The following is a 72,089-nucleotide window of genomic DNA, read 5'->3' as shown; positions in this document are numbered from 1 at the left end:
TTAAAATGATCGTGTAAATTGCAATCGATGCGGGCTAAAATGATATCACACAAAGCTAGGAAACACCATCTTCCAATACAAATCCTCTTCTTTTGGAGATAAAACTAATCATCAAAGGCGATAAACATCCTACAAAAATAAACTTCTAAAAGCGCAAAAAGTTTTCTGCAGTCCTCCCCGTAGCATTTTGAAGCGGAACAACTGGCCCGTTATTGTCAATACACTCTTCACAGCAGCAAAGAGTTCGTGATGTGAAGGAGTGTATTGACAATAACGGACCCGATCCGTATAAGAAGGCTTTGGGGATGAGTGTAGTAAACATTTAGCGCTTTCTGAATTTTAGCTTCGTAGTACGTTTATCGCTTTTGACTAAGTTCGCTTATGGTTATGACGTTATAGACCTTTGTGAGTCGCTTCTTCTGCTCTAACGTTGACAAGGTGTAACCCGTTAATAACTATGAGTTATTATTAACGATGTGCCCTAATGGTCCGCACACTCCCAAACACCCTTAGAGTGAGTGGGGGCAGCTATTCCGTTCGCAAAGGAGATGCCTTTGACTTGCGTGGCAAGTTCAGCCGGAATTCAACTACCTTGTAGTGACAGAAGGGGTGGTCGTTTGGTGCCCAGTTTCGCCTGTTCAAGCCAGAGTAAGGGTTGGAGCCAGAAGTAAAAAAACAAAACAAACTTTGTGTACAGCAATAGACGATACAGAGGAATACACACGAACAGTTAAAATGCACTGACCAGAGGTTCACTGAAATGCGACGCTAAGCATGCAACTAAAGAGCTATTCATAACACAGAACAATACACAAGACAGTCAAATAAGCAAACACTGAAGTGTTCACCGGGCTACTGTTGCCGACCGACGACTCGAGATTCACGATGTGGCCGCCATGTAAGACGAGCGCTACTCCCTTGAAGGTCTGTGGGCTTGCCAGCAGCCTAGCAGCGGATGAACCCCGGTAGTCGAGCAGTTCATTTCAGTCGTTCAGTCGTGTCCGACTCTTCGTGACCCTATGGACCATGTCACGCCACGCTTTCCGGTCTCTCACTATCTTCCTAACATCACATAACTTCATCTGCAGTGCCTCGAGGATGCCATCTAACCATCGCGTTCGCTGCCTACCCCTTCTCCGGCGACCCTCAATCTTTCCCAGCATCAAATTTTTCTCCAGCGACTCCTCTCTGTTATATCGGCGCAACGCTTATCAAGCTTGCTGCTGTCTTGCTACTGTGTGCCGGTATCTGATGTACGCAGTCATGGTTCGCGTGTGCGACCGTAGCGCTAGCCAATAGCATGCCTCGGTTGCACCCAGGCTTCCTTTATAAACCGAAGCCACTGAATCCTTGTTGCTTGTATTTTCGTGTTGCTGTCGAATAAAGTCTAGCCTTCTCGGCGTCTCGGAATAACATGGTGACGAGGATGGGATCGTTCAGGAAGAGGCAGTGACCAAGCCTCCTGAAGAAACGACGACGACGCCACGGCAAGCGGGAACATCAGTGATGAACACCACTCTGGGATCGTTGGGCGAGTTTTGCCCGGACTCTGGCAATTTCGACATCTACGTGGAAAGGTTTGACCTGTACGCAACAGCCAACGGAATAGACACAAGAAGCTGCAAGTCTTCTTAACTGTCCTTAGTGAAAAAGCTTACGTGACTCTGCGTAGCCTTCTGCTGCCGAAGAAGCCCACGGAAGTCAAGTACGAAGAAGCTACAGATGTTCTCCGACAGCACTATGCACCAAAGCGGTCAGTGGTTACCGAACGGTATCACTTCTACCAGCGAAAGCAAAAGTCGCACGAAAGCCTGGCACAGTTCATTGTCGAGCTGAAGAGACTGGCTGCCACGTGCTCGTTTGGAAGTTTTTTGGAAGAAGCGCTCCGGGATCGACTGATTTCTGGAATGCGAGCGGATTCTATCCGATGCCGTCTTCTTGCCCTGTCTGATGATGAAGTCACCTGGGAGCGAGTTTGCTAAATTGCTACCGCCTTGGAGACTGCTCAGAAAGACACCAGAGAAATGCTACCTGAGGGGTAAACCACCAGTCCGGCGGACATCTGCTGGCATCGGGATTCCACCCTGCAAGGCCAGCGACACGCGACAAAGGAGGAGGCCCCTAGCAACGAGCAGCGTGCCCCGCAAAACGGCCCAAGGAAGCAACGTGGGAAAGGCACTGTTCGCGTCTGTCATAGATGCGACGGACTGCATACGCCTGTGAGTTGTCCTTTCCTCAAAAGTATGTGTTTCAAATGCTCGAAGCCGGGTCATGTAGCAAAAATGTGCAAAACAAAGGTCGTGCACAAAGTTGAGGAGCCCTTGGCGGAAACTGACTTGCTTACAGTGTGTACGACGAACGAAGTTCTCGGCTCACCGCCTATTGTGCTTAAAGTAAGAGTAAATGGCAAGAAGATACCGATCGAATTAGACAAGGGAGCCGCTGTGACAATAATGTCTGAAAGAGACTCTGATGAAAATTTTCCAAACTGTCCATGTTCGAAAGACGACATACGTCTAGGCGTGTATAACGGTACTTCACTCAAAGTGAAAGGTGTAGCAAACGTCAAGGTGTCTTATCAGAACCGAAGCTAAGATCTGCCTCTGATAATAGCAAAGCAAGAAAATGGAGCTCGCATGCCGACGCTTTTAGGTCGTGATTGGATAACGGCACTAAAAGTTGACTTGCACAATGCTGTTCAGCAGTTGCAACGTGACGTTGATAACGTGCAGGATGGCAGGCAGATGGTACAGCGGAAGCCGAGAACAAGTTAAAACGGCTGTACAGTGATGTGTTTGAGCCAGGTTATGGTTCTATTGAGGGATTCACTGGTAGCATCAAAATGAAAAACGATGCGCAGCCAGTTTTTTTGTGAGGCGAGACCAGTACCATATGCACTGCGCGAACAGGTGGAGAATGAATTGCTTGAACTTGAGAAGGCTGGTGTGGTGTACAGAGTGAGGCACAGTGCGTGGGCTCCACCGCTAGTGATCGTCCCAAAGAAAGCAGAAAAGCAGATTAGGATATGTTGGGATTACAGAGTGACTGTAAATCGGGGTATTGAACTCGACCACTATCCACTGCCTCTGCCAGAGGACATATTCACGTCATTGGTTGGAGGGACCGTGTTCACTTTACTGGATTTGTCTAAGGCTTACCTGCAGCTTGAGCTGGATGAGCAGGCACAAGAATTGCTGACGGTGAACACGCACATGGGACTGTTCAGGTTCCGGCGACTGCCATACGGAGTGGCAAGCGCCCCTGCAATGTTTCAGGCGGACCAGGTGTTACGAAACATACCTGGAACTGCCTGTTACCTGGACGATGTGTTAATAGCAGGTAAAGACCTGACGGAATGCTATCACTGTTCCGAGCAAGTGTTACAAACGCTCAGTAAACACGGCATCCGGGTAAACCCAGGGAAATGCAAATTTTTCCAAGAAAATGTTTGTTACTTGGGACATAAGCTAGACAAGCATGGCGTACACACAACACCAGAAAAAGTAAGGGCGATTTGAGAAGCGCCTCAACCAACTAACGTGACTCAACTAAAGGCATTTTTGGGTCTAGTAAACTACTACGCCAAATTTTTGCCTGACCTAGCAAACTTGCTAGAACCTCTTCATCAACTGTTGCGCAAAGGCAGCATATGGAAGTGGTCGAGCCAGTGTGACGCATGTTTCAGACTGTGTAAAAATTTGATCAGTGAAGACATGGTTTTGGAACTGTACGATGTAAAGAAAGAAATACAACTGACATGTGACTCTTCTGCTTACGGCTTAGGCGCGGTGCTGTCGCACGTGGTTGAGGGCGTAGAGCGACCGATTGCGTTCGCATCTCGATCAATGACTCCTGCCGAGCGTAATTACGCGCAGGTGGAAAAAGAAGCTCTTGCTGTTGTTTTTGCAGTAAAGAAATTTCATAAATATCTTTATGGGCGTAAGTTCAACGTGATCACCGATCACCAGTCGCTCACCGCTATTTTTGAGGCAAAGCACCACACAAATGCAGTCGCTGCAGCTCGCGTGCATCGCTGGGGAATTTTCCTTGCAAACTACAACTTTCGCATTTTGCACAGAGCAGGAACAAAGATAGCCAATGCAGATGGCTTATCACGCCTTCCACTGCCTGAAGCCAGTGACGAGGCAGAAGAAATATTTCATTTTTCGCCCGTTAGTAAACTCCCCTTAACTGTGAAAGATCCAGTTCTTAGTACTGTTCGTGAAATGGTATGGCACGGATGGCCGCGTGCTGTGGACACACTTTATCAGCCTTTCTTCGTTAGGCGGTTTGAGCTTTCAGTCGATTGAGGCTGTTTGGTGTGGAACAACAGAGTCGTTGTACCACAGTCGCTTCAAAGTGAAGTTATGTGCTTGTTACATGAACAACACATCGGTATCACAAAGATGAAAGCACTTGCGAGGTCAATGGTTTGGTGGCCACAGATAGACAACTGCCTCGAACGAGCAGTGAAGCAGTGTGAAATTTGTCAAAGCACAAAATCCGTGGGGCCACTAGCGCCGCTTTCAGCTTGGAAGTGGTGCACAAGCAGTTGGGAGAGGGTACATCTAGACTTTGCTGAAAAGGAAAAAATGTTTCTTCTAGCTGTAGATTCCTATTCCAAATGATTGGAAATAAAAATCATGACGTCAACGACGGCGCAAAGCACGATCGAAACTGTGCGCTCGTTGTTCGCAAGTCATGGCCTGCCGATAGAGGTAGTCACAGATAACGGGCCGCAGTTTCGTGCAAAAGAATTCGAGGAGTTTCTTTTTACAAACGGGGTCAAGCACACGCTTACTTCGCCATATCATCCTCAGTCGAACGGCTCGGCAGAACGTGCTGTCTAAACAGTAAAACAGTCGCTGTTGAAGCAATTGCTGGAAGACCAGCAGAACGAAAGTTCCAGATCACTGCAGCACAGGATAGATAACTTTCTGTTCGCTTACAGAACAACGCCGCACACATTCACCGGCCAATCGCCAGATGAACTGTTCTTGAGGAGGAAGTTGCGCACAAGGTTATCTTTGTTGAAACCGAATCTGCAAGATGCAATAAATGCCAGATCTGAGAGGAATGTTCGCAGTGCAAACAAGCGAAGGAGTTCACCTCGATCATTTGTTGTTGGTGATAGTGTGTTTGTGCGTTCAGTGCGTGGGGAACAGGTGAAGTGGCGTCCAGGCAGGGTCGTGGATGTGAAATCGGCAATGACATACCTTGTGGTTGTAGACGGACAGACGCGATTTGTGCATGCTGATCATTTGCGACGTTCTTTTGTGAAGCCAGCTGTTGTGAACGAAAGTGATACAGATTTGCCCCTTGCAAGTGACTTGCTCGAAAGTGAACGATCTCCTACAGCTGCCTCGAGTCAGCCAGTGTTGGATCAGAGTGATTGTGTTCCACTCGCAAGTGACGCCCAAAGTGCATCAACGTCGGAACAAACTGATGCTGGGTTACGTGTGCTACCAAGGCGCAGCGCTCGTGACAAGCGGAAGCCAGATCGTCTGACGTATGATAGATTCTGATTTTTTTTAGGGGAAGTGTTATATCGGCGCAACGCTTATCAAGCTTGCTGCTGTATTGCTACTGTGTGCCGCTATCTGATGTACGCAGTCATGGTTCGCGTGTGCGACCGTAGCGCTAGCCAACATCATGCCTCGGTTGCACCCAGGCTTCCTTTATAAACCGAAGCCACTGAATCCTTGTTGCTTGTATGTTCGTGTTGCTGTCCGAATAAAGTCTAGCCTTCTCGGCGTCTCGGAATAACACTCTCTTCCCATCAGATGACCAAAGTAGCTGAGCTTTACCTTAGAATTTGACCCTCCAATGAGCAGTCAGGGTTTATGGTCGACAATGTCGACTGATTTGATCTTCTCGCAGTCCAAGGAACTCTCAAGAGTCTTCGCCAGCACCACAAATTAAGCGCGTCAATTCTTCGGCGGTTAGTCGAGCAGTAGCACAAGTGAAAGCGCCGCAATACTAGCTCCCACACTGACTGACACAATTGATGCATCCTTCATAAATAGGGCTCGCCGCGTGTGTCTGTTGCAACGCATCAAAGCTGGCACGCACATACACTTAGCTTTGCTTATTGAAGCTTTTCCTTTTTCTCCCACCAAGCCGCGCATTGGCATTGGTAAGGCGCAGTCGAAATATATAGATAAGACTACCACTTTCCGGCAGATTGTGTCGCCGTCGCTGTCGGGTGATGTAAAGGAGGGCGAAGTCGATGCGGTCAAGGGCACGCGGAACTCCTCGCGCGGGGAAGAAGGCATTTCTCGAAATTCGTCGAACCTTCGATGCGGCGCCGTGCGGGCTTCTCGCCGCGTCGGCTTAATAAAAATGTGCGCCGAGTTCGTGACACAAGGATTCCGCAGTGACCCGGAATATACTGAAACACTGGAGCGTTACCTTCAGCAACAGCCAAGTGGTGCATTTATTCAATGTCATGAGAAATTGGCTGTTGATTTCATTACTTGAGTAGGCTTCACAAGGTTTGTAGTACACCTTGCGAGTCCGCGAAGATTAGCCAGCATCGTGGGTTATGACGTAAAATATAGGAGAGAGCTCTTTGATTCCATATACCTCTTCTGTGGGGAGGATGTTCTATTTTGTAAGCGCCATGACAGCATATGGCCTGATGGGGCACGTATAGGCCGCATGACGAGGACTCGTGAAAGCTGAGCCATCAGTGAATTTGTGTGTGTCTTTCGAATACTGCTCAGCTAAGTCGGTCAGAGAATTTTGTAGCAGCGCTGCCTACAGCATGCCATTCTTCGCACTGGCATCCGCTATGGTGTTCTTGAGTTTAGGAGTTGGATTTCTAAGGAGGAACCTTACTGATGGCAGGAAGGTGCAATAGCTGCCCAGCTTGACCAAAGCCGGAAATAGAGTGGTTCATATGAACTCGATGCAGGCAGTGTTTCTTTCCTTTAAGTACTTGCTGTAGACGGATCAGAATTGTTTTGCTTGCGGCGATAAGTTCGAGCGCTAGCCACCCTGATTCCCTAACGGTTCCTGGCGGGAAGGAGCTGTTTGGAAGGTCAAGACAAATCCGTGTGCAGGTGTTTCGCGCTGCCTGTAGCATTCTCCTATTTTCTGGGGACGTTTGCTGCAAAATTTTTAAAATATATAGCAAACGACCATCAACGTAGCCTTTTGAAGCAGAACCATAGAGCGGCAATTGCAGCCCCAATGCGTTCCGGCCACAAAGTTGAAGATTTGTAAAGCTGCTGTCTGTCACGCACGGAGGGTTATAACATGGGGTGCCCAGGAAAGGTTACGTTCGATAAAAAAGTCGAGGAGCCGTTGTGGTCCGTAGTGGAGTAGTGGCTTCCCACGAAGTAGAAGCGAATAGTTGGTCATTTTTTGGTGAAGGCAATGACAATACGTTTCCTGGAGGAACATGAAGTCCTCAGGTGCACAAGAAAGTCGAGATGCTTAGAAATGCTTTTTAAAGATGTCGATGCGTGACGTGGCGCCACCTCGGTTCGCTCTAGATGCAATATAATCTCCATAAAGCATAAAGGGACTTATTGCGGGAGGATTCGTGGTAATATTATTAGGATGATATTGAGCAATAGGGTACTTATCACAGCACCTTGTGGTACGCCCTTCACCACTGTGAGATGTTGAGCCGTCTGTGGTACGCAACATTTTTTCCATTTTAAATAGTTCTTGATCCCCTTGTATAGCTCGCATCAAAGTCTGAGACTGTCCAAGGCTGCGAGAATGGTATGGTTGAAAACCGAATCAAAGAGACGTCGGAAAAGGCAGCGACGCGGATGCGATGAGCAAGTAGGCTTTTCGAGAATTGTGACGAGGGCGATGACATTGTGAATTGCAGAAGCCTGCTGAATTGTACGGAAGTTTATTTTAGAGAATTTCGTTCATGCAGAGATAGTTGCCCGAATGGCTCAACCAGGTGAGGTGAGGAAGCGTGCGCGTACCTCGAATAGTTCGCAAAATTATGTAGCCGGTTTTCATACATCCAATGACGAGCCAATCTCTCCACCTATATCGACTAAGTTTGTCTAGGTAGTGCCGAATGTGTCTTGAAGTCCGTTTGCAGTCCCGAAGATTGTAAAAGGTCTTTAGTACGAAATATTTTTTTCAGCGCGCCTGCTCATCTCACACAGCCTTTCGTATTCATCATTGAATGAGATTCTGTCACTTTTGGCTGGATTATCAGTAGCCAGCGCCCTAATTCTGGGTACTTCTTCCCGATTTGCTCTCATTTCGTAAAATTAGTTGAATATATCTTAAAAAAATGTTTTATAATAGCAAATGCATTTCAGGCAAAGATTTTTCCTTCGAGCGTCTTCTATTGCAATGAAATTGCCTACCACAATATAGTGCCATGTGGGTGCTATGCCAGTTATAGGACAATAGAGAATGTTTAGGCTATACTCAGAGGTGCTCTTTGTGACAGTTCAATGAGTTCGCTACGATAGCTCAAATGTTTCAGCAATACACCCCGTCTCACTAATGAATGGAATATAAAAGCAGTTTGCAAAAATACACAGCCCCGAATTGCTTTCCACGAACTCGGTTTCTAATGTTGGTAATGATTTAATACCTAAGGTATCGCTGGTCCTTATTAGAACTTCTCAATTCAACAGGACACGTAGCAGGATTTAATAAAGTATTTAAAGTTTACTGCTCTAGTACTAGCACAGATTTATTCTCATGACCTGATACAATTGTAGAAAGTAACAGGATTATAAATTTTTCAGTTCTTTCGGAACGTTCAAATATTCAATATTCGCCCAGCACAGTTCTGCAGGAATTGGCAGTTGCTGTTTGGGAGGAAAATCTAAGTTTTAGAACGTTCATATCTGATCTCTTGTTATTGATTTTCATCTTCTTTGTACGCAAAACCTAGAGGTTCTCTGTTAACGTATGATAAATATAAACTATTGATATTTATATCGCAGCCGGAATTTACTTCTTTAGATGTTCTACAAAAGCGGTTTGTTTGTTACAGGCAGAAATCATGAGGTTTTCAATACATGATATTTACCAAGCGCAAAATTGGTCATAAAAACTTTCATTTTGTATGGATACAAATTAAACTCCTCAAGGAACAACTCATTCTCGAACTACATAATTTTGAATATTTTATAAGAAGGAAGTGCTGATCAGCACTTTAGCTGCCCCGCCTATCTCCTCAAACGAGGTCGCAACAGCAACATCACTATGTATCCCTTCTGTTAGGAGTCATTCTCAAGGACAAAGAGAAGTTCGAAAAATTTTAGCAACACAACATTCGAATATATAATACATGTTTAAATTGAAATTATTGCAGTTAGAACTAATGCACGATTTCTATTGCTTTATTTCAGAAAATAAATGCATCATTCTTCTTGCCGAGGACACAGCCCGACAAGGCATGGGTAACACTTTAGGTCATTCCTATCCTTGCCAGAGCGTATTTTACAATGCATGCTTGTACACACAAGAATGACGACGATAGAAAACTCTTCGATAGCAAGTTTTCGGAACCCGAAACCGAAGAACCCCTCTCATGCTAATAAAATCAAACATTTTTGTCCACACACTTGTGACTGTGGCATTTGTAACATGATTATATTAGGTCGTGAATATAAAGCGTGTATGAAGCAATTAGTAAATATCGGCATGTTTTCTAAAGCATACCAAATTTAAGAAATAATAAAACAACAGAAATTGCTTAAAAAGTGGCACGGGTCGTAGCAGCATTACTGATGCCAGCCAATGACTATGTATGTAAAACTGAATATTTTATAACTGTGCAAAGGAAGATCTCATTGGATGATGCCAATAAAAATGTTCATCCGTGTTCCTCATTACATCGAAAAAGCCTCAAAGCGAAAGCTTGCCTCAATCATTTGTGCCCTTGACTAAACATACAGACATTTCTAGAGCTCAATAGTGCTGTCCTGCACCTTTAAAAACCACACAGAGCTGCGTGGGCTTACGGTATATGGCAAGTCTTGGAAATAATACGCGACAGGGGATCCACTAAAACGGAATTCTGAAGGTTCTGCAAATTTCGATTGCATAGCAAAGAATTAAATATTTATAGTTGCTAATAACAATCTGTATGAATATTTCCAGAAGTTTGATATTCATTGAAGAGACAGTTTATGGCAAACTGCTGCGTTCTATTCGCATGCCAAGAGAAATATGTAATCTGAGTGCCTCGCAATTTAAAAGCGACTCAGTGGTGCTAACACACATTTTACAAGCTTTGTGCCTCTTCGATAATCCTGGTTAGTGTACTGTTGAAGTGAATAAGGTGGAAATTTTGGGAAGTCACAATTATTGATGTGGCAGAAATGCCGAAATATTAGCGCTTTTTGCTACGTTTGAGTCTTGAAACGTCGGATTGCGTTGTATGCACCAATTAAGTTTAATAATTTATTCCTAGAGTAAGTTTGCTTCCACGTTTTACCTACTCTTGAAAGAGCAGACATCTCTCACCTTTATCGCCATGTGTCTGCTTCAGAAAATCATCTGCTACTCTCTTAAGCCGGAACCGCATGGAGCGTTTTTCTCGAGCGAAAAACGTGACGCGCGGCGTACGGCCGCGTTGCCGCCGACGCGCGAGCGCCCGCACGAGAAAAATTGAGCGACGATGTCGCGCCGCGTTTTCCGGGTTGCCAGACCACATAACTCCTAACGAGATGAGTTATCTCTGTTACCGCATATATATTATGCCCTTTAAATTACAGGACACTACAATAAAAACAATCATGTATTTATACAGCGACATTTCCTCCAAAGTGTATTTATCAAACTTAATTTCGAACAGCAACATTGCGTGCGAAACACTACGCGCGAACGAACACGATACGTGAAGCACGTGGTTCCTTGGACGCGCGAGGAAACAACAAAGTTCCGCCAAAAAGGTTCCGCCGAGATGCGCGGAGAGCAGAGCCATTTGTTGGCAAACCAAAAAAACCAAAATGACACGTGACTGCACGCTGATTGGTGGACGGCGGCCGTGACGTCAGTCGACGCGCCGCGCGAGGCGTTTTTTTCTACGAAGCGTAGAACCACGCGGCGGTGCGATTTCGTAGTGGGAACTATTGGGAACGCGTCAGAATGACGCGCGCGTCCCACCATCCGCGCGGCAATCGCGCCCTAAATCGCGCCATGCGGTTCCGGCTTTAGTGAACACTAAATGGAAATTCAGTGGTCACAAATAGTATTTTCTTAGGTACTGGGTTCTTAAATGTGTGCGCGGTGCTAAAAGATAATGAAGATGATGACGAGGGAATCACTATTCAAAAGGCAAACAGTGGTCAAATGCCAGCTGGCGAATCGGTTCACGTCACAAGGCTCTATATCCACTAGTGGCAGTAAAGCGTTTATTTTAGTTTGACAGATTCATCCGTGAAGCGACAGGTTCCACAAACTCATCCAGTGGTAAGACTGTTTGCAAAAAAAAATGAAACGTTTACTGCGGGTGCCATATATAGCAAAGTATCCCTCCAGGGATGATTGATAGCGTGAGAGACAGGCAAGCATGCTTGACCAGGAGCTCCCGCACTCCCGCGACACTCGGAGCGCCGTAGTTGTCGTCAGGAAACTCCTGCGACCGCCATTTAATATTTTTCTGCGGGCTTCACGGCTAAAGCCAACGATGAAATGTGCTTTCCGGTTTCCATCCTGCACAGCAGTGGCTTTTTAGCACACGAGCTGTTCTCTTAAGCTTTCTGATTTGAACCTGAATGCGAAACGTATAGGGGAGTAGAGTTTTTTGACATGATAGTTTATAGCACATTGCATGATCTCAACTTTTATCTCCAGTTTTACATAAGGAAGGCACCGGTTCTGTTAGTATTCGACACCGAACATGGTACAAAATACTGCTTTTCGCAGGTGCATTTCAGAAGACAGGTCTGCCGTACTTTTAAGATCTTTATGACTACAAATGTTTGGGAGATTATGCTGAGACCCCATGTTAAATATATCGGCTAGTCTCTTAAATATTGTACGTAATGAAACATTCGTACGAAAATAAAGGAACTTCATCTGCCCATTGAAAAAAAAATCTTCATGAACTTTTATAAATGGACACAGTAAGAATAGGCCTACGCGCATAATTACTGATGTCAGAACGATAGCCACTCAGATCTGCTTCTGTAATCAATCCTCATACCAGTCTGCAATAAAGAGAGCTTTTCCTTTCAGATTCCATGCTTCTCCACTTATGTAACGCAACTGCAGTGCTTCATATACAAGGATGTGCGGTTTAGATGTAAAAATTGTGGTTTTTGTCATGTTTATGCACGTTTTTCTTTATCGTCTTCCGTATTTTCACTGCGAAAACAGTGCCAAACGCGTTAAACTATCACCCTGCAGTTTTCACTAGGTTTCGGTTGAGATTGGCCAACGTACCCGAATATATCAACGTCATCCAAACTGGCTTACAATACCGCGTTGATCGAAAGCGAACACCTTCGGTGGTTACGATATAAAAGCAGTGTGCTGTCGCCGCACCTCGAAAAGCAACATGTTCAAACGCAGAATAGCGTCCCGCATTTAGTCGCAAATCGCTCTTTTCACCAACACCCCACCATATGTCTGCGGCGGCAGGAAGCTGCAAATCAACTTAACCTGGACAAGAGTTAAATTTCAGTCTGATATCGTTAGCGGACGTGCTAAGCACTCAGCAAATCCAGAGCTTGAGCTAACCAAGCTAAACCTATCACACTTGTATCCGCCTTAACTATGTTGAAGCTTAAATGAATCGTTTTTGCGCAATACATATAAATGCAATATTTATATTAACCTTTACTGCAAACTACTATGCACAGTTAAGTTGTCTAGCATAGCGATAATAACACATATATGTTTACCTAATATTTAGAAAATTTATTTGTTTGTTAGAATTCTCAAATATATGATTTGCAAGCCAATAGGTGTAAAATCGCACCGATTTACGAACTTGTCAGCGAACAGAGAATGCTTACTGGAGGTATACACCTCAAAACAGCAGCATAACGGCAGTTGCTCAACATAAAAATGAGAGAGGATCAACGCTGCTCAACCGAACTTGGAACGAAAGCGGCTGCGTAACCAAAGTACTCGGCTGCAAAGCCGACCGCCGACAACTGGGTTTCGGTGGAGCGAATTAGGGAGGCACCCGTGTGCTGTGTGAAGACGACGATGCACGCTTAATATCTCTAGGTGGGGGAAATTAGTTCGTTCTATGCAGAATTCACTTTGATGACATGCGCATGCCCAGTCTCAGGATGCCGCACACGCTCTCAAGCTTATTCCGCGTTAACCGTTGGTGACTGGCCTCGTCACATGGTCACATTCATTGAGGCGAATCACAACAGTTTCTCCGACGACCCGTCTCGCTTTAAACATCCATGGACGAGGAAGATGGCTCATCGGTGATTTTGACTGTGAGTTGACGCTGCCGTCTTTCAGCAGCTTGCTCCGTATTTTCGGTTGCGTGTTTCTTATAGCGCACCTCACGCTGTTTAAGCCTCGCCGCTTTATAAGCGACCACAGCGGGATGTTCATCTTCATCGCCCACGGCTCTGCCGCAGAGCGGGAGAACAGGCACCCACAGTCATGCGTGGCCGTAACAGCTGCCTATCTCTGCCCCGTCATCCAGCCGCTGCACTGACGGCCTATTCGCCTTCCTTCCTGTCGAGTGCTTGCGGAAGGGGAGTGGCGGCAAGCCTACCGGGTGCAGCGGCGGGTCCAGCCTTCCAGCAGACCTCAACGCAAATCAGGCGCAGCCTTCCACAGCGCTACCGTGCTTGCCTCGCAGCCGGGCCCAACTCTATTCGGCAAATGGTGGCAATGTGTGCTTTCTGGACTCCGTGATGCTCTCTTGTGGTTTGACCATAGAGTTAATACAAAGACTCTAGAGGGAAAGCTGCCCGTTCAGCCAATGCATTCGAGTAGTGACCGCGTGATTGCCGCCATCATCACACTGTTTAATGGTTGCCAGATGATTTTTACTTGCTAAATCGGGCACATGAAGATGGTTTGAAGCTGGCAACGTAGATCGTGGGAAGATGGCGGCGTGCAGTTAACTGGCGGCTACTGTGCTACTGTAGAGTAGGTGCTGTAAAGAACGGCAGAATCGTCGCGTGTGGAGTATTTCTGGTGGTATGTTGCGTCGCGCACCTACTGTAACGTCACATAGGTGTCCTGCCTCTTCCGAGTTGTTATCGTGAGGCGTGCTATCCCTTCAATTGTTACGTGCTTCGCATGCATTTCGTCTGTCGAGGACACATGCATCTCCTCTGTGCCCGATCACCTGAAAACACGTCAGAAATTTGCTTTGGCGCAAGACAGCGAGCACAGTATATTAACAAAAAACAGCGACGAATTCCACAGCAACGGCCCTCCTTGGTCTATCCGGGATGGCTAGTGCTGCATACAGTAAATATCAAACGATGTTCGTGTGTGTTTACTGTTGATTTGCCTTGTGTGCGTATTTTTTATTTTGTTTCCTTTTATAAATGTCAAAGGTTTCTTAACTCCTGTGGACCTTGTGCATTTCTTTACCTTGCGTTTCGCATAGGATGAAGTCGACGTATCTTTTCTGGCGCGGGACGAAGTCGCAATGGGATTATCTCACCACAGCATCATCTCCAGTCATTTTAACAGCTGTTTGTTCTTCAGTATATGGAGTAGCAGTTATGAGAAATCAGAAATGCGCTAAATAATATCGTCTTTATTACCGCATGTATTAGCGATGCAAAACATTACTCTAAAACCAATTTAAATGCCACTGAAGACACTCGATCATTCACCTTTTAAAATAAGCATAATGTGTCCCCTAGCAGGCTGGGGAAATTGCGATAAGGAAGCTCTATATACTTAAAAATAAACAGGATCATAATGGTTTTTGTGCATCTCATGACAAGACATGCACACAGTGGTAAGGCATATCACTGAAGACCTGTTATTCGAGTTGCAGCCCGAAGTTAAGAACTGAGCATTTTAGTCATCTCATAGTGTGCAATTTCACACCCATGTAACATTAAACGAGATCGTGCATGTATATCATAATAATGATTCATTCGTGGAATGCCATGATGCATATATGGGCCTTCCAAAGCCAACAGAAGGCTTGTAGGGCAGTTTTTAGCAGCGTAAGACAAGTCTGAGCATACATATGCTGTCAGCTCTGACATAAAAAAATAATAATGTAAAACTAAAGATTAAGCAGGAAAAAAGAAAGAAGAGAACAAGAGGGAAAAAAATCAAGCATACAAATCTAATCTAGCATAACTTGACTTGCTTGAAAGAAAACTCTAGTTGGCACAGGTATAATTATGAACACCTATTATGAAATTTTCAAATATAAAATGTGGCACGTCTACTCACACGTGAAGCGATGTGCCGGATTCTTTTATAGCTGTTGCCTTGCATACAGCGCAGGAAGGCGCCATCGCGATGCATGCAAGCACCTGTTTGCTATAAACTTCTCGTTGTTTCAAGTGTCTGACCTCGAGGCGCTCGAAAACTGAAATTTGAAACCGAAACTCAAAGGGCGTCTGCTACGTCTGCTCGCAAACATGGTTTTACAATCGTTCTACATCATTCCTTTACGACCAAGGAGGTGTCAAAGATCATATAATATGCTTGAAACTAGAAAACAATGTATAGAAATTTCCTACAGTTGTGTTATCTGCAGCGGCTTTTAAAACTTTTGTTCGAACCTTTATTCATTTTTGACGCAGTGAGCAAAAACTCTGCTGGCCACAATGACAAATTTGATGATGGCGACCAACCAGTGGGAAGCTCGTTTCCCTGCCCAGCTTTCCCTCTAGAGTCTTTGTATTAACTCTATGGGTTTGACATGAAACTCATGAATGTGAAAACTGTTGAGTCGCCGACGGCGGCCTGAGGTAGCGTAGCGAGCTCTCGCTTGAAAATGAATATTTGTTGGCAATTATTCGTTTTTTGTTTTGTATGCATGTCTCCATAAAAAGTACCGCTTATCGTCTCGTAAAGCACAGGTCGCCAGTTGGCGTCCGTGTGTCGCATCAAAATTTAAATTTCGAAATGCGTCTTTCTATTCTTTTGGCAGTCGTAACCAAAGGCCGCTCTTAAAACTACAAATATAGCTCTAGACTCCTCGGCAGAAGGCCGTGTGAAATCAGCAAGCCGTGCACTACAGCTCAGAAACGAATGGAGGAATGAAAGCAAGCAGCATAAAGTGAAGCCCGTTCTGGCGAGGCGATCAATATGGCGGCTCCTTCTGCTACCAAAATATTCCAGGATTATGTCCTCAACCCTGCACTTTGTTCCACGCTATCTGTATTGCCGCGGCGCTCCATTCGTTTCGAAATGAAGCGCACATTTCGAAATGAAGCATTTCACACCAGAAGAACCGAGCACCATGCCGGAGGAAAGCTTGTACCCATTGAAAAACCGGTGAGTAACCGGAGGCACCAGGGATCGAACCCGGCACCTCCCGAATGCGAGGCGGATGCTCTACCACAAGGTATAAGTAGCCGCAGAAAAGCTCAATGTCAAAAACATTTCGGGGTGCACTAAGAACCCTTAAGACCCAAAAGCCAACAGCCTTTGTGGCTTGATCTACTGTAGCGTTTCTTTCACAGAAATTTATTTTAAATCCACTTTACAGAACTAACTCGCCTTGCCATTGTCAAACCAAAAAAAAGTCTTGACACCCTAAAGTTCTGCATCCCATGTTTCCACATAACCTATCAACCAATAATCATCCATCCGACGTTTCAGGCAGTCTCCTCTCCGCCTCTTGTGAGGGACGAATTTATTCTGGGCGCAGGATCCTACGCGGGGGGAAGTGCCACGACGGGTCATGAAGGCAGTCACAGTCACGGAGCTGCTGCCGCTCGTCAACGAGGAACTTAGTTCTTAACAGTAGCACGAGACAATACCAGCAGATGAAATATGGCTAGATTCGACGCCTGTAGCTGCACTCAGGGATGATGGCGCTCATTGCGTCGCTTGGTCGACGACGTTGCCGGCAGATGGCGTGTGACGGTACGGTAATAAATAGAACGATTCTATAGGTAAGCAACTAAAACAATGAATAAGATATAGGGAGAAAAATGAGCATGATAGCTACTGCTACCACCGCGTTTCAAAAAGGACCCTCCTATATTCCATCCATCCATCCTATCCACCCAGCCGATGCGTGGCTGTGGTAGGGTGTCTAGCTGTGGCTTACAATTTTCCTCCTCTGCCGTCGTGTTCGCGCGTAAAGCAGTTGGCACGTCACTCTATCTTTTATTATGGTGCCTCGATGCAGCACCGCCGTTCAGGGTAGGGATACCTCGCAGACGCCGCCATATTGAAGCACACGGGATCCGCTGCGCTAGAACGCGCGACGGCGCCGTTCTTGATTTCGGCGCTGCAGGGGGCTTTAACTTGAAATATCTTTGTTTATCAGTATCTCACTACGAGTAATTTCACTCTTAATAGCCATTTTAACATCCAGTTGTCGAATACGTAAGGAGGAGGAGGAGGAAGATGAGGAGGAAAGGCAGGGAGGTTAACCAGTAAAAGCAACCGGTTTGCTACCCTGCACTGGGGGAAGGGGATGAGTGGATATAAAAGTTGTGAGAGAGGGATAGTTTAAGGTAATACAGTCGTATAACAGACACGCCACATCACATCACGTTACAGTCATGTCATAGCAAACCCATAGTCTTTCGACTAGGCCTGAGCTTCTCATAAAACGGAGCAGTGCCTGGGAGGGTCGAATACGTAATTGTACGACTTAATGTACTGCCTCAAGCGGCCGAGCGTGTGCGGCTTTAGGTTTGAAAAACCTGGTAATATTTCACGGCTTGTTTCGCCGGCATATTCAGCTGCCCTGTGCGGGTGAAAATAATGGTGTTATGGTATTTAAAATGGCCTTTTGGTTTCTGTTTCAATCCGACGCTTTGTTTACGGCCGCGCGTCAGCCACTCGTGCACTGCGGCTGAAGTCACTTTCGTCTAGCGAACTGTTTGTTTTTGTTGTGCTCGCAGAGACTGATGTCGGTCTGCTTTCCAATCTTTCGAAGTGAAAATGCAATTTTTTTTGCCAGTATATTGCTTATAAGCAACAAATACATCTGTTTACAGGCAAAAAGGGGTATATAATAATGATGCGTGACCTTCAGTATATGAACATTTTCACTGCGCCTGCGTTTTTTTTTCTCGACGCCCACGAAAACCGACTTTCCTTGTTTTTGATAGCATACGTAATTACGCAAGTTTTTCATTCATTTCTTTTTTCTCATGGGCGCCTATCCGCCGGGAGTCCGTGCATTCGCTCGCATGCAGAGTTAGCCTGCATCATGGACATGCGCTCCGGTTGTTCGTGTGCGATTCCTCTGTTACAGTTTTAGGCCAAATTCTTTATTGGCTCATAAGGCGTCCGGCGTCCTGTTTCACTATAGCTGTTAATCAAAGGACGTCATAAACTGAAACGCACATTAAAAATACATATATCCTGCTTCTACCACGAATCAATCCTCTATCCCCTGGTTCCCATGCCGAGCGCTTTAGCCTACTGCGCCACGCCCTATATCGTGAAACGCACGTCATATTTCTCCTTCTTCACATTGAGGATGATAGTGGCGATGAAAATGAAAGCAACGCCACGCCCAAGATAGTGAAACGCACGTCATAACTCTACTTGTCACCTTGAGGATGATAGTAGCGATGACAGTGAAGCTGCAATTAGTGATAATCACAATGATGGCATTAGCAATGATAACGGTGCATTAAGTTGATAATGATAATGAGAGCAAACGTGATGCACCGTGTGCACCAGCAACGCTCAGCCTTTCGCACTTCTGCAGTGTAGATTCCACAGTACTCTCCGAGTTTTTTTTTTTTTATTCAAGGTGATCTCTACTCATTAATAAACTATGCACGTGAACCTAAACAAAAGGTGAATTTTGGGTCATCATAAAGTATAGATGTGTTTTCAGGGAACTTTAAATGTGACGTACGAGTAATCGAATTTAATCCTGAATCGTGAATGGCCATCCCCAAAGAGGCAACCATCATCGACTCAACCAGCTATAAATGTGTCGCATCTGTCGCCGCGCTCTGTCGGCTCCGTAGATGTGCGAAAGCGCAGACTACTATTCCGTTTGTCTTCGTAATGCAGGCGTTTACAGTCACCGTTTATCTGCTTCTCGTTACCTTGCTGCATACTTCATCTGGTTCCCCGTCACGCGTGGCCACTCGCCACCATGAAAATACAGCTTTCCTGCCTGCTATGTCACCGGTACCAGACCTGCATGTGCCGTCACCGGATTACCTCATCCTGGATCGTGCATGGCCATCCTCAACGAGACAATCATCATCGACTGAACCAGCTACAAATGTGTCGCATCTGTCGCTTCCGCTGTGAGGGCTCGGCAGCTGTGCGAAAGCGCAGACTACTAATCCGTTTGTCTTCGTAAAGCAGGTAGACACTCTGCTTTCGCTAAAAAGCCTAGTACTTACTTCCTAATGCAGCTGCCGAGCCTGCAATGCGGTGCTAGTATTGTTCTGAATTGTTTTTCTGCCATCCATTTACTACTATTCTTGTCGCGACATGTGGAGACCGACCCTGAGCACGAGAATTCTGATTCTATACTGTCCGAACTGCACAAATTAACAACTGGGCAAGCAGCACTATTTCAGACTTGCAAGACATAAAGGCACAGCTCAAAACAACTGACACAACCTTCGCTGCTTTAAACACACGCATGATTACGCTCGAATTGCACTACGCCACTCTTCTTGACCTTAACTCTGAAATAGGCAGCCTGAAAACATCAACAACTGAACTGAACCAGCAGATCATCAAACTAGAAGAACGTGTCGATGACGCAGACAATCGTTCCCAGCGCAACAATGTGATATTTTATAATATCCTTGGCACTAATGCGTCCAAAAACCACCAGAATTCATACCAAACAACTATTCACCACTGCTGCACGCATCTGTAGCATGAAATCGACCCGAATCAAATCGAGCGCGCTCACCGCCTCTGCCGTCATTCCACAGGTCGCATAAGGCCAATCACTGTAAATTTCGCATCCTCCAAGACCAAAGAAACCATTCTTCCTTCTGGAAAAAAGCTTAAAGGCACAAATTATAGCATTGGTGAGGACTTTTCTCCTGCAGTCCGTAACATCCGAATACGGCTAGTTGCATACGCACGAACAATAACAGATAAATTCGCCTTGCGTTTTAAAACCCTGCACATCGGTCCTAGGCGTTACACTTACGATGAGGCTTCACAAACCATAAAAGAGAATAAATAGCAAACATTCCGTCAACATTCGGCAAACAGTTCTAAACATGCACCGCAACCCATATTTTCTTTATCAGCAATTTTTACTAATATACGAAGTTTTATTTCAAAGCGCGACATCGTTTCTAATCTAGTGTTATCATCATCAAGCTACTTACTAATCTTGACTGAAACATGGCTGCACTCTGAGCTCTCTGAAAGGGAGGTCCTCGCTGGCTTGCCCAATTTTCATATGCTCCGCAAAGAGCGCAAAGGCAAGAGGGGAGGGGGAGTACGCATTGCAACTAGGCAGGAACTATCATGCACATACATTAACGTGTCATCAGATATCGAAATATTGTGGATCTTACATCACTATTTACCGCACTCAGTTCTCATTGGCGTTTGCTACAACCCACCTAATAGCAGTTCAGATTTCCTCGTAAGTTTAACAATGCATTGAATAAAATCAGAATCAACCACCATAATGCCATCATTCTACTCTTTGGTGAGTTCAATGCACCATTTCGGAAACCGCAGCGCCACAAAAAAACCTAGGGAGCGCGCGACGCATTATGGAAAAAGTGAGCGAGCGCCGACAGACTGAGCGTCCCACGAGCTTAGTTGTTCGAAATACGGTGGCTAGATGGGTAGGTGTGCAGACAGGCAGGGCACAAAGCGTAGTTCCGCGTGCCTCCGCTTCATGACGACGAAACTGGAGCTGCTGTTCTCCGCCCGGTGCTCACCGGCGGATCGTCTGCTACTTGTCGCAATCGCATCGCGCGTTTTGTTAACCTCATTTTTGTTTAAAAACATTACTTATTACTTGCGTTATCAGTCAAAATAGTAGCTGAAACTGAGACTTTTGCGGTCTGACATTAAAACAATAAACAGACGACACTAGCTACCTGTTTTCTCGTCTGTTTGCTGTCTGTCATCGTCCACATGCAAGCGCCGTAGCGGAGCAGGCGCTGCGCTTTTTGTGAGAAGTGATCGGAATGAAGACCAAAAGGACACAACTTGTTTCGCACCCTTCTGCAAATCCGGCTACAAGTCATCGAGAAAAGGACAGAAAGTCTCGCTGTTTTCGGCGCCGCGGGATCCCGAACTGTTCAAAAGGTGGGAGCTTGCTCTTCATCGTGCCGACAGGAGGTTGCAGCCACACTCCGTTGTGTGTGAGTGGCATTTTGACCAAGAGTGTATCGAACGGGATTACAAATATATGATAGAAGGCAACGTTGTTAGCCTCCCACGTTCTCACCCACGATTGATGAAAGATGCCGTGCCTTCTGCCCTGCCCGATGCTCCTGCTTACCTGTCAAGAAAGGTGACCGCAAAACGGAAGACGAAGAATGCACACGAAATGCTCAGCGCTTGCCAGCTTGACAACGACCACAGCAGCGTGTCGGTAGGAAAAAGTGATTCAAGGCTGATTTTCTATTTGGCAGGATACGTGGCGCGAAAGTTTATTTCAAAGACTATGATGTGCCGATTGTGCCACTGTTTTGCTGGCATCGCCAGAAGCTCCCCTTCCGCCTGTGGCCGCTCTCACAGCCCACGTAAGCATGGGGAACTTAATATTCCCATCTGATGCTTTGAACAGTCTCGTGACATCTCTCGAGGAGACCTTCAGTCACTGCCTCACAGTCACTGAACTGAGGCGAGAAAGTCTCGCAGACTTCGCCTCTTTTCTGCAGCTCAAACCTCCGCCTATGATCGGTTGTGAGGAGCATAAGATTGAGATCACTAACAGCGTCGTCAAGTTTTACTCTATCATGCGCCTCCACTTCTTGGTCAAGAGCAAGAACCTGGCCCGTGAAAACGCGCGAAAAAAAAAAAAGAAAACACCTGAAATTGAGACGCGTGCTTTGAACGCATAGGCATCATTTTGGGGTGTGTTACTTCACTGACTCAAAAACACTAATGTGTGCATGTCATTTATTGCACTTTCAAAAGTTCAGCTAGAAGATACCGTTTTGCAGTACAAGCTTATGTACTCGTTTTATTTTATTTATTCGCAAGGTCTGCTTACGCCCATGCACACGCATAAATCACAACTGAGCACTGTGTTAATACATATTCGCGTTGCCTTGTGATGGCGCGGAACCTTTAATGAAAAAAAAATTAAGAACGAGGAAGTGACATAACAGTGTTTGGAGTTGCTTGCCTGAAAAATCGGGAACGCAGCAAACACGCTGTACGTAAAAAAACAGCCTTAAACTCGGCTCCCCTGCCTTTGTAATATGTTTACATCCCTTCCCTATTCCCGTAAGGCAGCTTGTTTGCAATAAACTCATTTGCACTTGGAAAAAAGTGAAGCGAGTCGCTTTCTGCCATGCGTGGCGACGGCCGGAGGAAACGGTCATGAACCGGGCTTTCGCTGGTGGCGCCACAGCGGCGTCATGAAGAAAAGGCACGCGTTACCTCCGCCGGTCGGCACACCTACCCATTTAGACACCGTAGTTCGAAACTAAGCTCCCGAAAGAGCGCAGCAGGGTTAGCAGAGCTTCTTCCAAATGCACACCCCTGAAAGAGCCGGGCGCCGGGTCGGGGGACGCTTGTACCCAATTTTACCGGTGGGTGTCCGGCGGCGGGTTTCGAACTGACCACCACCCGCAGCCGAGACGGGCGCCAAAACCACTCGGCCATGCCTGTCTCTGCGTTCGCGTAGCTGTGATGGTGTGAGTGTGCGCAAGCTACTTTTGGTTTAAAATTTTCGGTGGCGAGTGATTGCAGGAGCACTATATAAGGTGTTACGTCCCTGTGGGTCAGAGTCACTTAGCGACTGCAGCCACTATTGGACCCGATGTCGTCGTTGGGTCGAGGGGGCGGTCTGACTTGTTGTATGCCTGGTTGCGACAACACCACGTTGAAAGACAAGAATGTTTCGTTTCATGCGTTCCCTGCGAATGAAAAAGAAAAGAAGGAATGGATCAGAATTTGACCGCCAAGGAAGTACTCGTCGCTTCTCTTTGTGGCAACCTTTCAAGCATCACCGTATATGCGGAGCCCACTTTAGCGTAAGTGGACGCCGTCGTTATATGGATCGGCTGCCAACGATTTTCCCCCATTAAGTCATCAAGCAACACATTCCTTCCTTAAATACCGATAAGTATATATCTTCAAATGGTTACTGCATATTAGCATAACTTCCAAATCTTCCAGTCGCGAAACGCAAGAAGACGCCCTCCCAAATGGCCTCTGCCACCCAGTATTCCTTCTGAACGAGTTGGAGATCGGCTGCGTAGTTGACGTGCCTCAATGCGATCAACGTAAGCGACGCTTTAACAGTGGTATCTTTTTTTTTTTCAGCCTTCGGCTTTGTGTGTACGCATTTTCAAAACGCATACAAAACGCTTTCGTGAAAATGCGTACACACAAAGCCGAAGGCTGAAAAAAAAAAAGATACCACTGTTAAAGCGTCGCTTACGTTGATCGCATTGAGGCACGTCAACTACGCAGCCGATCTCCAACTCGTTCAGAAGGAATACTGGGTGGCAGAGGCCATTTGGGAGGGCGTCTTCTTGCGTTTCGCGACTGGAAGATTTGGAAGTTATGCTAATATGCAGTAACCATTTGAAGATATATACTTATCGGTATTTAAGGAAGGAATGTGTTGCTTGATGACTTTATACCAATTATGGCAAAAAAACACGACAGTTTTATATTCCTTACTATTTCAACAAACTACCAGCACATGTGTTGGGTTGCGATTCTATGAAGGCTACTAAATCTGCACTGAAAGCGTGGATTGCAGGTCGCGAAGAAAGCTATCAAGCTTCTTTGTAATTTATGTTCGTTTTTTTTTTCCTTTTTTTTGCCGATTTCATTATGTTTATTGACTACAGATTTCAGTGTCTTTTAGCTATTGATTGTACTGAGAAAACTATATATGCATTGTACCAGTTTTTGTTTGTTTTTCTTTTTTGACTGACTGTGTACTATCAGCGTTTTTATATTGAATGCATACCGCTGGGACTGCCGTTGCCCGCCCACAAGCGCTTGCGCTTCTGCGGGCACCCACTATTTTTTTGCATGTATATTTCTCGCAATAAAGTTCATGTATGTATGTATGTATGTATGTATGTATGTATGTATGTATGTATGTATGTATGTATGTATGTATGTATGTATGTATGTATGTATGTATGTATGTATGTATGTATGTATGTATGTATGTATGTATGTATGTATGTATGTATGTATGTATGTATGTATGTATGTATGTATGTATGTATGTATGTATGTATGTATGTATGTATGTATGTATGTATGTATGTATGTATGTATGTATGTATGTATGTATGTATGTATGTATGTATGTATGTATGTATGTATGTATGTATGTATGTATGTATGTATGTATGTATGTATGTATGTATGTATGTATGTAGAGACAGACGTAGTTTTCTGGGAGCCCGCCCAGCTGTCCTTGGGTGCACCGGCCTCGCCTTGCACGGAAACAAAAGGTCAGCGGTGGTGCAAAATGCTCGCTTTCCGCATTCCACTACGGAAACTATTTTTCGCATTTAACGGACCTCTGCTGCGCACACTGATACTGTGGTCCATGGCTGCTCCGGCAAACGATAAAGTAATAGCGAGCGACTTCTTCCACTAGTGAAAACTGCCATAACTTGTTCCCGCGATGCCAGTTTGTTTTTTCTAAAATATTTATTTCCTCAGGGAATCAGTAGGGTATGAGATGAAGAATAAATAAATGGTTACATGAAGGGAAAAAGGTTCGCTGATCAGCCGCAAAGCCAGTTCTGCGCGAACGTTTGCAGTTAGCCATCGAATGTTAGGAGTGGCAGCACCTCGTGTGTTTTGTGGCACAAATATCATCAGTGATTTATCCCATACATTTGTTATTGGTAGCTCAGAATTACAGTGCGCCTGTGTTGTCTCTATTCACGTGTTTTTGTACGTTTAGCCGCATTTCTGGCTACTATTTGTTATTGCTTCAGTGAGTTTTCTGATAAATGCGGTACCCTTTCGAAACATCAGTCCAGGCATTGTGAAACTTACCTAATTTGTTTCTCTCACCTCGAAATTTTTCTTTTTACCTCCACTCAAAAAAACGCCACAAAAGTCAGACTATCCAAATGTAGTGCAAATCTGGCGTGCATGCTAGGCGCATGAAACCTAACATTTATAGATTTTGCTTCAACACGGTTACGGTCATGCAGCATGATTGGCAATTTGTATATCAGTGTAAGCCAAGAGGAAAGGTTCAGAACATCCATGGCGGGCTGACTGAAGTGACTATTCCAAAACCCGCAATCTGCAAAAAGCAGGGCCTAGCGGTTGTCGCAAACCAATGAGCATTTCATTTTTTTATTTTAGGTGCAGACCACTCACTCTATGCAGCCTCCAGATGCATCTGCTGCCACAGTAGCAGAACTGCACCACATTCTGGAAAATTGGGAAAAACTAAAGCAGGACAACAGCTTGCCCCGCAAAGAAAACTCTGCGCTCCTGAAAGAGATTGAGAATCTGAAATCTCAGTTGCAAAATGTGAAAGTTGAGTCACTCAAAGAGAAACTAAAGAAAAAAGAGCCTGTTTCCAGAGTTTGCGATTTTGCTTCAGATGGGAAACGATTCGTGTTTTATACAGGGTTTAACACTTTCGAAAAATTTATAGCATTTGTTGTACATGTTGAAGAGATGTACAAGGTTGCGAAACCAGGTGCGGGCAGGCCACCAGCACTGACAATGAAAGAGCAGCTCATTGCTGTGCTTTGCAGGCTCAGAGCTGGCTTACTGGAGCAGGACTTGGCCTATCGCCTGAAAGTGTCTGTGTCGACCATAGGTGCTATGTTCATATTTTGGCTAAATTTTTTGTATAAAATGTTGATCCAGATACCAATGTGTCCATCAAGTCACACAGTTAACATGTTCATGCCAGACAGTTTTAAAGAACTGTACCCATCTGCACGCATTGCACTGGACTGCAAAGAAATTTTCATTGAAAACCCATCAAACTACAACACAAAAAGCAATAATTTCAGCTCATATAAAGGACGGAACACTGCAAAAGGGCTCATTGGCATTACTCCAAATGGCTTCGTCTCTTTTGTGTCTAACCTTACACCTGGAAGACTTTCTGATCGAGAAATCACAAGAACCAGTGGCCTCTACGGGTTACTCGAGGAAGGCTACAGTGTAATGGCGGACAGAGGATTCCTTATTGAAGATAATCTTCGTGAGCTTGAAGTCGAATTAAACATGCCACCCATGTTGAACGGCCGCACTCAGCTATCATTGGCAGACTAGAGAGCAACACGACACATAGCCAGCTTGCGAATTCATGTTGAGCGTGTCATCAAGGAGGTTAAAAATTTCAGAATACTCCGTGCTGTCTTTCCTAATACCATGGCAGAGAAGTTGAAGAAAATATGGAAAATTTGTTGTCATCTCAACAACTTCATGCGTGAGCGCATTCTGAACCGATGAGTGATGGTGGCGTTTGTTATGTTTTGTGCACTGTGCATGGTATACTGTAGTGCAGGGGTGTTGAGAGGTTTTAGCCTTCTAAGTGTAAGAAAGACCAACTATGTCTGGCTAAAATGCTGTTGGCTTCTATAGTATATTTCATTGTGTTTTGGCCTGCTCCCATCACGGAGCCCATCTTTGTAAAGGTGCTGGCTGACATTTGTAAAAGGGGTATGCAAACAGCACAGCACATGAACAAATCAGTTATGACTGGCTGTATTGTGAAGCAATAAGCAGCTACAGTATTAGTCAAAATAAGTGGCTAAGGAGGGTGAAGGCATGCATGAACATAGGTGCTTGGGGATTCGAGGAAGTATTACAAGAAACCAGAGAATTCCACAAAACCCAGTTTTAGAATACTTGCTGCAGTTTAGGCACTGAATTTACGTTAAAGTACACTTCTTCATGTACAACAGACTAGAGAAGCATTTCGTATTATGCTGAAGTACGTGTGGTGTCGCTATAGGGCTGCAGTGCCTTATTTTTGTATCGGTGTTGTGCGAATGATTTGAGCATAGAATGTGGCAGTACTATATACGACTCATTACTTAAAACAATTCAGGAATCTAATTGTTGAGCTACACAGGCAAGATGCAAGTTGCTGTTTCCAGCCATTGCCTTTTCTACCACATTATCTTTACCATCTTTTTGAAATGAAATCTGTAAAGTAATTTGTATTATTCTTACATGTGTTTATGACGTGGTCTTGTTTTTCAAAACATTGATATATGCTTATGTATTTGTATATGTATGTACTACATATGCAATAAATTTGTATGTATATGTGAGTATTTCATACCACTAAAATTTGAGAGCTTTATTACTAACCCTCATGTAATGCCCTGCGTGGAACCCTTGAGGAAAAGCATACATAAATCATTGCCATCGCACTGAGTAGGAGCTGCAAAACATAAGATGGGGTAGATCTGAGCTTGATTCTCAAGGCAGTTCGATCCCAGTGCTGTTTGAAACTTGTGCAATAACTCCTCAATTCAGAGATCAAAGTAAGCGGAATGGGCACCTTGGACGCTCTGTAGGGTTTATAAGCCTTCGTTGGTTCATTCCACGTTTGTTGCAAGTCATATTGAGTGCAGCAATATCCACACTACAGAGAAATGCCTTGTCGCTTTGCAAAGAGTTCGCAACTTTCAATGTGATTTCCTTGCAGAGACCAATGTGAAGTCGCTACCATCAGCAATGTTGTTAGTATAGAAAGTACCTAGCTGCCCAGGTTCATGGGACTAGGAGTGCGTTATGTATATATTCATTGACAGGGCTGCAAGACGTGTGTTGCAGGACATTTACTTTTCACATGCCTATTAGTTGCGCATATATTGAAGTATGTCGTGGCAACACATGTACGTGGACATAATGAAGTTACACAGAAAAGCTCTTTCTGCATTTCTTCATGAAAATTAATGCAATATAAGGCATTTAAAAACTAAATGCATCTAAGTATGAACGCATAGGAAACCATGTTATTAGTCCATAAATGTTTGTCCTGCAGACCAATGTAACCGAAATAAATTACTGAAATTCACACACAAGTACAGTGCTCTTGGTAGCTCTTGTAACATTCCAGAAGACGAGGCAGCATTTTGGAAATCCAAAGCGAGCTGTCAAATGTTATCCTCTGAAACGTGCAGCCTGTACCATCTTCAACCATAAAATCACACCAGGAAAGTCCAGTCAAAGCCATCTGCCCCTGGACCTGGTAAAAGTACTTGTGTGTTGCTTTAAGAACTCCAGTCTTCATCTGGGATGCCATATTCACAGCATTTTCTAATTCATCACCCCATTCTTTGGCAGCTGAGAGGGTCTTAACTTCAAGGAGACCAAAGTCTCCTCCCTCCTCTACAATACGGTCAGGTGTTGCACCAAGGACAGAGACTCCGGGGTTAACGCACAACCCACAACAGTAGATCTTAACTAGCACTTTTCTCTTCTCGATGTAACGCAGTACGGCTGTCTCTTCATTCCCTAAACCATCAGCCATGTATTTGGTCTGCATCTGGTTAGAGCCGAACAGCCTCCTAAAAACCTTCCCGTCAGCTGGCTTCTGCCGTGACACATCTCTGAAGTGTGAAGCAGTGAGGCGCTTCGATCTCTCGACGCTCCATGTTGTACAGCCGCTCTGCATCCTAGTTGCTTGCTCAAGCGCCCATGAGTCTTCTAAAGTAAGCTCACAGGAGCCGAACTTGTACTCCGCTGGCACATTGTCAGCCCACTGGGCTTGCACCGGCATATCGATTGGCATCAGGCTAAGAGCCTCTTCTTGGGGTGTTGTTTTCATTGGTACGGGCAGAAAGTGGTTGTCCTCTAGCGTCTTGCACAGCATAACGTTTGGAGTAGTACTTTGTGCCTGATGCATTCTCTTAATATGGTCCTCAGTTACTCTCAGACAAACTGCGGTTTCGAGTCTGATGCCTGTTAGCTTTCATTAGCATATGTTTAACAAAACGTAGTTGCGAGAACTCGTGCGTGTGTACTTTGGCCTTCTTGGACCCAGTACCCCATGCTCTGTGTTTGTACACGACTGTGTGTCTTGCACGTAATCTGCCCCAGAGCGCTTTAGGTCAAGTACAAACCATAATAATGCAACGACATTTTTGCAGACGCCTGCAGCTCCAGCACGGCAGTGGCGCGTTCCTTCAGCCACAGTCCGATTTCATGAGAGCACAGCAGCAGTATTATATAATTTCGCCAAAGAGAACGATGCTTCCACGGTTGCTTTAACAAACGTGGATTTATCAGCCTTGCAAATTAGAACATTGTGAAGCTTCTCTGATTTAAACATCCTGTATCTACTTACAGTGTGCTTCAGAGTACCACGTGCATTCTGATGCGCCAGGATTTCTTGCTCTGAGAACCCTTCCGGCACGTCCTTTAACTGCTTCGTCCATGGTCCTTTCGGTAACCTCGCTCAAAAGGGAAGTACATTCTCAACGGCTTGTAGTGGTAGCTGCAATACGGATATAAGCAAGTGTCGAATTGTTTGCTTTGGCACTCTACATATAAGCAGAGCACGGAAGCATATACAACAGATCAGGGGATCGCCAATGTTTCAAATAAAACGAGTATTTGTATGTTGTGTCTCGGTCACTTTTTTTAACGCAAACATGCATGAAAAGCAACACTAAATCTATTTCGTTTACTACGCGTGGCCATGAAGGTTGCACAAGGACGGGCTCAGTAAACAACTAGCTAACTTAAAGCTCTGAGTATAATTTGTCGAGCTAGTTTGTTCATAATTCGATGCAATAAAAAGCTGCGCTAGCTAGACAACGACGAAAGAAAGGCTGGAAATAAAATAATGCAGGTAAGTCTTCACGAAATAAAGTTGTCAGTTTGCCCTTGTGTGTGTCCAGCCTTCCTTCGTCCTTTCCTCGTTAGCGCAGCTTTTTATTGCATCGAAAGCTCCGAGGTCGCCCTGGCACAAGGTAAGGGTGTTCCCATGTTTTTGAGGTTAGGAAAAACATCCTCCACAGTTTTTTGCACGTGCATTCGCGTTACTTGTAGCCACCGAGGCACGTACATATTTTGGCTACTTTTATTTGCACTACAAGGGACTAAGAAATGGACACCGCGACCGAGCTAGTACGAGATCGTTCAAATACCACAAACAGCAACTGAGCTATGGAATGTGTAACAGTGGCAATAAAAGAAATTGTGGGTCCTGCTTTGCGCTTCGCGCTATTCAAACAGGCCTATAGACAGGAAAATGCGCTGTCAGGAACTAAGCGTCATCTCAACCACTTCCTTCTTGCAAGATGTACATTGTTGAATGTATGCTCTCTCCGTTTCTTTCGGCATATATTCTTTTGGAGACTCGTCCGTAGACTTAATTGGTAGTGGATGGAAACGAGGTATTTTGATACTAGCGCGTACATTCTCACAAGAAGGCTTCACACGGCTGTTCGCTACGTGCTATCCTTACCGCCGTATCAGAGCCGCGCAAGCTTGGAAGGTTTACGACGGGCGACCACTAACAAATGCACTGTTAGCGCATGCTCAGCACCCAAACACACTAACTAGCCGTCAGCTTACGCTCAGACCTTCTACAGCGTAAGTTTAAATGACTGACAACGATGTTGCTATGCAGTGTAAGCTGCGAACGCGTTACGATCGCTTGTACATGTGCGCGCGCGCGCACTTGAGAAGCGCGCACACATGCGAAAACGCTCGCTTCGCGCTCATAGCATCGGCTGTATAGCCATAAAAGAGTTGTACACCAATGTAAAGATCATTTCTCACTTGCGCGGCGAAAACGTGCAGCAAAAAGTATTACCAGCACTCCAGAAAACGTTTTTTTTTTTTTCCGGCTGTCGCACGGCGTCCATGGTGTTGCACTCTCCTGGGGCGCCGCCGGGCCGCCGGCGCGTCCCGTCCGCTGACCTCGCTCACAATTCCCAGCCTGCTTTGTGGCGAGCGGAGGCGCGCGCGACTTTCCGGAATGATCCATTTTCCTACCATCAATTGAGAGACTCTAACAGCTATGGTGCAGCGGTGGCGTAGCGGTAGAACATCCGCTTCGCATGCAGGAGGACCGATGTTCAAATCCCGGTGCCGCGCAATTCTCCATCAGAATTAAAGAAACAAAAAAGTCCGCATGTCGATGGAGGTGCATAAACAGGTTTGGGGCACGACCTGATGCTGGTGAACACCTCCGGCAATGCACTCTCTCACCAGAATAGGAGTTGGCCACCCTGGTGCAGAAATTGGCCTCAACTTCTATTATTAGTTCCATAAATCCCCGGCCCTCAGTCACCACCGGCTGCGGAACAACTGACCACGGCTGCGGTCAGAACTGTGACGCAGCCGGGGGTGCTAAGAACTTCTGGCTCCACAGGCCGCCATTGGAAACTGACCCTGGCAACGTTTAACGTTAGAATCTTAGCTAGTGAAGCTAGTTTAGCAGTGCTGCTAGAGAAACTAGAGGGTATGAAATGGGATGTCATAGGGCTTAATGAGGTTAGGAGGCCGAATGAGGCATATACAGTACTAAAGGATGGGCATGTACTGTGTTATCGAGGCTTACCAGAGAGGCAACGACTAGCAGTAGGTTTTATTGTCAATAAGTATATAGCCGGTAATATAGATGAATTCTATAGTATTATTTAGAGGGTGGCAGTCATCGTAATTAGGCTTAATAACCGGTATAAACTGAAGGTTGTACAGGCCTATGCACGTACATGTAATTGAATGCTTCTACGAAGATGTAGAATCGGCAATGCGAAAAGTAAAGACGCAGTATACTGTACTATAACGGGCGACTTCAATGCCAAGGTAGGGAAAAAGCAGGCAGGAGACCAGGCAATAGGCGAATATGGCATTGGTTCTAGGAATAGCAGGAGGGAGTTACTAGTTGAGTTTGCAGAGCCCAATAACTTAAGAATCCTGAATACCTTCTTCAGCAAACGGAAGAACCGGAAATGGACATGCAAAAGTCCTAACGGGGAGACTCAAAATGAAATTGACTTCATAATGCGTTCAACTCCCGCCATTGTGAAAGATGTAGAGGTAATCGCGAAAGTGCGATGCAGTGATTACAGGGTGGTGAGGTCCCGAATTAGCCTAAATCTGAAGAAGGAACGCTACAGATTAGTAAGAAAGAAACCCATCAACGAATTAGCGGTGAGGGGGAGGGGGGCAGTAGAATTCAGGATCTCGCTAAAGAATACGTATTCAGCTCTTACCGAGGAGGGTGACATTACCCTAGAAGCAATGAACAATAATTTCGCAGATATCGTTACTGAGGGTGCGGTAGAAGAAGCCGGTAGGATAGTTAGAGAAGATACCGGTAAGCTGTCTAAGGAGACGAAAGATTCGATTAAGAAACGCCAGAGTATGAAAGCTTCCAATCCAACAGACCAGATCGAATTGGTTCAGATATCAAAGCTAATCAATAAGCACAAAGTGGCCGATATAAGAAAGTGTAACATGGAGAAAATGGAGCTTGCCGTAAAGAATGGGGGAAGCCTTAAAGCGGTAAAGAAGAAATTGTGCATAGGCAAAAACCAGATGTATGCGATAAGGGACAAGGCGGGCAACGTCATCATCAATACGGCAAGATAGTCAAAGTAGCCGAGGCGTTCCGTACAGATCTCTGCAGTAGCCAAAGTAGTCAGGACCGTAGCGAGATTAACGGCAGGGAAAAACAGTCACACATTCCACCAGTCACGAAGGACGAGGTCAAGAAAGCATTAAAAACTATGAAAAGGGAAAAATCGGCTGGAGAGGATCAGATAACTCCAGATTTGCTAAAAGACGGGGGGATATCGTGCTAGAAAAACTGGTCACCCTGTATACGCAGTGCCTGGTGTCATCGACGGTACCGGAACCATGGAAGAACGCAAACATTATCCTCATTCACAAGAAAGGGGACTCTAAGGACCTTAAAAATTACAGACCAATCAGCTCACTGTCCGTTACGCATAAGGTATTTACTAAGGTAATCACTAATAGAATCAGGACAACCTTAGACTGCAACCAAGCAAAGGATCAAGCAGGGTTTCGGAAACGGTACTCTACTATCGATCATATCCATACCATCAATCAGGTGATAAAAAAATGCTCGGAATATAACCAGCCCTTATACGTAGCATTCATTGATTACGAAAAGGCATTTGACTCAGTTGAAACCTCGGCGGTGATGCAGGCATTGCGAAATCAGGGGGTAGATGAGCCGTACGTGAAAGTGCTGGAAGATATATATATATATATATATATATATATATATATATATATATATATATATATATATATATATATATATATATATATATATATATATAGTGGTTGCACAGCAACCATAGTTATGCATAAAGAAAGTAACAAAATTCCCATAAGGAAAGGTGTTAGGCAAGGACACACAATCTCCCCAGTACTATTCACAGCTTGCTTAGAGGAAGTATTCAGAGACTTGGAATGGCAGCAGTTAGGGATAAGGGTAGATGGAGAATACCTCAGTAGTGGAGGTTTCCGAACGCCTGAAGTTAGCGCTCTTCCACATTTCTGGATTTTTTATTGCTGTGAGCTATTTGTGATCTCGTCATCCTTCGGGATGGCGGGCGCACGACCCCTGCGCCCACCCACCACCGTCGAGCAGGCTTCGGCGTACCCGACGGGTCACCTCAACATTGCGGATGTTGAGCTTCCGGACTCGGCAGATGACTCCACAGTGATTGAGATGGATTCTGACAGCAGCTACACGCCTGTACAGACGCGCCGCTTTAAAAGGAAGCTGCGCCGAGCATCAATAATGCGTGAGACACCAAAGAAGAATGCTGAAAAGCAATGGATCTTTTCTGTGTCCTTCGCACCAACAACGGAGACGGCAAATCTGAATGTTATAATCAGACAGCGCTTGACCCAGTTTTTTGATCAGCTGGTTCCCGGTGAAGTTGACGAGGTCAGAATTAATCCCTGGATGAATGTCCTCACCGTGGATGTCAAGTCCCAGGCTAGTGGACAAGCTGAAAGGAATTGGTGCGCTTGGCAACATGCCGGTACGTTCCTTTCTTGCACATGGAAAAAAGACTACTGCAGGTGTAATCACTGACGTTGACCCCGAGATGAATGAAAGCGATCTCTGCACGCTGATCAAATCTACGGCGCGCATTGTGGATGTTCATCGTTTCAGCCGCTCAAAGTGCGTTAAACTATTTGAAACTGAATCCCTCCCATCCCACGTTAAAGTGGGCTATATGAGACATCCAGTTCGAATGTATGTTCCAAGACCTGTTCAATGCCACAAATGCAACAAGATCGGGCATGTGAGTAACGTATGTTGAAACGAGGTATATTGTCGTCGATGCGGCTGTACGCACCCTCATGACACATGCCAGACGGAGACTGTCAAGCGTGCGAACTGCTCGGGTGTTCATGAAGCGACGGCTAAGGACTGTCCTAAAATTCGGAACGAAAGACGAATACTAAATAAGATGGTACGAGACAATTCGACTCATAAAAAAGCGGCTGCGTCTATTCGTGGTCGCAAGCACCCTTCCCGACGCCGATACAGGAAATCGGAAGGCAAGCCTGGCCTGGATAAGACAACTTTACAGTTAACGTCAGCTCAGGTGCCACAACAGACTGAGCCCAATCCCGTCAAGAATACACTGGCTGTAATGTCACAGACAATGTCACAGGCCAAGGATCAGGCAGAAGATGTTGTATTACCTGCCGCCTCTGATGCTGAGTGGCCTGCTCTACCATCAAAGGACATCGCCAGGCCTCATCCCAGTTTGGTTGCCACACGTGGTGAAAATTCCGATAGCCCCGACAGCCAACAGGTGAAAGAAATGTTGAAACAGCTTGTTCATTCAATGCGGGTGCTGCTCTCTAGCATCAACACGCAAACAGCAGAGTTTGCTGTTCAGTTTCTGGACGCATGTGAGCCGCTCTTGGTGGCATTGCAATAACTCACAATGGCGCAACAAACTAACGCCAGCTCTGTGACGACGCAGTGTAGTGATGCAATGAAATGCCTGAGGCCTGCGTGGTCGGCTGAGTGACTTCAGAAAGCGGATACAGAAGTACCGCTTTCCTGTGATAGTGATCTGTGAACCCAACATGCCGGCTACTTTCAGCCTTTCTGGATACGTTCTGCTATGGTCTCGAGAAGCAGACGAAACAAACAAAGTGCTGGTGTGTATACGCCAAGACATTGCGCACGTCCGCCACGCTCTACAGCCCCACAACACGAATCACTACATTTGTTTGACATTAACCTTGAAAGGACGAGTATGTTCTGTAATTGGCGTTTATATTCCACCTAGGGATGGCTTGGACAAGTCATACCTATTTTCAACAATCCAGTGTTGTGCAGCTCCTCGTATTATTGTGGGTGACTTTAATGCTCACCACCCTCAGTGGGGTAGTGCAATAATGAGCAATCGAGAAAGAGACCTGGCAGACTTTATACATACTCAAGATCTCGTCAATATAAACGACGGCTCACCGACGTTTCTACGCGGAACAACCTACATCAGCTGCTTAGATGTGGCGTTTGTTTACAGAAGCCTCCTTCCCTCTGTTTCTTGGTGTAGTGATGTGGAAACACATGGGAGTGATCACATACAAACGTACGTATATATGCTTCAAGTGGTTCACACCTGCTATTTCGCCTCGTGTGCAATACACAGACTGGCCCGCCTTTAGGACATCGGTGGAGACTACCAGCATGAACCTCCAGTCACCATCTCAAATAGAGGACCTCGTTACTTCCTCTCTCAATGAGAACACTCACTATGTGTGCCGGCATCAGTGTGCAGCATCGACGTGGAATTCGAGCGGCTTCGCGCGATCCGTCGGCAGGCTGAAAGGAAGTACAGAATAAGAAAATCTGCGCAAGATCTTGCGCTTTCTCGCCGAGCTAAACGAAAGATTTTGCGCCACCTGGAGAGGATAAGACGACAACGTTGGAGGCAGTTCTGCTCATGACTAGATCCCCGTAAGTCCCTGTCGCGTATCTGACATGTTACGAGAAGCTTGCGCACATCTCCGCAAGAAAAGCACCCTTTTCGTGCCATGGCCCTCTATCAGCGCCGCAATGAAGTTGACGTAGCTGAATATTTTTGTAAAATGGTTGTGGGCACAAACCAGGCACAGTTATCAATTTCAGAAGTTTATGCGCCACCTTCACCAAATGATCAATAAAATTTGCCCTTTACAATAGCTGAATTAGACGGCGCTATTGCTTCTTGTCGGCATTCATCTGCACCTGATTCTGACGAGATTACTTATTCAGACTTATCAAACCTAGGCAGGGATGGAAGAACTCCACTGCTGAATTATTTCAATAATATATGGGCTTCTAGTACTGTTCCTGAACACTGCTTAGCCGCCTGATTGCTCTTTCGAAGCCCGGAAAGCCCTCTCTCGAACTTACCTCATACCGGCCAGTTGCCCTAGCAAGCTATGTTGGAAAAGTTATGGAGCGAATGGTGCTGGCAAGACTTGAGTGGTCTCTAGAGAGTAAGCATCTTTATCCGAATATGATGACTGGATTTCGCCGGGGAAGCTCTTCCATTGACAGCGTCATCGACCTTGTGGCGACCGTAGAACACGGCAAGCGTCACCGTCGACTAGTAGCTGCTGTATTTTTAGATATAAAGGGAGCTTACGACAACGTCCTCCATGATGCTATTCTTGATGGACTTGACGATGTGGGAGTTGGTGGCCGGCTGTACTTGTGGATTGTGAGCTATCTCAATGGTCGCTCTGTTTACATGACTATGCTTGAAGGAGATACTACCCGCTTTCAGGTCGGTCGTGGAGTTCCACAGGGAGGAGTCCTCAGCCCAACTTTATTTAACGTTGCGCTAATTGGCGTGGTGAGTGAACTGCCAACTAACATCCATATAAGTGCATATGCTGACGACATCTGCATCTGGGCCTCTGGTTCGACGCGCCCACAACTACGTGCGAGATTACAACGAGCTGTGTCATCGACATTGATGTACTTACGGAGTCAAGGTTTATTTTTAGCAGCAGAAAAGTGTGCAGTGATCGTATTTACGGGAAAATGTGTCAGCCGCTACCCGATTACTCTTCATGGAGTCGCAATACCTTACGTCTCCAGGCACAGATTCTTGGGAGTAATTATAGACCACCGACTATCTCGGTCTAAACATATTACTATGGTGAAGAAAAGGCTAATTAATTTTTAGCCATGTACTTTGTTCCATAGCTGGCATCAAATGGGGTCCAAGTGAGCGCTCCTTAAAAGACTTTACGAGAATCTGTTGGCTACATCCGATACAGTCTCCCAGTACTCTCTAGTATGAGCATTTTCTGCTTGTGGACTTTAGAGAGCATGCAAGAGCAGGCACTGAAAATAAGCCTTGGACTGCCCAGATGTACCTCTAGCAAAGGCACAGTTGAAGAGGCACATGCTTGCCCAATATCCATATATTTGTCGCACGAACCACTTCGTGTATGTTTGCGAGCACTTACAGACACCGTTTTCACCCACTCAGAAAAAGGCTGAATGAGCGGCTTGACTGCAGTTTTACACGTGCACTCCGCTGCCATCAGTCGCAAATACCAACAAAATATGCCCTCCCATATCATCCCGCCCAACTACCATGGACGATTGATAAACCTTTGGTGCACCTTCGTGTTCCCGGAGTACGAAAGAAATCAATGGTGCCAATTAGTGGACTCAAACAACTCACTCTGGCGCACATCTGCTCAGAATATCCTAATTATATCCACGTATACACCTATGAATCTGCGTCAGCACAGACATCCGCTGCAGCTGTGGTCATACCAACTCAGAAAACGACTCTACATTTCCTTTTGGGACATACTTCTACATCAACCGCAGCTGAACTTGTAGCCATGCGGGAATCTATTCGCTACCATATCAAAAATGGTGTATATTCACGGACTCAAAGACAGCATTGCAAATTTTGGACAACGTCTTACGCCACACTGCCCACCAGTGCCTGGCACTAAACATTATGGAGCTCCTAATATCTGCCCAGCTGCAAGGCCAAAGGATGTTTCAATGGATCCCTGCCCACTGAGGGCTTTATGGGAATGAACAAGCCGATGAAGCGAAAAACGCACTCATCAATGGCCGCCAAACAGACGTGCCTTTTTCAAGAGCGGATACAACTTGCCTTCTTACAGGTTGTATAAAGAATGCTACAGCAGCTTACTGGGCCCAGCCAGACGCCCGACACATTCGTCTAAGAAGGCTAGATCGAACACTGAAATGTTATGTTCCGCGTGATACTCCGCGCCATCAGGCATGTTTGCTACATAGATTTCGTTTAAAGTGCCTTTCACGCGCAAGTACTTACATTTAATTGGACAGGTGAACTCGCCGGAATGCTCAACTTGTGGCATCCCAGAGACTGTGGACCATATATTATTGGTGTTCCAAGCATATGCGTGCGAAAGAAGTGTGCTAGCCGCTTCATAAAAGCGTTTGGACAAGAGGCCTCTGTTGGAAGAACTGCTGTTGGGCGCTTGGCAGGACAAGGGGAAGGGTGTCCAGGCAGTGCGTGCTCTTCGCCGTTTTTCATGCGCCAGCGGACTTGATTCGCGCTTGTAAAAGAAGCCACTGTGCCTGTAGATATGTATTTCATATGCCTTCTCCCACATCATCATCCATCACGACCTTCTTTCTTCTCTCCTTCCCCTTCCCCAGTGCAGAGTAGCAGCCCAGATTTGAATTATACCGGCCAACCTCTCTGCCTTTTCCTTTCAATAAATCCTTCTTACTATCTAAGTAATCTGCTATTTGCTGATCGCATTGCCTTGCTAACCAACTAGGGGGAAGAACTGCAAATAATGATTGACGGCCAGGACAGGAAAAGTAGAAAGGCAGGCTTAAAAATCAATATGCAGAAGACTCAGATAATGTTCAACAGCCTCGGGAAGGAGCAGCAGTTTTCATTAGGCAGCGAAATACTGGAAGTAATAGGCGAATATGTCTACTTAAAACAGGTAGCAACCGCAGATCCGGACCATGAAAAGGAAATAACAAGAAGAATAATATCCGGATGGAGCGCATTTGGCAAGCACTCGCAGATTATGACTAGCAGCTTACTGGTATGGCTCAAGAGGAAAGTATACAACAGTTGCATCTTACCTGTACTCATCTATGGAGCTGAAACGTGGAGGCTAACCAAGAGAGTTCGACTTAAGTTGAGGACAACCAAGAAGGCTATGGAACGAAAAATGGCAGGGGTAACATTAAGAGATAGGAAGCGTGCAGAGTGGGTCAGAGAAATAACTCAAGTTACCGACATTCTAGCGGAAATTAAGAAGAAGAAATGGACATGGGCAGGACATGTAGGGCGAAGAGAGGATGACCGATGGTCGCTTAGGGTAACAAACTGGATTCCAAGGGAAGGAAAGTGTAGCAGGGGGCGGCAGAAAGTTAGGTGGGCGGATGAGCTAAACAAGTTCGCAGGGGTCAAGCGGATGCAGCTAGCACAGAACCGGGTTAAGTGGAGAAATACGGGAGAGGCCTTCGCCCTGCAGTGGGTATAATCTGGCTGATGATGATGATGATGAACAGCTATGGGTAACTGCGATGCTAACGAATTTCTGAATATTTGCCTTAATATATATTTGCGACAGCTGCAGCAATGAACAGGTGTAGACACTAGCGGAAGCCTGTCTAGACTCGTTGAGCGGCTGCGAGAGACAGGAGACATGGGGTTCAAAGCCGCACCTCCATCAGTGTCACATAGCATTTTAAGCTCGCAACTAGAAGGTTTAATGGGGGATTAATCAAGAAGGCACAGGAGAGCAGGTCGAGAGCAACCAGAGACGGTTGGCACCACAACTTCAGCCTCTTTTAATCGAACGACACGGGCGCCACTTCTTCTTCAAGTCAGCGCATGATGTTGCACACGCTACAATATAATCCTAATTCACTCATTTGAAGTAGTCGTAATAAACGAATGGCTACACGACAGCATTCATGACTAGGAAATAATTCCATCCTCTTACTTTCTCCTTCGCTCTGACCGCGATAGGCGTGGGGACGGCGTTGCTATCAGCGTAAGACATGGTTTATCTTTTCGCAAAGAGCAAGGCATTGTAGATCATGAAAGTGTGAAAGCACGCACGGTCGCCAACACGTTTAACAGATATATTCAATCCATTTTTACACGCATACCTGCAATCACAGAACGTTGACCTATGAGTGATCCTGCATTATAGTCGCCTGGAGTAGTAATAACCCTACAAGAGGTATTGAACGTGTTGCTACAACTCGTCAAAACAATCGCCAGGTTCTGACGACATTTAAATGCTTTCCTCCGTCGTTAAGCCAAACAGTTAAGCCCCTTTCTTCAAATCTTGTTTACAGCGTCGCTCCAAAAGGCCACAATGACAACCGATGGGCTCTGTGCAAAAGCCCTTCCTATTCAAAAGGTGGAACCAAACTACCTGAAAACATTTACAGGCCGATTTCACTTACTAGTTTCATTTCTAAAATAATGCAGCACATAATCTGAAAGGCTCTTAACACTTACTTAGAGGATAACACTCTACTTTTGTCCAAACAGCATGTATTTTTTAAAGGTCTTCTTACAGTAACCCAACTACTCGAAATAACGCATGCCATTGCTAGAGTAATTAACTCCCCACTTCAGGCTGGTGCAACATTCATATTTTTTCATGGGGCTTCACAAGGTTCCCTGTCCGAAATTAACTTACAGGCTGAAGGCTACAGCTATCTACGCTAGCGTAATAGACTGGATAGCCGCGTAAATTTCTAACCGCATGCAATGTGTTTAAAAAAGTGAATGTGAATCTGAACAATTAATATCTACTGCGAAATTCGACTACGGTCACTGCTGGGTCCTATCCTCTTCCTAATATTTATAATGGAATTTGCTCTCTTGTAGAACCTAACATAACGATAAGAATGTTTGCAGACGACTGCGTTATCCACACTACAGTGCGAACAATTAACACCCAGATACCTCTCAATTCTGCACTGACTAATATTTCCATGTGGTACCAAGATGTGAAATGTAAACAAGCATAAGAAAACCACTTCATGATCATAACTCAAAAACAGGGTCTACAAAGTTTGCGTATGATCTAATGGGAGTACGAGCAGCCGAAGTCGACGCAGTTCAATATTTCAGAATTAATATCACAAGCACATAGAAATGGGATGTACAATCGGGAACAAAGTTTCAGGATCACGCGCGTGGCAGTTTTGTACTAGCAGCACAATGTAGTCAAATTATCATTTATATTTCTGTAGTGCATATGAAAGAACTTAAGTCGAAAGTTACATTGACAAATATGGCCCGAGACTACTTGCCGATACGAAAATTAGGCACTCTGCTTGGAGTTTGCGTTGTCCGCAGTACTTTGTCCGCAATAGTAAACATAAATAAAACATGCACAAAAGCGTATAGGCAGCTTGTATTCCTTCGGAGGAAACAAGCACGGGCACCAGCTAAACTACAGCTAGCAAGTTAGAAGTCACTCGTACGACCAATCCTCGAGTACGGCAGTGTAATTAGGAACCTATCCACATCAAGCATACCTGAGCAATCAATTAATTAGAAGCGATGCAAAACAAAGCCCTTAAGTTTATTTTTTCACAGTACTCACTGCAGGTCTCCGCAATCACACTTTGCAACAGCAGATGATCAAACTTTGAAGAGCCGGCGACACATTACTTCTCAAACATTTCTTTACTTTCTATATCATGACTGCAGTGGTACCAACAAACACGAATACCTAAACCCACCACACCAGCATTCATCCAAAACAAACCATGTTAAGACAATCAGGCCATTCATCATCCGCTGTGACGCTTTCCATTATTTCTTCTTTCCGTCCATCAAAGAATTATGGAATAAGCTATCACGTTACATTGCACATATGGGGCCGAATTACGGACTCCGCTCACAAGTTTGCGAGTGCGACGTCAAAATTAAGAAGCTGTGACACAGCCTTGAGACGTCGATGGTGACAAAATACGAAATCGTTCAAATACCAGCGTCTTTTAGCGTGGCTCCGCCACGGTAGTTCCCAATCCTCGGCAAACGCTGATGCCACAGTGTGGCACAAAATCGACGAGGACCGTCTCCTAACATTCTGTAACGCAACACAATTAATACGCAATAAATAAAGCAAACAAGACGTATTTCGCCAAGGTGCTATTTTTCATATTAAATAACATTAAACTCAAGTAGAAGCGTTGTTAGTTTTCTTATTATGCCTCCTATTTGATTGCCAAAATACAACATTTTTATTTATTTATTTATTTATTTATTTATTTATTTATTTATTTATTTATTTATTTAGTTATTTATTTATTCAAGACAATAATACAGAACTATTGTCTTAGGGGGGACGTGACTAAAGGCAGGGAAAAAACTGCCGGACGTGGTCACGCCGCCTAGGGGCAAGAAGCGGTCGACACTCAAGCATAGTTGAGGAGAGCATGTTGCCGGGCTAGTTGGTGATCCATTACGAAAAACATTTAGCGCAAAAAAAGAACACAAAGGACAAAGAAGAACACATAAGACGTTTGACTAGCGCTCGTCAAACGTCTTATGTGTTCTTCTTTGTTCTTTGTATTCTTTTTTTGCGCTAAATTTTTTACTCAAGCACAGGTCAAAGACAGATAAAATTTGTTCTTTTACAGGACAGAAGTTTCTACATGCACACAAATGTTGAGTAAACAATTTTACAGCCAACCGACATGGATATGAAAACACTATAAAGAAAAAGCATACATATATAAAGTAGGAAAAAAACATTACGGCACATTGTGAGCAGATTAGTCACATATAAAACGGTATTATTCCTTTAAAAACGATGATTTCACCTTTTTTTTTTAGTGAACGGGAGTAGGTTAATAGATCCAAAATGATTGGATAGCAGTTCAATAAATCCGGTATCTGGTAGCTTAATCTTTAATATTCGTAGTTGGTCTGGGCTCAGGGCTTTACTATAAGTTTTTTTTTCTTAAATCATATACACTTGCTTTTTCGTGGTATTTTGTTCGAAAGCCTGTTTTATCGAACCGGTATTGGCGAAAGACTTCAAGACTTAGACTGTATGTATATAGCTTAAAAATTTCGAGTATACCATACAATTTAAAGTAGGGCGCACAGCTATCGGACAACTCCAAGTTACCGATAGCACGTATTGCTCTTTTTTGCAATGATAATAGGGCATTTATATTTGTTTTAGTCATGGTGTGCCACACAACTGAGCAATATCTAAGGCGTGAATGTATAAGAGAGTAATACACCTGTCGTTTCAGGGCAACTGGAAGATAACTTCTTAGCCTATTTAAGATCCGTATGGCTGGAGCAAGAGCGGTTTTGAGTGCATCGATGTGCGCATTTCATAGTAAATTTTCGTGAAAAGTAACACCTAGGAATTTGGTAGCAGAAGTCTGTTCTATATTCACTCCTTGAAATTCCAAACAGGGAACGGTGTGCATTATTGTACCTTTAGAGCATAATACAACATACTTCGTCTTGATATTCAGTTGGAGGCGGTTGCCAAAATACAACTTTTATTGCCGCGAGGGTGCGCCGGCAGCGTTATGCGTGCACATGGCGGCCTGCATGCAAACAGCTGATTGCTCGCGAAGGTGCTGTTTTTTTTTAGCGTCGTCTGAAATCGAAGTACTGTGTGGGTGCCGTAGCATGCTGAAAATCTAAAAAATGCAGTCGAAGTTCAGGGCCTGCTGAGATAAAGTTTCATGAAGCGCTTGACACGTAAATGGACAAAGACAACTTGTGGAGGTGTTTTCGGTCGGCACCTACTAGTATCGATGAGAAAAGTGGCGAAAGTGCAACGTGCAGGCTCTTTGGTTCTATTTGTTTCTCTTTAGGAAATACAAGACGACTGTGAGGAATGTAGTGTAGTCCAAAATGAAGCTTTGTAGTTGGATGATCATCTGTTTGCACGTAGCTGGATAGTTAGAAAGAAACATGACCATGGGAATGCTTCCACCCCTGCCGGGACTGAACGGGAAGCCTTCATTCACTGCAGTGCCACCGTGACAGGGCTTTCCATGTAGCGTCCTATATAGTGTGCGTTTTGTTGTTATTTTTTAGCGTTCTACATAAGTGGGTGGCTTTGCTTTTGAGCGATACTTTCTGCCCACATACCGTTTGCTTGATGTGATGTTTTTGCACCAGTTTATATACCTATAGGATTTTCTACTTATGCTACAATCATTGTGAGTACTAAAACTCGCAATATTATGCATTGAATTTGTCAGCTTTATCCTTGATATGATATACTGTTTAGCATTGCACAAAATGCGTCCTTTGCATCCTAGCAGTATATGTAGACCTGTAGTCCTTAAAGGCTCAATAATGGAGACTGCCCTATTCAAAAATTGTACATAGCACCTCTTGTGTCATGTTTCTGCACTGTTAGGTGCCCTACTTTGTTTCCTGCTTCTGAAATGTGCCAAACCTATGACAACTACTGTGCAAGACTGGAATCATTAGGCAACAATTCTTTTGTGTCTTGCCTCTGTGTCGTACGGTTTTGTGCACAATACTTTAATACTTCACAATACACAATACTTCTGAAGTGTGCCAGACCTGCGATGAGTACTGCGCCAGCTTACAGACTCTAAAAAGTATTCTTGTGTGTCCCCTCTGTGTAGTGCAATTGTGCAGCACGTGTAAATCACTGCCGGTGCTACTGCAGGCAGTTGGTTTTGCTGCTTCATATTCAAGCGCGTGGAATGCGGCAGGAAAATAAAGAAATAAAGATGCACAGTGGATACACGTGCTTCTAAAAAAAACGTCTGTGAGACTTTCCCATTCCGATAGGCATCGCAATAGCTGCGCCGTTGTGGAGCACTTTAATTATGTACTCAAACACATGCAAACACACAAACACCAACATGTACGGTTGCAAGCAACTGTGAAGGGGAGTGTACGAAGACAAATTAAACTTGACAGATTAGGAGTTGTAAAGCATGATTCGAAAAGATGCATCTTTACTACAATGGGTTTCTTGGCACAAACATGAAACCAGAAGAAGCTGCACTTGGCTGCCTGTGATGAGTTCGTCAGCTACGTGTGGAATATTACGGCCGACTGCTGGGCTGGGATTGACGCCGCAGCTGTGCCAGCCTCTGATGGCAGGTTCTCTGGAACAGGCTCACAACATGGTTCTGTATGACTTTTGCCTAGAAGTGTACATGGCACCAGTGATCCCACTTCCAAGTAGTTGTTACACAGATGTGACCTTTTCTTGTTCAAGCCAGCACCACCCACCTCGTATGCAGGCAGGAAGACATCAGGAAGACATCTGCAACACGGCACATGCTATATGCTCTGGCTGGTAGAGAAGCGTTTAGTATTTTTGCAAGCACCGGAAACGGCTCCTCAGCAGGCCCATGCAGTTATCCATCATTATCCTGGGGAGGTGTATGCCTTGGTTTATAACCCTTTTGGAGAGTCCAGACTGGGATTCCATGGCACTGGCAGCCATGTCTCCACCAGGTGCCCCTCTCACCAGCATAACCGAAAATGGCACGCTGTTAAGCACATTCTTCGTCGTTGTCGACGTGAACGGTCTCAAATGTTAACAGCCTTATTGTCAAATGAAGGGTCACATCCACTAGCTCATTGCCAGGTTTTGCTGAGAATGACATTCATGGGCGTGTAGACAATGAATGATTGAACGTTTCAGCAACACTGCTGTACGGACAGCCTTGCACTTCATATCACTATAAATGATGCTCCATTCCTACTCAATACAGGCATCAAACACACGCATTCCCATTTTCGTTTCCTACGTAGGCATTTCAACAGTGTGCTACCTTTCTTATATTTCAGCCTTTATAAAAGCTCAAGAAAGGCAATACAAGTGAGGCATGTGGATCCTACCATAACTTTTCTTGCAAAGAGCAGCGCTGCCCATTGTCGTGAATTCGACGTCTCGCGGCAGGCCTGCCTCGACTTGTGTCATGCCTGTGCGCAGCCGAGAATGTCGCCAGAAGAAAGCATCATGCCAAGATTTCAGGCAGGGAGGTTCATAGCCCAAATCATGTTGACATCTCCGAAAACAAGGGCATCACAAGGCTACTTGTGGGCGTTGGATGTGCCGTCGACAAACCCGACGACGCCGGATATGCTGCCGTGACGAAGGAAGCCTTTCTTCGTCGCCGCCCCAACTACACGCCGCACACGCTTTCGAACTGTCGCCTGCGCAAGACCGATGTTCGCCTCGTTGCCAGTAATGGCTTGGAAGCGACTAGCAGTTCGTAAAAAGCGTAGTGCACACATTATCTGTCGCCGCACGGACAGCGCACTCGGCCGCACACACCTATCTCAGTTCATTGCGTCGCACAGTCACTGTAGTATATCCTTGTCGAGTAGCAACATGCGTCGAAACATCTTACCCGGCACGTCAGTCTTCGTACACCGCCTTCTCCGATGATAGCGTCGGGGCGTCGCTACTACCGCCTCACGAGAACGCCGGCCGCCGCATAGATCGCCGCATTTTCCCTTTGTGTTTTTGAGCGGCTCGCGTCGCTCACATCACAACCCCCGTTCACAATTGGCCCGTAGCCAACGTCATCACTTCAAGTGTATTCATGACGTAAACAGCAGACGTCGATGACGTAAAGAAAGGCCACTCCCGCCGTGTTGCCGCTCACCAGTAGGAAGATTGTGAGTGTAATTGTGAATGTGAGCCGCCTGTAATTCGGCCCCTGCAATTGAAGTTATTTTCAAGGTGGAAATACTTTTGTCTAGCAATCTGCAACATTGTGAGCAGACGCATGTATGCTGGTTGCACTAAAGGAACAATTCCTGGAGTGTGTTTCATGTGCATGCATCATACGTCTTTACGAGATGATTTATATTCCTTGTTGTTCAACGTTCGTTGATCACTGCTCAATGCTCCTTCTTATTCCATTTTTCTTTGGGATGTATTGCATGTTGTCTGTAAAATTGTTATTTTTTATTCACTCCTGTATGAGAATGTAAAAAAAAAAGCTTAGAGTAATTATAATAAACAAGACCATAGTGAACGGGACCCGTGCAGAGCAACAAACTCATGCGACAAATTAAAGATCAAAATTGGAAGCAAAGGAAGAGGGAGAACACCCACAATGGCTGGGATGATGCGGCCTCTATTGGTCACCTGACATGCGCCCATATTGACTTGGAGGACTTTGCTGCTTGTGCTTCTTGATTACTTTAGAGCGGGCCGGTACTCGTCGCCCTTTTTGCTTCGCTGCAACATGATTCGCACTAGCCCCTTCGTCATGCTCACGGCGTCTTCGCTTTCGGATCGACGATGGTACGAACCATCGTCACACGTATACGACGGTACAGGATACAAATTGTATGAAAGGTTTCATGCCGTCAGCTTATTCTGGTGTACAAAAAATATGTGCAAGCACTAGCTCTTGTACACTCCGACAGTAATACTACCATAAAAACAATTGTGCCAGCACAAAAAAAAAACTTATTACAAGAAAGCCTTTCCCTTCGCTAAATATTCCGCCACAGCTTCGTCGCTAAAGTGTACGCCGTGAAAACTCAAAGCCCTACACGCCGTCATTTTTTGTCTCTCTAGACTACCCTTTCTAACGCAAAATGACCACTTCCTGCTGCCACTGATATATGATATGCAGTTGTGAGTCTGGGTTGTTGTGCAAAACAGGCTTTCTCACAAAAGAGCATCTTTTCTTTTCTCACAAAAGAGCATGTGACGGAAGCAAACATATTAGCTCAATACACAGTGCACAGACGACATGAATTCACAGAAACCCTGCTGTTCAAATATTCGGCAAAGCTACACAAAACCTAAGACGAGTAAGTGCAAGGTGACTCAACAATAAAGAAATCATCTTTTGTCAGATTTTACATAAACTTTATTTCAGTCTGAGCGCTTTTTCTCAAAATTTATCCACCAATGACTGCTGGTCTCGGCGGCACGGGAGGTATATATCCTGGCGGATTATAGCCGAGAGGCGGTGCGTGTCTTTTGTTGGTACACATTCCAATACGAGGATTAGTCATTTTAGGCGAGCAGATGCAACCAGGCTTGCATTGGCGTCCATTCCGGAGTGGATAGCACTAATTCAGAATGAAAACAGTGAAGACGTAGTCCTGATGTAAAATTTGGAATATTACGAAAACGAGATTTCGTCCTTGTTTTCAATCTTAGCAGCATACGCGTATATAAAGAAGTTCTACTTTCTGTGTGTTAAAATTATTTTGTTATACTACTTCAATACCAGTGCCTAAAGGGAAACTAATTTTCTTGTTGCAGCAAAGTAGTCAACCGAGGATAACAAGAGCGCTAACAGAGACGCAGCAGAGAGGGGACACGATGCTGTTGTGTCCTTGTACACGCAGCATTGTGTCCCCCTCTCTGTTCTGTCTCTGTTAGCGCTGTTTTAGCCTTAGGTCATGCACCAACCAGCCCAAATTTCCACTCTTTTGAAGTAGTGAACCATTAGGATAATATTTTGTCAGAGTGTCGGTTTAGGTGAAATGTTTAGGATTACCATCTTCAACAATAACAGCGTCACAAATGGGATGATTCTAGAAAACCTGCCTGAACGACGATATCAAAAAAGCACTCTTGGCGAGAAATCCTGATAATAAGCAAGAATATCAAGTAAAACACACAAGTAAACACGACTCTCTAGTCACAGTAGGTGGCGAAATAACTAAGACAACACTGTTCTTAGCTAAACGTATACTCGATGTATTTAAAATGTTATCTAATGAAAGCCATTTCAAAGATGTCAAAAACAAAACATTCCTGAAATATTTTTGAATAAATATGCTAGCGCCTTGTGTTATTTTAACTTTAATTCATTTTTTTTTCGCAGCGCTGACTTTCATTCATTATGAACCAGAGTTGCGAACCTTCACATTGGCCTTCCTGAACTGCACTTTGCGTGGCATCGTTTTTTGCTTCTCGGTCTAACCCATTCTAAATATGATACACGGAGGTTGCCATATGAAATGGTTTGTATTTGCGGCTACACATTTTTCACCATGCACTTACATTCCTCAGGAGATGTGCGCGCGTATATTGATCCTTCATTAAGACGCTGCCGTCGTCTTCGGGCTCTGTTGAGGAACGCCCTAGACAATCGTCCGACAAATATTGTCTATCCAATACAGATGGAAGTAGGTGCCCTTATTTTGGGAGATATTGAAACTTTGGGTAACAATTGCAATAAATCGAGAATTTGTTTGCGCTAATAAATTGTTCCCTAATATTCGCATCTCCAGCCAAGATGGCGGCAAAATTTGGAGGACGCTTAAGCTTCGCCTTCAAAAGTGGAACGCGATAGCGTTATTGCACCTCGTTCGCACCGCCCAACGCTACCGGCACTGGTAGACGGCGCCGCTTTCATCACACGCGTCTCAAGAGCGAGCGCGCAAGGCCCTGCAATACAACACCTATCGACCTGCCAAGGAGTGTAAGACAATGCGCTACGGCGCAGCAATCACTGATGAGGCGCCCCGCGTCGGACTTTGCACTCACGAAGCACGCGGTGAGCGCCGAGCAACGCAGCGTTCGGCGCGGCAACGAAACGTGCTCCTGAGCAAGCGGAACGAACCAAAGAACTCGTTGTCTCGGAGAAAGCCGGGCAGCGACGCGCCATGAAGGCGGACGCGATCATGGGGCTGACGCCTTGATGAAATCGTCCTCTATCTCGCTTGGGAACACCACGCAGAAGCATGATTCCTCGGAAGCAGCTCGGCACACATCGCAGGGGACGCTTTCCCAGCAGAAGTTGTTGTTGAAAACCTTTATTTCCACCGAGAAGAAGCTCCGTTTCGGACTCCCCGGCACGCAGGCCTGATGGAGCCTTACTCAGGAGACTCGCGAACTAAGGTATGGTGAATATGCATTGTTGCTTCACGGCCTCAGCCGCCAGGCGGATGGCTTGCTGCTGCTGAGCGGGGTCCTCGCTTCGCAGCAGGGTCTCCCAGGCGTCTCTATCTATATTTTCTTTAGCTCTTGGGCTGTTGTTACATTCCCAAATAATATGATCTAGAGTGCTCCATCTCCCACATGTTATGCAATGTAGATCCTTTTCATCTTTTGAAATTGTTGCATATACCCAAAAGGGACTAATATGATTGCCCCCTTGTAGTCTCCTCCATGCAATTGCCTCCCCGTTTCCGAGGGAACGGTCTGGCGGCGGAGAGACCCTTCTGCTTAGTTTATAGTGCTCTGTGACCTCTTTATACGAGATTAGGCTATCTTTTATATCCATGCAAGAGGGCTGCTCGGCAGCCGCCCGGTGATAGAGAGCCCGGGCAAACTCGTGAGCAGCCTCACTCCCTGCGGTGGATTCATGTGCTGGTATCCATATAATTTCCACGTTGCGCTCAAGCGGCCTCGCTTCGATGACTAGTTTAGCTTCTGATATTCTTCCCTTCCAAGAATTTCTGACCGCATTTTTGCTATCGCATAGTATTAATTTAGCCTTGGTACCGACACAAGCGAGCGCTACTGCCAATTCCTCCGCCGCGTTGGCGTCTCTCGTGCGGCTTGAAGCCAATGCTACAGGTGCTTTTGTTCCGTCGACTACTGCGGATACGGCTGCTCCTTGCCGTCCACATGAAGCATCTACGTAGGCCACTTGTTCTGCTGGTTGTTCTCCCATTCTTTTCTTAGCGCCCCTTTTTGTTATATTCGGGGTGCATATTTTTTGGCATAGGCGGGACGCGTATCCTGGCTCTTATCTCTTTCGGAATATCCACTGACTTACGAGCAGTGTATCCCGGTTGGATGTCTATCCATTCTAGTATTTTTCTTCCTGTTTCAGATTGGCTAAGTCGCTCCAGCTGAGCTATTCTAACTCCCTCAGCTAGCTCGGCCAATCTGTTGTGGATACCCATTTTCTCAAGACGTTCCGTTGATGTGGATATGGGAAGTCCCAGAGCCCTCTTGGCACATTTCCTCAGTATCCTGTCTAGTTTATCTATGTTCTCTTTGTTCATATTTAAGTGCGGTGTTGCATAGCAGACTCTGCTTGTTATATACGCCTGTTATTATCTTAGCAGGCTTCTCTCTTTTAGGCCTCTCCCTTTTACTGTTATCCTTCTGAATATGCCTTGCACTTGATCCACATAAGCGCTACGGCGCAGCATTCACGTCAGAGGCGTCCAGCATCAGACGCTGCACCTAGCAATCGCGCTGTCAGCGGAAAGAACAGCCGCGTCGCCTAAACACCACTGTTCGAGTGACGCACGCTGGATGTTGGAAGGGGAGAGAGCGAGAAAACTTATTAAACGCAAGGGTATTGGGGCATCCTTGTACCGGCACCCGCGCGGCCCGAAGGGGAGAACCGGAAGAGCGGAGATAGTGATCTAAAGAAAGGAAAGACGCTTGATTCTACAACCCGTGAGGGTTCACGGCGAAACGTCTGGGGCGAGTGGCGTGCCACGTGTCGTGGCAGCGCCGCACATTGCGAGGAAGGGTTCTTCTGTGTTTGCCGCAAGATGGCTCTGCATGTGCGCAGAGCGCAGAAGAAATGTAGCGGAAACGTACTTCGCTACTCGTGTAACTGCTCAGTAACATGCTCATAATTACCGATATACACCGCAGTATAACGTTCTACGGGACGTTTTTAAGGCAACATCGCCTTCACTAGAAGCGCTTTTGTACCGCTTTCAAGTATCGAACTCGTGGCTGAGTGTTGACATCTGCATGTTGCACTTGCATCCTTGTTTACCACAGGCTGTGGAGGCCCAAGCCCATGACTAAATCCAAAGGAATACACTCACTCTCGACTGGAAGGAACCGTATGCCATACGGATCTAACGGAAGGTCTTTCTTTAGTGTTCTCTGGAGAACATCCCAGTGAAAGACTGGGTCCCAGCAATCCAGAAAGACGTGCTCGATTGTCTCTGGTTTTTTGCAAAGGAGACAGTCTGTTGTCCAGGGAACGAATAAGCCTCTTTCATGTAACCAGGTTTTAACAGGTAATGTGTTGGAATGTAGCTTAAAGAAGAATGTTTTAACTGAAGACCTAACTGGCATCTTTTTCACACGCTTTAAGACATCCTGTCCGGGGCCTCCACGGTGTGGTGCACGGTAAATCGGCAACGGTATCGTCACATCTAGAAGATCTTTGTACAGCTTCTTCTTACACACTTTGCTCAAGTATTCCATTGAAAAACGCGCATGCAACATTCTGAAAGACAAGACAACTTCGCGCATGTACCCTTTTAAAGTGCCACTCATATGATCACCAGAACAGACAACGTATTCTGGAAGCATTTTATACAGTCGTACTTGCATGACCGTCCTCAAGAATTTGTCGTTTTGATCACGAAGGAAACAAAAAAAAACGCGAGATAACCTGTCGCAAAAAGAGATGCACAAGGCCCAAGCCGCTCGCCTTAACAGAAAGAAAGAGGTTGGTTCTGCTGCACTTTTCCCATGTTGATGCCCACATGAAAACGGCAAAGACACGATGAATTTTTTGAATGATAACACACGTCACCGAAATCACATTCGTTACGTACCATATCTTTGCCACAAGGAAAACATTGCACACATAAGCGCTTGAGAACATTGACAACGGCTTGCCCTGCCATGAATCAACTTTCTCTTTCGCCCTCTCTGCTTGGCCAGCCCAGAAAGGGGTGGGATCTTGGTACGATTCAAGCGTTCTGTACGCGAGAACTTTATCGAGAGTGTGCTGCTCCTTAGAGAAACGTACCGGGTGCTTTCTGATCCACCTGACTGGATCAATGGGTTCGATAAACTGGCTGTCCTCAAGAAATTTTAAACCTTTCGTGACAGCCGAAGTCTGGTTGTTGCGAATTTTACCATTATTGCGGATTTTTTTTAATTGATGTGAACTCAAAACAGGCAATAAAGAGAAAAAAAATCTTGTGGCTGAGTGGTAGCGTCTCTGTCTCACACTCCAGAGACCCTGGTTCGATTCCCACCCAGCCCATCTTGGAAGTTTCTTTTTGTTAATGAAGTGCATGCCAGGATTTATCGCTCACGGCCAACGCCGCCGACGACACCGGCTTTTCTGCGACACGGGCTCGTTAACGCTACCGCGTTAATACTGTCTTGACGAAGAAGGTAATAAATTCATTATCTGTGTGTGTGTGTGTGTGTGTGTGTGTGTGTGTGTGTGTGTGTGTGTGTGTGTGTGTGTGTGTGTGTGTGTGTGTGTGTGTGTGTGTGTGTGTGTGTGTGTGTGTGTGTGTGTGTGTGTGTGTGTGTGTGTGTGTGTGTGTGTGTGTGTGTGTGTGTGTGTGTGTGTGTGTGTGTGTGTGTGTGTGTGTGGAATGAAGCTTATGCACTGCGCCCACAAAGGCAACGGCGCATAATAATGTGGCGGCGAGCAGGAGCCGTTTGGTGACTCGTGATGTAAAGAAAGTTGCGAGTAAAGCTCACTATGATGCAGCTTTCGGCAGTTTTTGTTTACTGGACCTGAGGACATGCAGTCTCGTATTATTGAAGAAACATATGCTTTCTTCCTTTGGGCATTAATCACGCATAAAACCCTGCCGGATTGGAGGCCTTGTCCTGGTGTTGAGACCACGTCTACTGTCGTTTAGGAGGTCTGACAATTACAGTGTTATGTGCTTTCAATCTTATCACTTAAAAAGTGGGGCAGGCTCTTCAGAAAAGAACAGAACAAGAAGAAGGACATGATTCGAAAACAATTTTAAAACACATTGTTATTGGCAGAAGGAAATTGATAATACCTCGCTCATAGTTTTATTGGCAAATGCGAATATAGGGATACGTGCAATATTCTCGGAAATTTAGACTATCTGAGCGTAGGCTTTTCATATTACCCAAAACTGTGTACCAAAGCAACCACCTCCCCATTTGCGTATCACCCTCGCAGCTGGAACGATATTAGCAATTATGCAATGTGTAAAACATCATAACCACCTAAAAAGCATGATCTACTGCGACATATTCAAAACTTCTTTACAGCAATTTCTTAAGTGCAACTACAAACAAACAGTTAAATTTGTTGCACTATTTTGACAGCTTACAAAATATTTTTTGAAATATATGTCAGCCAAGCAACCACATCTGAAGAAAATCTAAAGGTGCATCTCTTGTCGGTATTGTATAATTGAATACGTATATTTTCTATTCTATAAAAAAAGTACTGTCGTACCGTTTGTTCACAGTATATATGGGGTTGCATTCCAGGACCAGCAAAACCTGACCTGAAATGTAGTAATGACAACACCATTAATCATTCCTTACAGCATTGCCGGTATATACAGTGATATTTTATATGGATGTCACCCTGCCGCATGACAACCGCGGAGGTACCGTAGCACGCGTTGCATTCAAACATTTGGTTTAGAGAATGTAGAGCTCTCACAGTCCAATATGGCATAGTCCAATATGGCACAGTTCAATATGCGTGACCAAAATGGGAACTGTCGTTCTTGAAAAAAAAAACATCACTCGGTCTCACAATTATCGGCTATGCTCCACACATGATCTGAGATTTCGGTAGACAAAATTCAAATAATGTTGCGTTTCAATTCATAATTAGAATGATGCAAGGTGTGCACAGACCAATAATAGTGTCATTTATATTATTCTAAACCTCGGACTGGTGATGTTGCTGGATATTGAAATTCGAAGAAATTTTGTTTCGTTTCAACAAAAACAAATAACTGGTAACCTCATACAAAGTTAGAGCGTTCTGCTACATTGATGACAATAATGGCATTAAACTGCTATGATTACATTGGTATGACATCTTAGGTACAGGCATATGATTTACCCGAACTTAGATTGTCGATGGTGCACTGCTATATTGCTGCGAATAGTTGGAACCCATTTTGTGTCCAAACGCCGCCAGCATGCGGCCTCGCCACCATGATTTTAAAAAAGAAAATGACTTTGCGCTCTTCGTTTTCATCTTTGGTATGGCGGAGACAGGGCTTCGTCATTTTCGTTGTCCTTCAAGATTCGTCGAGAACTATCTCGAATGACTACACCCTTAACTGTGCTTCCAAAATGTTCCGGACTATTCTGGTTAGCTTTGCGGCTTCATCTACATGATTCGTCACTGATTTTATATTGAGCGCTCAAGAGGGCAGCGAGACTTCATAGTTTGACAGCCGTTGAGCACCACTGCTGCTACCGTCGTTTTCCGACTTTCCGAACTGCAATAAAGTGTTCATGTAAGATTGACACACTTTGTCATCTGCTGCTTTCGGCATTGACACCAAACGTGACATGGAGGGGCTCAGCCTCGTCAAAGTGACGAAACTGCGCAGATGGCGTGTGCTGAACAGATGCTGCTTCCTGGCTTTCATCCAGCACTTTGAGCCCCTTCCCCCCCCCCCCCCCCTTCCAAGCACGGCCGCACGAAGATGCGACAACTGACTCCAATTTTTCTAATGTGGGTCACAATTTAACGCCTGGAACGACTGAACAAAGCTTTGAAGAGTAGTAGATCTCGTACCTTGGAAATAAAGACCTAGCGTATTACATAGAAGTAAGTAAAGGCCGCTTGCTCTCCTTCTTTGTTCAGGCGTCATTTGTCGTTCTTCGCGTTGTACAGTGCAGCGCGATTTCAAGGTTATCGCACGAACGTCAAGAGACTAGAGCTCCAGGCGCCTAGCGGTCGGTTTCGCAACAGGGAAAACCACGATTTCGCATTCTTTTATCCCTCGCTCCTCGTTGAATGCTAAAACTATGACCGCCCCAAGGAACGCACCACCCTTTTTTTCTATCCTAAGCATTGCAAACCTTACGATAAAGTGTTAATTTTGTTAGCTTTTATCTTCGAGGACAATAACAATAATTGCCGGAAATACGTCACGCGCAATACGACCGCTACTTTGTCGCTAAAGCTTACGGCAAACAAATTAAAAAGGTACTCGCTCTGAAGGGAGTGGCGGCTGCCTAAGGAACAGCGAAGAGAGTGAGGGAAGCTGACCTGGTACTTCCCTCACCATGACAGAAGATACTGGGGCACAGCGCTGTTCACTCTCTGTCGATACTCGCGCGATAACCTTCAAATCGCGGTAGACTACGATGACGTGCTGGCGAAGAAACTTTTTTATCGATATGGACTACATACCTACTTTGCGGGTTTTCCCTTATGTGCCGATAGCAGGGTGTCGAGGAATGACGGGCACGTTGCAACAGACCGAAGGGAATTATTTATGGCCGCGATTACCTGCCTTGGCTGGCCATTACATAACAAGGCACCGTGAGCGCCAGCGAACAAATACCCCCCTGTCAAAACGGCTCGGCTGCAGAACCCAATATCTCCGTTATTATGTCATCTGAAAAAAGCGATGGATCTCCTTGGCCCCTTATTAACTTCATAAAAGGGTAATGGATCATCGCGGTAACCGATCACGTCATCCGATACTTAGAAGCAAATGCCATATCTTATGGTACCGCAGCATAAGTGCGAAGATTTTCGTCGACTGCATTCTCGAGTGACCCGGCGCTTGCGAAGTGGTCATCGTGATCAGGGGAAGAGCATTTGCGGAGACGTTGACGCAAGTCATCTTGAACTAGTCACACAAGCTACCAACGTACAACCGTGTACGATCCCCAGTGCTATGGACTTACAGAACGCCTCTTGAAAGCGTCCGCAGATAATATTGCATCTACGTCTGTCACGAAATCGCCGCACAATTTTTGTTAAGCCAACACAGTGCGGAGGAAGCCCGCGTGCTGTCTTCGTCGAACGTTCGACCACATTCCGGAAACGGCCTTCCTCGCACGAGAACAGCGCGTGGCCTTCTACGCATTGGCTTCACCCTCCTTCTCATCACTCGACGGCGACGGTGACTTACGGTGATTTACCCGGCCCGAAGGTAATGGTTACCTTCCTAAGTTTCGGCCACGCCCAGCCAATAACGACGGGCGCCTCGGCTGGAGTTAGAGGGAACGATTAAACACGCTAAGTTAAGTGTGTGTGTGCGCACCAGTCTAGGGGCGTCGTAACAGACAGACGCGCCGCGCCTATTTACTGAGGTTGCGTCGCTTGTGTGAGTCAGCCAATGTTTGAGCTAGTATTCCAGCGAGTTCGCAAGTGCTATTGCTCGGCTCCCGGGATTCACCCGCTTCTCGAAAGCCTACAGATCTGCGAGGGAGCGGCGCTCGTCTTAAGGCCGACCCATATGGAGCGATTTTCCCGCGCCAAACGTTATGAACTGTCGCCTGGCGGCCGTTCGCCAGTGATCAAGCCGGGCCAGATATTTTCGCCGGCGGCAGGGTGAATGGCCGCTCCTGCTCGCGACCACCGTGCGATGGCAGCACTTGCTGCCGCTCCGCGCCGGCTGCAGCTCCGAGTAGTGCGCGCCGACGATACGAAAAACTTAAGAAAAGTGTGTTAATTGTTTTTGTTCCCGTAAATAATAGGCTGAATGTCAATACTGAATCCTTGTTGAGCATCGCAGAGCCGTATGGCGTAGCTGGTATACAAGCGACCGCTGCGATGCAAGTTTGTGCTCACAGCCAGCTGCTGCCGTTGCGGCATGGCTGCTCCGGTCCGCTTGCATGCCACCTCCACTATAAAGTTCAGCCAAAATTATTATATTTTACTTTATTAAAAGAGAACTGGATTGAGATTTAGGCAGTTCTATGAGTAGACCATTGACTATAGCACGAAGGAATTTCAAAGCGCTGTTTCATGTACCATCGATGCGAAACAAATAGGCCTAGCGGCGACTAGGGAGCAGTGTACGGCTATAGCACCGCCGTCCGCCGCGCTAGCGGGCGGCACAGCTTTGGTAAAGTTGCAGCATGAGGTGCTGTAAGCTTTGCGATGTTGCCTACTCTGATGATACCGCTGAAGCGGGATCTATTTATGGCAATAGCAATACTGCGCCAGGTTTCGGCCCGTCGCGTCGTCTCGGGAAGGGCCACGTGTGACCTTTAGTTCAACTCGGGTTAATCGGAGTTCAACAACTAAATTTTTTTGCGTTCTATTAAACAGCACTCGCAAAACCCTTGCTTTAGAGAGACACGCTTGCAGTAGGCTGTTGCTGCGGCGTCGGACGTACTCGGAGGCTGTATACAAGCGCTGTCAGGCGCCAATTTAGACAGTGCCGAAGTTATGCGTTGCTCTTGAAATGTCACTTAATGTGAAACGTGCGTTGTTGAAGCGGACCAGCTCGTGCGTTTTCTCACATGATACGGCGACGGTGCGTCGGCGTTCCGCCGCGCCGCATGAAGTCCGCAGATAGTATTCGGTAGCGTCGGTCTGAGACTATGCCCGGTGAACAATTTGGTGTTGTTTATTTGACTCTCTAGTGTATTGTTAAGGGTTGTAAAGTCTCTGTGCTTATTGAGATCCACTTTGGTGCATGCCTAACACTCGCTTTCTGTGAAGCTCTGGTCTAAGTGTTAGTATGAATTTCTCTGTATCGTCTCTTGCTGTGTATAATTTTGTTTTTGTTTGTTATTCTCACCCTGACCATCACTCTAGCTTATACTGGCGAAAGCTGGACACCAAATGCCCACCCCTTTCTGTCATATCACTACAAGGTAGTTAAATTCCGTCTAAGTTTGCCTCGCAAGTCGAGGGCATCTCCTTTGCGACCGGAATAGCTACCCCCCCCCCCTACTTTAAGGGTGTTTGGAAGTGTGCGCACAATTAGTGGCGCATGCTTAATAAGTCATAATTCTTCACGGGTGACAACGTGGACGCCGAGCAGAGCGTGTTAGACGCCATTCTACCATACGTCATATTCGCCTATAATACCGCCATTCGTGAGACAACGCGGTCGAACATGTTCGAACTTGTTTATGCAAAGAGCTCACGATGACGCTCGACGCAATGCTGTCGCACGTCACGGACGAGGACAACCTCTACGTTATTCGCGGTCTCAGCCGCCAGGCGCACCGCTTTTTGCTGGTCATCGCCAGTGCTTAGTCGCAAATGTTCCAGCCCCGGTTCTTCAGTACTGCGTGCCAGGAGCGGAGAGTAGGGACCTCCTAAATCCGTGGAAATTAAAGTTTTAATCAATCAATCAATCAATCAACCTCTACGTTGCACCCATCTCCAGAGTCTTCAAGACTGGCCCGGGTGCGATTAAAGACGAGTTAACCCCCAATGTCCGATTTGACACCTTGTGACGACGCGACGCAGGGTACAAACCAGGAGACCAAGTCTTGGTTTGGACGTCGGTACGTCGTCGCGGACTGGGTGCAAAACTCTTTTCGCGGTACTTCGGCACATACAAAGCCCTTCAAGACATTGAACAACTCTACTATGAGGTCATCACCAACGGTGCGGCAAAATCATAGCAGCGCCAAGCGCGTGCAGAATTGTGCATGTTGTACGCCTGAAGCCTTATTACGCGGACTAAAGGCACTAATTTTCTTATTTCTTATTCTCTTGATCGTCTTTATCTGCCTATTTTGTAAGTGTCGAAATGATGTCTTTTTAATGGGAAGTAATTCCGCGAGCCTTTCAAATATATTTTTGTCTAGCATGCTCTCTAATCACTGTCATTGCACTGCGCAGAAGGATTTTATTTTTTGCTTGCTGATACTTGCTGCCGCGAGGGGCGGCTTTAAAATTTTTCTTGTCGCGCAAGACGAGCCAAATTGTTTGCTATAATGGTAACAGGTGCTCGCGTCTTTCGCATAATGTTCCAATTATTCTGGTCATATTTCACATATTTATCTGCATGCTTCTTCCCAGACTTTAAATCGAGCGCTCGCGAGTGTCACGGAAGTTAGTAATACGGAGAAATGACAATCGCGTTTCCTGCCGTAGACGCCGCTGTGTTGCCTAATACTTTTGAGGAAGCAAGTCAGCCAATATATTTCAGTGTAATACAAGTATCTCCGTTTTCTGTCTTCAGCTTCGTCACCGCCACGTGACAGTATGAAATGAACCTTCCAACCGCTTTCATGGACTTATGCTTTGAATCATGTGGCAGGCATGTCAGCTAACGGAAACTAAGATTTCAATGAAATAAAACCCACACTGAACCTTGATTTTTAAGGGCAAGGCAGCAGTAATGGCTCCCATTTGCCCAGTCACTTTCTGGATTTGCAGTTCATTCATCATCATCGTCATCATCCGCCTGACTATACCCATTGCAGGGCAAAGGCCTCTCCTATGTTTCTCCAATTAACCCGGTTCTGTGCTAGCTGCATTCACTAGACCCATGCGAACTTCTTAACCTCATCCGCCCACCTAACTTTCTGCCGTTTCCAGCTACGCTTTCATTCATCACTTTACTTCAGGCTTAATCAATGATGTGTACATATTCCTCTTTTATCCGACATGTACTCATTAGTACGCACTAGTACTAATGTTACGAACTCAACCACTTCGCTCTAATGATGGTGAACGTTTAGTCATTTGCCTCAGCGTGCACATAGTAGCAGTCAGGTATGTGCCAGTATGTGAAATCCGAGCAGATAAGAACATACGTAAAGTTCCGCATTAACCAACCTGTTCGAACTTGTTGGCGCGTCTAACTCGGGATCCAAATGTGCTGAACAGCAGCATTGTGATCCCACATTCCACCCCAAGCGCTAAGCCAGAGTTTGTGGCACCTACCAATTCGGCGATGTTGTGCGAACTCGTAGTGCCAAAAAAAGGTCATGATGCCTGCAAGGTCATCCGCCGTGTTTCCTAATTTTCCTAATGGTTCCTGGCAATGCCTGTATAGTAATACTTTACCTCGACTTCATAAAAATGGTGCGTAAATCAATACCTTGACTACGCCAAATAAATGTCCAGAAACCGTAGAACCCTTTACTGGAATATACAGCTATGTATATACCGGATATTTCACCTACTAGGTTCTTCAATGAATTCGCGGCAAAGTTGCCCATCTGTAAAATTTCCCAGCAGTACACTACAGATTGTGTTCGAGCCTACGTAAAATCTAGTAAGGTGACAAGAGGCACGCAGAAGCGTTTGAGAATGAAACCTTCTAACATATACAACGCTGTCTATTAAAAACATAAGGCTTTGCATCGGCAGGTTATGCAAGATTATGCAAAGAAAGTCTGGGTATAATATATTATTCGGGAGCGATAACATATCCTCGAGAAATCGAACCAAATATTGTCATTCCCACGTTAAATAACGTAGGAATAACAATGTTGATATTTCGTTACGGCTTACTGCACTGGCAAAGCACCCCCTGTAGATTTTGTTCCAAAGTTTTAGTATGGTTTTTTAGAGATGGTTCCCTCAATATTGCCTAACTGCGGACGGCTTCAACTTCTTAAAACCATTCTTTTTCTTATGGAGGCTATATATCGACAGTGGTAATATATAACTCGTATAACTCGTGCTATGGTCTCCCCAGTTGTGATGTCTGGATGCGAGAGTTGGACCGTAAAAGAAGGCGGACCGCCGAAGAATTGACGCGTTTGAATTGTGGTGCTGGCGGAGACTCTTGTGAGGTCCTTGGATGGCCAGAAGATCAAATCAGTCGGTATTGTCGACCATAAACCCTGACTGCTCATTGGAGGGTCAAGTTCTAAAGTTAAAGCTCAGCCACCTTGGTCATCTGATGAGAAGAGAGGAGTCGCTGGGGAAAGATTTGGTGTTGGGAAAGGTTGAGGTTTACCGGAGAAGGGGTAGGCAGAGAACGTGATGGTTATGTGCCATCTTCGAGGCGCTGCAGATGAAGTTATGGGATCTTAGGAAGATAGTGAGAGACTGGAAAGCGTGGCGTGATATGGTCCATAGGGTCACGAAGAGTCGGACACGACTGAACGACTGAACTGAACTGAATATATTATGTGCCTTTCCATGTCGTCTGGTTGTGAGCGTGAAGAATGTAAATTTTGCGAGTCACCATCACGCTCAGGCTCACTTCACGCAGTGCGCGATATTGCATGGACTTTATTTGGCTAAATAACAGCGCCTTCTTTATGTCTTATTTCAGCAAATTTATATACTGATGCAATGCACACTTGAAACTTTGCCGCCCTTTGATACACTACTGTTGTCTTCAAAATCAGTACGGCACCTTTACCGAAAATTGATTACCTGGTCTTCGCATTACACGCCTCGGTCATATTTATTACATATCGATGGTGTAAAATAAGCTGTTATAAACTAGTGCTTTCTCCTGGATTAAGGCTATTATGTTCTGCCTCCTTATTTACCAACATTCCATTTCTTTCACGTGATCAACAATTTGATCTCGCTTTAAACTTATTTCCTCTTTTAAGCACTATGTTTCAGCTGTACATTTCAGTACAAATCAATTGTTGCTAAAATAAACATTTTTTTTAGGTGGTAAAGGTAAACTAGCAATTATGACCAAATGTAGCTTAACATCTTGCAAAAAGGCAGCAGAGCAGGAAACAAGACAGGAGAAGCGCACACACACAAAAGAACGATGCTTCTACTTGTGTCTGTGTGTGATTCTTCTATCTTGTTGCCTGCTCTGTTGCCTTTTTGCAAGATTTTCGATGTACTAGCGCAACGCTCCTCTCATTATTGTAGCTTAACATGCGATCTTCCATTTTTACCGTGTTATTAGCAGAAATAGGAGCATGAGAGGACGAAGGAACCGTATGGAGGGGTATGTAGCATGTAAATTTATTGCTTCTCTTGCCTTACCGACATCTAATTCATTCAGTCCAGTACTTTACATATAGGCGCTTCAACAAATAAAAATTAACAACCTAACAATTTACAACTTGAATCGTTCTTTTATTAGGCGTCCACAAACAAAACGATGGCTGAGTTCACACCTTTAGATTTTGTAGGGTTTACCTACCCAAAGCGACTCATATTATGAGAGACGTAGTAGTAGAATAATGCGGAATTTTCTACCACCTGCAGTTCTTTTACGTCCACTGACATCACGCAGCACACGAGCGCTTCGCTTTTTACCTCGACCCAAAATCTGAAGCCGAGGCCGCGATTCGTACCCGCAACCTTGGGAGCAGGAGTCGATAGAAGAAATCACTGCGGCACCCGGGCGTGTTAGTTCCAAATTTTGAGCATCATAACTACTTGCTTTGGGGTTACAAACATTTCAAATGTTCAGTAACGTTTCAAAGACAAACGTTCACGTATATATGTTGTGCGGCGCGACTACCTTCTGATAGTCATCGCGAAAACTCTGCAAAGAGGTGGTACTTACTCAACAGGAAAGATAGGCAGTGCAAGGAAGATCAGTAAAACTACTAATACAAGCATTTTGTCTTCGCACTCACGACGTTCTGAAAGGAAGGCAGACGAATGTGAATTAATTATGTCCACACATTTATACAAGTTGAAATTGAGAGCTGCAAGTACTCGATGTGAAATTACCTTACTAATCACGTGCGAGGCATTTGAGAACGTACAGGATCTAAGGTGCATTTACATATTTCTTTCCGAATATCCATCAAAACTGAGCTGAATTTCAATGGTATGTTATCTCTACTCAATATGTACTGCAAGGCCACACCAATGATAATCAAATGTGTCGAATACGTTTATGCAGGAAAGTGCTAATTCACCTGCACTTTAAATAAGAATTGCTAATGGGCTTCTAATATGCACGGCGAAAAAGGAAATCTTTATTTTATCTTCCTTTAAATTGTTGCACACCACTTGATATTTCCAAACTGTTATAAAGTCCGTTCTGCTTTAGTGGAAAAGCCACTGTAATTTTACCACAAATGCATATAATGCAGCAAAAAGGTAGATATGTGCAGGAACTGTCAGATTTTATATCCGTATCTACAGCGACGAAAATAGAGACGCAGAATTCAGAGGGTCCAATATTCGGGAGAAGAACAGTTTTGTGGCATAACCTTCCTTTGCCCATGAAGATCGCGCAATGGCTATTTTCACACCTTCACTGACGTCTGGTAGTACAAAATTATGCATCAATGGTAACCTAAGTGGAACTATTTCAGTCCAATGATTATCGAGTTGAGAAATACTGGATTGACGTTTTGCTCAAAAAGCATATGATTATCAATTAAGTAAATCTTCTCTTATAATTACATATCCTCTAAAGAGAAAACACTGCAGACTTAGCAGCCAACTATAACGGCTGTCAGATGCTGTTTATAGGCAAGGACAATAAATTCTATTATATTCATCTATTAGAGAAACTAGACCTTGTATCGGCTTATCATGAGAGGGAAGTATTGGTGACATGTACGGTTAGGAGAGCGGTTGGCATAGGCTGCCTAAATGCGCAGCATAAACTAAAAATAGCAAAACCGCCATTTATTTCGGGAATTAGTACTAGTAGTGCCTCAGTTCTGTTTCCAAATTCTACATACCTACTCACGCTGTGCAATACGTCCCAAGAATAAAACGAATAGCAACGTCATCAACGGTTCAAAACATTTATTTCCCATTATTCTAGACCAATATCCCCATACCGCGCCAATTCCTGGTGCTGGCCATGGAATAACACTTCAAAGTATGTCTTCTTACGTATCTTGCCTTTCCTTGTTGTCATGTTTTCTACATGCCACCGCTCGGAAGAGGCAACCCCACAGTATGCATTTATGTAGTGTGGTATCGTAAAGAGAAGATATACTTGAAAAGATGAAAAAAAAAAGTGACTCTGCGCTGCATTCAGTGGCATCAACATGGTAGTGCGCTTGACCTAGTTGTACGCAGAATGCTCCTGCCATGCTTCTCGATCGAGTCCCATTACACCTAATAAACTCCCATCCTACATTTGGTGGAGTCGCGGGTTAGAAACGTCGGTCTTGGCGCTCCGTGGCGGTACTCATCCTACATCTGCAATGTAAGACAACGTCCAGCATCAAAGCATGCAAGGGGGTCTAACTGCCAGCTGCGTCGGCACCCATGCCATCGAGACCCAGCTATCTTCAGCGGGACCTATGAGCACGATATCGAAGTTTGCCTCACGTCTAATGAACGGGACGACGCAACGAAACAGAACAAAGTAATATTTCCCCTCAACGACGTGGCTAATTTGTAGTATAGCAACCATGAATGCAACATCCGTACGTAGGCTGCATTTAAAACAACGCTCGCAGCAGTCTTTGGTCGCCCGGATGTCAGGAAATTGTGCGCCGAGCTGCGTTTGTGTGAACTTTCACAGCGGGCCGGCGAAAGCCATACAAGCTATATCAAAGAAGTCATTTACGTATGCAAACGTGTGAACGCCAATGTGTTAGAGGTTGAAAAGATCAAGCACATCTTGAAAGGTATTGCCGATGATGCCTTCCAGGTGTTGGCAGCGCGCAACTTCCGTACAGTCATCGAAGTCTTCCCGCTCTGCCAGATTTTCGACAATCTGCGCATAATTAGAGGGTGGTAACGCGTCGGCTCCAAGCACACGTTGAATCACTTGCCAGGCTGACGCCTGCAGGCTACAACCCGTCGTTGCTACCGCAAATCAAAGCATTTATCCGTGAAAATGCGCCGCGCCAGACTTCCCTGCTTCCTGGCCCTCAACAGCAGCCACACCATTTGGCCCCGGCATTGCTCCAGGCTATTCAGGGGCAGATTGCTGAGGCGCAAAAGATGAAACTTCGCACTTACCTCTATGAACGCCCTTTTTAATATGTGACTGACTACCATGCATTGTGCTTGCTCTTTTCTCTGACAGATCCATACAGCCTTCTTGCCAGGTGGGCTCCTCGTCTACGGGAATTTGTTATCCACATAGTGTACCGCTCTGGTCGCAAGCATTAAGACGCCGATGCCTTTTCTCGCTACCCCCTTCCAGCTAATGTCACCAGAGTCTTCACCTTGGATGCCTCCACGAAGTCACTTAACATCAGTGACGTGCCCTCTGCGCAGCGGAGGGACCCCTTGCTCGATTCTCTTAATAATCTCCCTCACGATCCATCGGCTACTTCTGTATCGCGTGCTCTTCGTCGCCAAGTTTCACATTTCGCCATTCGTAGCAACTACCTTTTGTCCCCGCAACCATACAGTGCGGATGGCTGCAGATGGTTGCTAATCATTCCACACCAACTACGCTCGCACGTCTGTAAATATGTTTGCGCTGACCCACCACGGGGTCATGCGGGAGTGTTCAAGACGTACCATCTGCTACGCTTACGATACTACTAGAGGGGCGTTTACAGCCATTGTTTATAGTGTAGAGCCCAAGGGTTCTGTCTCTGAGCCGTGTAGCGGCGCTGATTTAGCATTAGTGGAGGGGCTTTCTTTTGGGGAGATAGGACGAAAATGATTCATGCCTTCAAGAAATTCGGAACATTGGAAATGCGTTACAAGCCGCAAGAAGCGGCTCAGAAGGAAAAACCCTGGGCTCCTCACTGTTGACAAAGACTGTACTTCTTCGTCATCAAATACGTTCCATCATATTTCGCCTGTGAACGTCACAAGTTCTGCTGGCGAGTTTCAGCCGTTGCCTTGCCCACCACGCAACTCTGATCGCATCGGTATTGATTTATACGGACCGCTCCCGTACAGTGCCACTGGAAACCATTGGGCCATCGTTGGGTTTGACCACCTGATGCGATATGAAGACACGGCTGCCCTTCCATCCGCCACAGCATCAGATGTAGGCTCATTCATTTTGCTGCGATTCGTCATTCGCCACGGTGCTCTTCGTGAAGTACTCAGTGAAGAAGAACGCGTCTTTTATCCGGTGTTGATAAACCTCTACTCAAAACGTGCCACATAATTCACATAACCTTCATCGCCTATCATGTGCGGACTAACGGACTCACCGAATGCTTTAACCGCACCGTTTGCGACATGCTATCTAAGCACGTCTCCTCCGAACACTGTGACTGGGACATCCTACTTCAATATGTAACGTACGAGTGCAATATTGCTACGCAGTCAACTACCGGTTTCTCCACATTCTATCTTCTTTACGACCGTCACCCTCTGCTTCACTACATACCATTCTTCCGTATCAACCAGGGTCATCTGTGTATACCCCTGCTTCTGAGGCTGCTCTACGCCCAGAAGAGTGCCGCCAAATTGCCTGGTTACTCCCGCCATGTCAATCATCATACGACACTGTAATTCTCCTCTGGCAGTTTTGTGTGGCTCTGGATTCCATCAGATACCTCCGGATTACCCTGTAAAATTATTTCCGAGTATCACGGCTCCTACCGTGGCCGGGAGCGCACCTCTCTTGTCTGTTAAATTTAGAACCCTTGACACCATCCCCTGATATCCGCCAACGCGGCCTCGAGACTGTCCACGTCCAGCGCTTTAAGCAATACTACCAATCTGCCATCTTGCCTACGCCTAAGACCCCAGGGCGGCTCCTCTGCTCCCCGGTGCCCTTGTAAAGAAGATGTGCTTTAAAAGGTCATTCTACGCGCTATCTTCAGTGGTATCGCCATCAATGTGTGCGCTTGGCCTGGCTGTACGCGGACTGCTCCTGCCGTGTGCGTCTTCATTCAGTACCAGTTCCACTAATAAACACCCAACCTATGCTTTCCTAGAGCGCATTGTCTCAATTCTACGCTTACTGACGATTACGACAGTTTATCGTAAACTACCACTCTCATATGACTGTATTGATTGTAGGTGCTCTGCATTTTATATCCACTGAATAATGCAAATAATATCAATTTTTGAGTAACGTTGACTTCAGTCAGCGGAAACTGCCTGGCATTGGCACATAGTACATTTTCCTATCTTCCGATGTCTTGTACTAGATTTTCCCAATAAACTTCGGGTACGAATCTCATGAGGTATCTCCCACCATTTACTATAATTGTAATTAAGTGCAGGACCTTTCACGACCGCTGGTTACCTAAACCTCACACCATATACCTCGGCCATATACTCATTATATACCCACTATTTCTACTAAGCTGTCGTAAACGTGCGCTTTTTCCGGAATCGCTCTGCTATTATTGTCTACTGACGTGCAACAGGCAATTTTAATTTCAACATTTTCGAAAGTTGCTTTGCCCTCAGCTTAAATTGACTTCTTATTTCTAGGCATTAAGTTCCAGCTTCATAGCTGAGTACCAAGAACTAATAATTATTATGTATATATTTTCTTGAGTGATGAAAGTAAAGCTTCTGTGGAGACCTGAGGCTGCGTGCCATTTGCGCTCAACACCGTCTTACTAAAAGGTTCTTCTGTAGCAGTGCCACTTGCTTCTTCAGGTGCTGATCATAGGAATGCTATTAAGAGACAGCAACTTGCTAAGGTATTGCCCATTACCATTCCAGACAACTCTACGCACTCAAGGTATACCAAAATAACGCTCGCAAGCATCATGTCAATGGCAATCAGCACATGTCACTCTACCAGACGGCGTTTATTGATTTGACCTTTTTCGTGACTTCGTGGAGGGCAATGGCGCCGGCAGAGTGCTAAAAATCTCTTAGAATAATTTTATAATAAGCAGTCTGTATTCTAATACATACATGTCTCAGTTACGGCACCGGTTCTCTCTAAACTTATTGATTTCTCAAAATGTATATAATATACGCATAAAGGTTGACTAGGTGGAATTGACAGCCATTTAAGAAACATTCATTCTTTGTAAAACAACCGAAAGCCTGGCTTAAAATCTCGCTCATTTTCATACCAGTTTAATGTTAGCCTGATCCTGATTAAAGGGATCGTGCATAAAGTTTGTAGGCCATAGAGGGTAAGGTGTTCAATGAACAATTTTTGCACTTGCGTGACGAATCATACATTGTACAAAAAAATAATATTAGTGCTCTTTCAAGATTCCGGTGTATTCGATGTCATTGATGATTGCGTCTACAGAGTGACAAATATCTCACACAAAATCGCGACCTCCCTCTCAGAGAATCAATGTCGCCGATATCCGCCGATTATTTCTCTCCTATGCATAATTATTAGCGCACCCGTCACGTTCTTGGGGAAATACCGAAAAGCTCTGAAGTAACGAAAACATGTATTAACATTTCATTGGTATTTCACAATGGCTATGAAGACGTGGGCCTAGGCTCATTTAGATCACAATTTTATTACTTTAGCTATCGTAGTGGTGCAGGAGGAGGAGAAAACATTTATTGACAATGAAATGATTTGGGAAGGCAGGTGAGTATGGTTATGAAGCTGAGTGGCAGACCCTATTCCGGGACGCCATTGGCCGCCGCCGCTGCCCGAGCTCTGGGCAAGGGCACGCTGGACCTCCAGGTCCGAGCTGGACAGAACCGCCTCCGAGAATTTCGGGAACTTTCATAGCAAGCATACAACTCTAAGCACTAGCGCCATGAGATGTCCCTTTATACTAAACTGCTTTCTTTGAAGCGCGAGAAAACGATCCATTTTGTGTTGCCTTGTTCTCTGGATTATAATTGTGCTCTGAAGGCCTGTTTATGTAGAACGAGAAGCGGCATTTTGAACCCTGAATGTTGCCTTTAACCGTACTGATGGTCGAAATGCGAACAATATTGGACCAATTAGTGGCATAATTAGGTTCGCAGCATGTTCGTAATTGCTCATATATCTTTTATATCAGAATATTGGAATGAACCCAGTGCAAGCAAGATGGTGCAAAATGCTAAGAAATTATTGGGATCTGTGTTGCAGAAATAGTTTATATATTGGGGGCCCACACTGTATGATGTACTCTTCTGTAATGATAGAATATGGTGTTACATATGCCGATCATATGCTTCATAAAGCGATTTGATATCATTACTCCATGGTTCCTTGCGCTATCATAAATGCATTTCAGTGAAATGTTATAGCCAGCAAATGATTGCACGCCGCTGCAGTTAACCAATTAAACAGTTTTAAATGACAACTATACTTTAAATGTTGTATTTATTTAGCTGTTTTCGTGCAAGAGTAATAACTTTACCTGAGGTTTTTTATTTAAGTACCGAGAGCGAACGGACACAGTAAGAAGAATATGCTATGGCTACAGCTCATTAAGGTGCTTTCAATAGTTGAATTTCTCGAGAGCGCTGCACATTTTCCTAGGGCATCAATTTTCTCCTCATAAGAGTTGGAAGTTTTCCAGGTTGAGTAATATAATTGTTCTGTGTTAGACTTCTGAAAGTTTCAATTGTCAAGGTTCGTTTCAAACACTTCCGTACCCCTATTTATCTTCTGTGGTGCTAATTTGTCCCTAAAAATTACTAATATCTTGCAAAGAGGTCGTGCTTAGTGAACAGGTAGGGTAGTCAATGCAATAAATGCACTGACCGTTATTATAAGCTCATTATGGCTTGCGACTCACGATAGCATAAAAACAAGGCGAAAGAAAGTGAAGTAAATAGGTATTTCCGCATAGTTATTCATTGGAAAGGAAGATGGTAAAGTATTGGCTATTTGGTATCGCGCCAAGGAATTACACATGAAAGATTTAAAAGGCGTACAACATCTTAATCTATGGAAAAATAGATTTTCATTAGAAAAGTTTACTAAATCTAGTTTAGTTTAAGGGGCTAACGTCCCAAAGTGACTTGGGCTATGAGGCACGCAGTAATTGAGGCCTACGGCAATTTACACCTGTGGTTCTTTAACTTGCATTGAAATCACATGTACAGCCCATGGGCACTTTGCTTTTCGCTCCCATCAAAAATGGTTATAGCGGTGGGATTCGATCCCGCATCCTAGGGCACATTATTCGAGCGCCCTAACCACTGCGCCACAGTGGCAGGCTAATTTAGTAAAAAAGAAGTGTGAGTGGAGCTAGTTGGTGCATCATTTTTTTTTAAATACCCAGCCCAACAAACATACGACAAGCAAGTAGACGGGAACAGCGCTGACTATCCACTGCATGATTTATTGAAAGAACACGAATATATACAAAAATGCTCTGACAACCAAGTGCGCATGTTCGCAGATAAAACAACATTTCTCTTTAACCAATTTCGTCAAGATATGAAATTTCTCGGGGATGAAGGATAACAGATGGGGCTCTTACGCATGTGTCAGAATTCTTGTGAATGAGATAGACCTCTTTTAATTTTCGTCTTAATTTCTCTCTGTGTTTGTACAACACTGTAGTTTCTTTCAACAGGAGAGTGCAAGGGGGCTTTTGGCTGCATTCCTTGTGGTGTAGTGCCAGGTTCGATGACGGGGCTTTTTCTAGAGAGTTTTCATGTTCTCTTAGCCTTATGTTAAGACACCTTCGTGATTGACCAATGTAATCTTTGCCGCAAGTAAAAGGCACTCTATACACCACTGCTTCTGTGCACGGAAGAAAAGCTACATTATGTTTTACCTGGCATCCCCCACGGCCTGCACGTCGATTTTGTCATTTATTTTTCGGTCTACTTTAGCGCAAATGCTTCCAAGTTTTGTGGGCGCCGAAAACATGATCTGTACTCCATACCTATGTCCAACTTGCCGTAGGCGATGCGAAATTCAAAGCACATATGGTATGACGGCAATATTTTTCTTTTTACGGGGTGTCTCAGGATTCTGTCGTATTCTAGAGGCCTTTACTTTTTTCAGGACCTTGTTGCAAGCAAGCAAGATTACGTCATCGGGAAAGCCTGCTGACCTCAATCTGTCTATCTGATCTTTGAAGCTATACATGATGGCATGGTGGCAGGATTTGACAATTGATGACCCTATGCATGACACAGCTGTACCACACTTCACTAATTTCGAATTGCCAGATTTTAAATTGAGCAAAGGCTTCTTCGATTTTGGTACAAACGTCCCGCAGACGTGATTTTGCACTAAATTTAACCCTAAATCAAGAAAGGGAAGAATATCACAAGACAGAATTTCAAATTTGAAGTTTAGGCCATTTCCGCAGTCTTGAAAAACTTTTCGAACGTCTTCGACGCACTTTGAAAGGTCGTGCGCTTCTATAAACAGAAGGTAATCGTACACGTATCTGAGCACTTTTTTTACAAATGGAGAAACATTGATGGCTTTGTCAACATAACTTAGATAAATTTCACTTAAAATTGCTTGCACCACTCGACCCAATGCACACGCTTGTTTTTTTGTAAATACAATTGGCCCTCAGACTGAAAAAAGGTGGATTGCAGGTATAAT

General features: G+C 45.1%; 1 long non-coding RNA gene and 1 pseudogene across 1 annotated transcript; one reads left to right on the top strand and one right to left on the bottom strand.

Annotated features, from left to right (window-relative positions):
- The first annotated feature begins 1,385 nt into the window (after nucleotides 1–1,385).
- LOC146176960 (uncharacterized) lies at nucleotides 1,386–2,042 on the top strand (annotated as a pseudogene).
- A 46,029-nt stretch (nucleotides 2,043–48,071) lies between these two features.
- Nucleotides 48,072–63,458, bottom strand: LOC146176959 (uncharacterized). Its single transcript, XR_014701240.1, has 3 exons — nucleotides 63,306–63,458; nucleotides 54,359–54,410; nucleotides 48,072–48,299 (listed from the first exon to the last, which is right to left on the bottom strand). It is a non-coding gene; the product is annotated as an uncharacterized LOC146176959 (long non-coding RNA).
- Between the last annotated feature and the right edge of the window lie 8,631 nt (nucleotides 63,459–72,089).

The sequence above is a fragment of the Amblyomma maculatum genome, chromosome 10 (assembly GCF_055883805.1).
Source record: "Amblyomma maculatum isolate TAMU_Amacu chromosome 10, ASM5588380v1, whole genome shotgun sequence".
Lineage (NCBI taxonomy): Eukaryota > Metazoa > Arthropoda > Arachnida > Ixodida > Ixodidae > Amblyomma > Amblyomma maculatum.
Note: the sequence above shows the minus strand (reverse complement) of the source record. Positions and strands in the feature narration are given on the sequence as shown.